Source organism: Ambystoma mexicanum, chromosome 6p, assembly GCF_040938575.1.
Source record: "Ambystoma mexicanum isolate Mex_15411 chromosome 6p, UKY_AmexF1_1, whole genome shotgun sequence".
NCBI lineage: Eukaryota > Metazoa > Chordata > Amphibia > Caudata > Ambystomatidae > Ambystoma > Ambystoma mexicanum.
In genome coordinates, this window is record NC_090935.1 from 45,335,061 (window position 1) to 45,407,149 (window position 72,089).

The following is a 72,089-nucleotide window of genomic DNA, read 5'->3' on the forward strand; positions in this document are numbered from 1 at the left end:
CTGTAATCTGCAAACACTTCTTCAAACCTATTAAAATAATCTGTTGCACAATCCTTCTCTCAGGCACCAAAATTTTCAATTTCTGTATTATTCTCGCTCGTAAGGCCAACATGACCGGTGGCGGTTTCTCGCCAGCTTTCCTGGCCGCATCACTTATAATCAAATTTTGCCATGTATCACCCAAAATACCAATGTCATCTGTATTCCTAATCTGTTTCCATATATCTACCGGAACAATCACGGGAAATAACAAGTAAAAACAGACAAATTTAAAACAGACTCAATTTCATTATAAAATCCTGTAGGATTTTTTCTAAGATCAGGGATGGACTGTTTTATGTTATTTACCTCCTGCCTTGAAAAAGGGACATGCACAAATTGTGCAGCATAATGGGCCTCTATCACATGTGCTGCATTTCCATTAGCAGCCGCAATCTCTACTTTTGGGACAAACGTAGGGGGCACTTCTCTCATGGGCAGTTGCAAACTATGTGTTTCTTCAGCTGCTCGCTTGTTAAGCAATAAAGCTAAATCGAGAGAGAGTGCAGCCTTCCCAGTTTCAGGCAAGAATGCTCTTTTATATATAGTCATTAAATCAGGGGGGAAACATAAATTCTTCTTTAAACACTCATCTTGCAAATATTCAACCATTACCTGCAATACCTTCCTTTGCATATCCAATGTATATTCACTAAAAGTATCATGCACTTCTATTGGGGTCATAGTGACATCTGTAATCCATCTAAGCGCCTCTCGCGTACACATTTTCATCTCTTCGCTAACAGGTTTCAATGGAGGCAAAAATCGCTGCTGAATATATGGCACAACCTGTTGTTTCCCTTTTTTCAGCTCCTCTGTCAATTTATCAAGCTAATTTTTTAACACAAGTAGCCGGCCCACATGCTCATATACTTCCGCCGCAGTATCCTGCATCTGAGAAAAAGCATTTAGATCCCGCAACTCCTGCGGTGCCAATGTACCTGTCAATCTTTTCCATTCTTCTACAAGATACTCCCCCATACATTCTAACAATACCTGCCGTTTGCCAAGCCTCTTAAAGTCATACATGGAATTATGCACGGATCCCTCATCATTGCCTTCAATATACATCTCTGCCCACTCTTTCAACTGCTCTTTTCTCTCTCTGCTGACAGTACCTCGTGTAACTCTTGTACTTCCTTTCAGCGCAGTCCCCGCCTCTGCAGAACTGCCTCCTGCAGCAGCTGCTAACTCACGCTCTGTTGGCAGTGGAAGAAATTGTGATACGTGTACAGGGGGAGATGGTGCAGACGGAACCACAGGAATAGGGTGGGTTAGGGGGCAGGGGGAGCAATGGGTATAGGTACAACAGGGTCAGTACTACCTCGAGGACATTAATCTCTTCGTTCATTCAGAATTTTGTTTATTAGCTCATCAGATGTATGCAAATCTTGTTGTGGATATATTCTTTGTACCTCTATTTGAAATGCCCTATCCATTCTCCTTAGATTTTCTGTTACTTTAAGCTCATCTAGTTCTAGAGCTTTCTCTGTGTTTGATTTGTGTCTTCGTGCATGTTTCTCCCTACTCCTCAGACGGAGGTTCGCTTCTTTCCTCCAGTCTCTTACAACATCGAATGCCGCTGGGCGTGCTTTCTTGCATAACAATACTGATTCTAAGTGTTCTATACGTGTCAATTCAAAAGTCCCCTCATTAGGCCACTGCAAGTCTTCTAAATGTCTGGTCTGCTTATGCCAAATTGCGTTAAACATTATTGCCCCTACTCCATACTTCACATACATTTCAAATGCTGGCAATCCTATGGGTGGCGCGGCTTGGCTAGTTTCCAAAGATTTTCTGCCGCAGTGGAAAAATCCCACTAGACAGGAAGACAATTTCCCAGGCATAATTGATCTTAACTCGTAACTTACCCTGGGCGTTTGATCTTGCAAGAACAACACTCGATCAATATCAGGGCAATTAAGAATCGGGGCACGACTCACCTGATCAATCATTTCGTCACTCAGGACGCAATACGTCCGTATACAGACGCAACCAAGAATTGTTGTGACTGCATATCTGGCTCAATCTGCCTTGTTTCGGGACCCTCGGATCGATGCTCTCTGGACGCTGCTCGTCGATCAGGGATCGGCTGTGTACAGATCTGCAAAGGAGTCTCTCATCACTTTCACAGGTGTACCCCGAACACCTTTCAATTCTGGCTCGATTGCCTCGTCCTCGATTAGTTTTGGCCTTCCTCAAAATTAACGTATATGTTGGAGCAAAAGGGGTGGGTCCCTATTTGGGTGCCATTTTTTGGTAGGCCCTGAAGACCCTCTGCATATGAAGACAAGGGACAATCACTATATACAGCGATACGACAGACACGAGGATCGATTTTCCAAGTTCTATTGTTTATTGCAGAAAAAATATGCTCAGTCGGCCGACTGGGTCTAACGTCTCGCAACCTGTGTCACCCAGACTTCGTGAGATGCAAGAGAGCGAACATCATACAAACAGTTACATATACAGCCTTCGAGGCACATCAGAACCGCCCATAATGTATCTCTTCATGCTAGGGTTTGGTGAATGACAATTATGACAAAAACAACACATTATGACAAGTTTCTTTATATTTAGCAACTGTAGCAATTGCTGCAGACATAGTTCTTTGTTATTGAGAACAAAAAGCACTTGTTCACCAAGGATTCTGTGTTCGCGAGAGAGACACATTCCAAAGCATGTTATCTACTGATCTAAAGAGAATCTGCGAAGGAGGACCGCTAGAAAAGTATAATTCATGCTTTTATTGCCTAATGCTACAGCTGTAGTGAAACAGGCCGGCACCTGGGCCGCTGATTAAATGCCACTTCTGCTTGCTCTCAAGGACTTAGTGAGTGAGGAAAACAATGTATTACTGCACTGCCTGGCATTCCTGTCTGGGTCGATCTATCAACATGCAAGTTGTGACCTCGTACCGTGTATGAGCTTTCAGAGTTTACAGAGCATTATATGTTTTGCAAAAGCGCAGAGAGAGAAAAGCAAAGACAAGATGGCGACTGTTATACAAGATAGATGCCCTATGGTTATACTGGAAAACCATGTTCGCAGTGTTGGTTATGTGATGCAATTGGTTTATGGCCAACGTAATATAGCATCTATACTTGGTTAGGGTCGTTTTACAGATTTACAATCCAAGGGTGGAGAAGAAACCCAAACCCTCCCACTCTGACCCAATGTACATCACCACTAGGAAAAGAGCAAATACAGCAATGACCAAGACATAATATCCTGCAGACAGGGAGGGGAGCAGACAAACATGCAACAGTGAAGGCTCTAGTGCCGGGATTGCGAATGCAACCACCCTAATGTCTAGTCACACCAGGAAGCAGTGGGACGACAGGGAGGATGCATTAAAACATGCACCTGCAGATGTACTGGTTACATTCCCCCGAAAGATATCGGAGAGGACGAAAATGGCTAAAGCTATCATCAAGAGCACTCGACGCAGCATATTTATTTATTTATTTATGAGCATTTGTGAGGTGCTTATACAGCAAGACATTGTGTTTGAAAGCGTCCCCAGGGCAAAGGAAGGGAACATGGGATAGAGGCAATAACATACAATAATGAACAGGATAGAGGTGGTCCTATAAGGCCTTGTGAGCATTTGGATTGTGCAAGGGGAGAGAGAGAGGGGGGGAGATGAGCTGGCGTAGGTACCAAGGAGATTCCCGGGGGTTCGGGGCAAGTGCCATGGAGTAAGTTGTCGGGTACCGGTAAAGTGCTAGGCAGAGGTTGCATAGAAAGAATGGTCATCTGCCGATAAGTGCAGACCTGTGAGGAAGACAGACCAATGGGTGCCCAAGGGCAAGTGCTGGAAGTGGGAGAGGCTGCAGGCAATTGGTAGGACGGCCATGACCCAGGAGGACACATAAGGGCCAAAGCCACCAATCTCAGCGACTGATGGGTTTAGCAGGGGGACAGGGGGAAGGAGGAGGTGTAGAGGAAGGTCTTGAGGCGCTTCTGGAATTTGAGGCGATCCGGCTCAAGACGAAGAAGGTGGCTGATCCAGAGGAGGGAGCCAGCTGAGGAAAGAGATCGTCCTCCAGCTCGCTGCTTAGAAAAGCGCTTGACACACAGAGAGCTGGAGCCGGAAGAACATACAGACATGGAGGGAGAGTATTTGGTGAGGGCAGATTGTAGATAGCATGGTCCCTGGCCTCAGACAGTCATATGGGATTTCAATGTTATCTTTGCAGTGGAGAGATTTTATGGCTGGAGAGATGAGGTATCTGGGCTTGAGGTCAAGGATAAATCTTGCACCCTATTCTGGATAAGCTGGAGGGGGCGGAGAGGGGAAGAGGGTAGATTAAGGAAGAGGCTGTTGCAGTATTCCAGACTAGAGAGTACCAGGGCTCTAGAGACATTGAGCTTCTGGGGGAAGTTGAGGAAAGGAAGGATGCCTCTGAGGAGGTGGAGTTGGAAACAGGCCTTCTTGGCAAGGTGCATGATGTGAGGGAGGAACGAAAGAGAGGAGTCGAAGATGAGTCTGAGGTTTCTGGCTTCAGTAGAAGGAGGTGGGAGGGAGCCCATCTACAGAAGGACACCAAATTGCAGGGGAAACTTTTATAAAGACCATGGGCCTCATTAGGAGTTTGGAGGTAATGAAAAAAAGAAGGCGGAATGGTAATACCGGCATCGATTACTGGTCCCAGCCATTATGAGCCGAAACCCGGTAATACCTCCGTGCCCCTTCTTACCGGCAGGCGCGCGTACACGCGCCCCTTCGCGGCGGCAATACCCGGATGCCGCTAACAGGAGGACATCACAAGTCACGCGGGCATGCACTTACCGGCATCCTGAAGGTAGCAAAAAGGGCCTGCACGATGGCAGTTTTACAGGCATCGCGGACCACCCGTAACTAGCAACCTGCAATGTAGCCAACTGCCACAGGTGCCCACAATTACCACAGGTGGAGGCAATGGAGCTTGTCCCAGTACAAAAGGAGCACACCCACACACCACACCCCTTCGTACACCAAAATGATACCACTTGCTGTTGCAATCCTGGGGCTGGAGAACATGCCTGCACTGCTACACCAGCAACAACAACAACAGGCAGCACATGGGAGACGCAGGAGGAGAATGAGGGTGAGACAGGTCCAGCAAGTCTCACCAGTGCAGCCAGTGGTACCACGTAGGCAGCCACCAATCCCTCGCATCAGAGCCAGTCCATTCAACCTAACCCCTATGCAGATCCACACCCTGTACCGTTTGGACCGGGACACCATCACCACCATAGTGGACATGATACACAACATTGTCGGCTCGATAGAAATCTGCACTGCTATCCCCCTCTACTGAAGGTGGTGTCTATGCTCCACTTCCTGGCCACAGGCCCCTACCAGTACACAGTGGGCCAGCTCCATGGCATATCACAACCACTCTTTTCACGCATGCTGACCCAAGTGCTGGATGCCCTCCTGAAGCATGCAAGCATCCACATATCCCTACCACGGACTGGCCAGGAGCTCGCTGACACTAAAGTAGGCTTACATGCACTGGCAGGCATGCCCAATTGTGTCAGTGCCCTCGACTGCACCCATGTAGAATTGGTGGTCCCTCATGCCAATGAGGTGGTGTACCACAATCGCAAGCAATACCACTCCATCAATGTGCAGATGGTATGTGACTCCAGCAAGATGATCACACATTGTTGGGCCCGATATCCCGGATCCACACATGATGCCATGGTGCTGCGTAACCCCTCGCTGCCCCGCTACATGTAGCGACATGCTGGACGACGTGCCTGGCTGCTCAGTAAATTGACTGAATGGGCCATGGCAGTGCAGTGGGGGGGTGAGATTGGGGGGGGAATGCATACTCCAGCTGGGTGAGATTGGGTGGTGAGTGGACAACGCACATACAGCTAAACACTGTTGCCCTGAACATCGCAACCTCAACATGATACATCAATGCCATACATAATACCAATGCTGCACAGCAATGACATTATGCCAGACGCACTAGCAGGCCACCATGGGAATGTCAAGCGATGGATGACAAAACATGATTACACCTTTGGCAATGCCGCTAGTGGGAATATGTACAGAGTATCATACATCGCCAATATGGGTGGCAAGACATTGGGCCTCATTACACGGATGGCGGTGAACCATGGCGCTATCAGCGTCATGGTTCATGCCGGTAAAATACCGGCACCGCCTTGGTGGAAAGGGGAATTACCGCCCTATTTCAAGGTTGGCGGTGCAGTAATTCCCCCTTCCACCATTGCCCTTCCCCATTCCCATTTTTGCCCCATAGGGCTCTATGGGAATGGGGAAGGCACTAATTACGGTACCGCAAATTGCGGTACCATAATTAGCTCCCTGGTACCTTTGGGGGTTGGTTTTTAATGCCTGCAAAAAGCAGGCGTTAAATTCCCCAACCCGCTAAAGGACCTCGTAGTAAGGCGGTAAGGATTTACCGGTACCGGTAAAATACCGGTACCGGTAAACCCTTACCGCCATCCGTGTAATGAGGCCCATTGTTCCGCATCAACAGTACATCTGCATCAGCATGCAAGTGAACACCCTGCATCATCTGGACATCTCAATCCACAGCAGCTGACCATAGTACAGTACACAATGCATCAAATGAACCTGTGTGCATACATCCAGGGACACGTGCATGTCAACACCAAATAGCTGCAGCCATGGCAGTGATTTCAAATTGTGTCAGGTCAGATATTGACTCATACATACCTCATTGTGCTCCCATGCAGGTGATGGTGGCTATCCCTTGAAGCCGTGGCTACTTACCGCTGTACGTAACACGCAGAACTGGCACGAAGAGGAGTACAATCGGGTTCATACCCGTACCCGTGTTGTGATTGAGCAGACCTGTGGCCTGTTGAAGGCACGGTTCCACTGCCTCAGCAGGACTGGTGGAGCACTCCTTTACGGGCCTGAGAAGGTGGGAAAGATCACCATGGTCTGTTTCATGCTGCACAACATGTGCATCCGGAGAAACGTACCACTGCCACCTGACATTTACCTGCATGTACCGGGTGAGGATGATGACGGAGGAGAAGCAGCACCCCTGGCAGTTCGGGATGCACAAGATGGCCGTGCTGTGCGCCAATCACTGATTGACGATTTCTTCTGAACCACAGGGATGCTGATGGTTCTGTGATAATACTACACTGGGCACTGGGATCGTGTGGACATGGACACAGGGTGTGTGGGGAGTTGAGCACGGTGCGCTGTCATGAATTGAATAAACACACACAAAATGAACAATGTCCAGTCATGATATGAATTTGAACACAACGGGTGTATTGGAAAATGAACAATATTGTGCATCATCCCTCCACCTCTCACACGCACTCCCCCCTCCCCCATCCCCCAAAACCCCCAACACCCCATACCCCCCAACACCCCATACCCCCCAAATAACACCCCAACACCCCCCAAAGACCCCCAACACCACCTACCCCCTCACCCATTGTCATCCCACACACAATGGGCCTCATTCCGAGGTTCGCGGTAAATCACTGACTTTACCGGCATGGCGGAAATACTGTATCCGCGTTGGTAGCAGGGCGTAAATAGCACCATATTCCGACCTCGCGGGCACGAGCTTTCCGCCATGCCGGTAAACCCCCTAGCGCCATACCGGTAAAGGGCGCGTCAAACCCCTTACTGACAACAACCGAGGCGTAACTAACACCATCGCCCTCCAACTAGTGCGTAAATAGCGGTGCCCGTAATTAACGATGATCGTAAATTACGGGCACCGTTAAATACCGCAAACGGAAATTACGTCATCGAACAGGAACGGGAAGCATCATGGCGGCCATCTTTAAAATCACAATCCATTGCAATCCTCCCCATACAGGACTCGTGGGCATATCGTGATAGGCAAATTAGACTCCTGAGACAAGCATCATGCCAAAAGCCTTAAAAAAGGGTGCTGCGCGCATCAGGAAGGAGAAATTCTCCCAGGACGAACTCCAGGTACTTGTTGATACTCTGCATGAACATGCAGAGACTGTTTTCAGCAGCGACATGCGCAGGCCCACCATCCTCAGGAAGGAGATATGGGAGCTAGTCTTGCAGAGGGTGAGCGCTGTCGGTAACACCCCCCGCAGCACGACGCATTGCCGCAAACGCTGGGATGACCTCCGTCTGAGGGTGCGGGCCATCCTCTCAGCAAACCGCAATCTGGCCCTAGAGACAGGAGGAGGCCCAGGCTCACCCATAAAAATGATGCCCTGGGAGGAAACATGTGCAGAGATGATGGGCACAGAAGCCATCGAAGGCGTTGGCGATATGGATTGCGGTGATCCTTCATCAGCTGACGCAGGTGAGTGCCATGAGTGTAAACAGTACATGCATCCCTAATGCAAGTCATCGCCAAGGGCAGGTCAAGCAGTCACATCATGTTTGGGCAAACCCCCCCCCCCCAATGATGCCGTAACAACTGGGACCCAGGATGATGTCAGGTGCAAAGCTGACACCCATATTGGGCATGCCACACAAAAAGCCGGTCAATGTCAGTCACCACAGTACACCGCCAACATGAGTGACCCTGCCGACAGTATGCTTTTACCATCCAAGCAAAGCTCACAGTCCCACTCAGCACCCAAATGTCACCAAAACGCTGCTATCCCATCGTAATACCATTGTCTGGAAGTAATTCTGACACCCAGATCATTGCTCATGCTGTCTCTCTCTTGCCCCCCACAGGCACCGGTCATGAAAGTGAGGACCAGGAAGGCCCCCGGGCAAGTACCTCCCGGGCCACAGGCAGGGGACAGCACACACCTGCAGCAAGGAAGAAGGCACATGCCACACCACCTGCCCCAGCAACCCCCATGGAGGGTACACAACCCACATCCGCGGCCCTGGACATGCCTGCAGTTCTGCGGGACACATGCCCCACGTTGCACCATGAGGAATCAAGTGCGTCAGGGGAGAATGCTGCCATGTGCATCCTCGATGTGCCAGGCAGCACATCACCAAACACCATCAACATCGTGGAGGAGCCCAATGGCTATGTAAGAGCCCAGACACTCCCTCGTACAGCCAGGTTGCCCATAGCGACCCTGGGTCGAGTGACGGCCCAGGGCTCACAGGCGAAGCGGAAACACCTGTCTGTCATGTGCCCACTTCCCCTGCAGGAAGTCCTGTAAGTCCTGCAGGCACGACAACACGGAGCCTGCCAACCACATCGCCCACATCGGCTGCAGAAACAGTGCGCTGCCAGCACCTCACGGGCATGATAGAGGAGTTCCTCCGGGACAACCGGGAATCAGGGTCGGTGCTACATAATTACCTTCAGGCCCTGGGCGAGGTCATCAGTAGCAGCACAAACCGCATCTGTGAGATGCTTGGCAGGATTGCTGATGCCCTGGAGGCAGCACCCCCCAGACCACAGCCCCAGCAGGAGGAGCCACCCTCCCAGAGCTCCTCCACGCAGACCAGCCCGGTCCGTAGGTCACTGCGCATGATGCGCCGGAATGGAAGGGATGGCCCAGGCTCTGGCAGTGCCCATTGACCGTGCAGCCACACACATGTGGACAATGCTGCACTGATGGGAACATTGTGGGGTTGTTGTGGGGGGGGGTTGAGGGTGTGTGTGGGAGTTGGGTGGGAGGGGGAGGGGGTTGAGGGTGTGTGTGGGAGTTGGGGGGGAGGGGGTTGAGGGTGTGTGTGGGAGTTGGGGGGGAGCGGGAGGGGGGGTGAGGGTGAAGGATCTGTTGTACACGTTTGGACATCATGATACAATACACAGTTTGGTCTATCCTACAATACAGAGTGGACATTCATTATTGTGCATGTGTCTTTTAATGTCTCACAGTGCATGTAGTACATGTATCCCCACACCCAGTGCCCAATGCCCTGTCATCCTCACCCCCTTAGCTGACTTGTGATTCAGAAATATTGCTCGATCAATGCTTGTCGCACGGTACGTCCCTCCCGTGCATCGGCACCATGTTGCTGTTCTGCCATTCCTTCCTCCACCTCCTCCTCCTCCTCCTCATCTGGTGGTAGCAGTCCCACGTCAGGGGGCAGTGGCAGGTTCCGACGGATGCACATGTTGTGCAGCATTACACATGCCATGGTGATCTTGGACACCTTCTCGTGGCTGTAGATGAGGGCCCCACCTGACCGGCTGAGGCAACGGAATCGTGCGTTCAGAAGGCCGAAGGCCTGCTCTATGACCACCCGTGTACGGGTATGAGATCTATTATAGTCCTCCTCGCGCCTGTTTTGGGGGTTGCGGACCGGGGTCATGAGCCACGGTTTCAAAGGGTAGCCAGCATCACCTGCATGAGAGTGGAATGAAGGTAAGTGTTGGTACATTCATGGTGGAGAACTGTGCCAGTCTTACATTGCAGCGGGTGATGACTGGCCATGCACACATGTCCCTGGATACAATCAACCCATTACTGGTCCGGCCATGTGTGCTGGCCAATGAAATGATGGAGGGGGTAGCTTCTCCCTGATGGGTCATGGTGCGCACTCATGTCTTGTTGCATGTGCATCGTTTATGCATGCAGCAGTGTTGGACTGCATTGATTGATGACTTGCATGAGACCTGCTGTAAGGGTGTGTTGGTAGTAGTTGGTAGCATAGCCTTCATTCAGCACTGATCCCTATCATGGTGATTGGCAGCTATCCTATGGAGGTGCCGAACCAGTCACACGCAGTAGGATCCCTGTCAGACTAACCTCTATGCACTCCCATGGATGACTGTCCTTTGTGTTGAGATGCAGGAGTCAGCGACATGGTGCTATTGCACTGCATGGTGCACAATGGCCTTACGGTGTGTTAGGTCCACCGATGTGTGGTGCATGTGTCGTGGTCTTAGGCCAGGGTAACTGTTTGTCAGGTACCATTATGTGTTGGCTCGTATTCACTACTGTGTGGTTAGGTGGTAATGTGGCGTGCCACTTGTCATGGGGCACAGTGTTCTGTGTGGTGCACAACTTACAATAGCGTTGTCATTCCCTCCCGGGTGGAGTATGCATCCCCCCCCCTTTCCCTCCCGGGTGGAGTTTGCATCCCCCCCCCTTTCCCTCCCGGGTGGTGTATGCATCCCCCCCCTTTCCCTCCCGGGTGGTGTATGCATCCCCCCCTTTCCCTCCCGGGTGGGGTATGCATCTCCCCCACCCCCTTTCCCAATGGGGTATGCTGACAACCCACTCAGAGACCCAATGCACTGCCATGGCCCATCATGGTTACTCACCAAGCAGCCAGGTACGTTGTCCGGCATGTCGGCCCATGTAGCGTGGTAGTGTTGAGTTCCGCAGGACCAAGGAGTCATGAGTTGATCCGGGGTACCGAGCATTGCATTGTGTGATGGCCTTACTGGCATTGCACACCATCTGGACGTTGATGGAGTGGTATTGCTTGCGGTTGCGATACGGCACCTCCATGGCATGGGGAACCACCAATTCTACGTGGGTGCAGTCGAGGGCACCTATGCAATTTGGCATGCCTGCAAGTGCATGTAAGGCAGCTTTGGTATCATATATCTCCTGTGGAGTCCGGGGGAGGCATATGTAGTCCCTTCTGTGCTTGAGGAGGGCATCCAGCACTTGGTTGAGTATCCGGGAAAATATTGGCTGTGAAATGCCATGCATGTGCCCCACTGCATGCTGGTAGGTGCCTGTGGCAAGGAAATGGAGCACGGACACTACCTTTAGTAGAGGGGGGATGGCAGTGCTGATTTCTATGAGGCTCACTATGTCGGTATGTATCAGGGCCACTATGGTGGTTATGGTGTCCCAGTCAAGCCGGTACAGGGTGTGGATCTGCTCTGGTGTGAGGTTGAAGGGGGTGGCTCTGATGCGGGGAATTGGGGGCTGCCGGCGTGGTAATGGTGGCTGCACCGGTAGGGCATGCTGGCCCTGTCTCACCCTCCTTCTCCTCCTGTGTATCCTCTGTGGTGGTTGCTGTGGTTGCTGTTGTTGCTGTTGTCGTAGTTGCTGCCTTGCAAGCAGGGTCTCCAGCTCCAGGAATGCTGCTACAATTGGTATCATCTTGGTGTGGGTGGGGGTGTGGTGTGTGGGTGTGCTCCTTTTGTGCTGTGCCAGACTCTATTGCCTCCACCTGTGCTGATTGGGTGCAGCTGTTCCTCTTCCAAGCACTGATCAGGGTTGTTAACACCTTCCCCGCGATGCCGGTATTAACGCCATGGCGGTAAGGTACTTTGCGCCCTTGTGGAGGTCGTTATTTCCGTGTTCGCGATGATTGGAATCGGAGATGGTTTACGCCTTCCCGTTATTTACGCGATGGTGTGTCGGGCGCGCGACACTGGTCCGCTATTTACGCAACGGTGTGGCGGGTCAGAATGGACCGTAACGGTAAAGGAAGTCGTTATTCCTTTACCGGCCTCATTTTTCCCTTAACGCCGGACTCGGAATGACCTCCAATCTGCCAATCATGATCATCCCAAGGTGGCAGATAGCACATGCAGGGTGGACATACTAGTTCCGGCCTCTCTTTGGGTCTGGGGGCAGCATGTACGTGTGGCATGTGCTGCGCCTCTTCATGCGCACAGGGCTTGAGGGAGTTGAGCTGGCAGGTGTGGTTCATGGGGTGGAGGTGGACGGTGCAGTGGCAGGGTGGCCCATTGCTGTACTGCCCTCTGATGTGGTCGACAGATGCGGACTCTCCAGTAAAGTGGCATGTACCTGCATGGGGCATACTGGTGTGCCCTGTGTGGAGCGCTGGGGGGTGGGTTTGGTGCTCGTGGATTATGGGGACGTACAACATGGATGTTGTTGTCCATGTCTAGGAATTCCTCAGCCTGGACCTCCACGTTGCTGAGGGGGGCAGCGGCTGCTACCTCCCCCATGGAACTGGTCTGCAGCAGACTGCGTTCCATCACCCTCTGCCTCTGCAAGAGTTGCCGACTCTGTAGTGGCAGTGTCGTCGGCTGGTGTTGTATCCTCCTCTGCTGGCCTGGGATGCACTGCTGCCCTGTGTTGCACTCTGGGCGTTGGTGTTGCCCTGGAGGTAGAAGGCTCAATGCCTTTTTGTCTGGCCCTGGATCCCTTTGAGGAGGTTGAGGCCTTTGGAGCAGGGTCCTGGCCTTCACTTTCTGCGTATGTGCCTGTGGGGGAACAAGAGATGCAGGGCATCAGTGATGGAGTTACGTGCAAGATGCATGATTTGGTGCTGTTCAGTAGTTCATGATTCATGCATTGCATTCTTGTAGGTGTGACACACAGGTTAGTTTCAATGGGGGGGGCATATTGGCATACGCCGTGGACTCTCCGTTCTGTACTGATGTGTACTAGGTGGCATACCGTTGTATTGTGGTTTGCGTGACATGTGATTGATCCCTGTGTGTTGGGTGTCTGTTGGTAATGGGATTGGCACGCTGCATGCATTTCATTGTGCCAGGGTTTGGGCCACCATCTGGACATGGATCTGTATATGTGTGTATAATGGCCCATGCATTGGCTTGGTTCACTTTCACATCTGTTGTGCTACGTCATGCTTTGGTTCTCTGGGGTTTGTGGGGACACTCACCTCCATCTCCCGATGACGGCACACCTGTCTCCATTTCTCCAAATCCCTCGATCGATTCCATGTTGATCATGGTGCTGCACGTCTCCTCCCATCGCATCAATTTTGTGGGTGAGTGGTCCCCGCCACCTGTAGCCATGGCCTCCCTGCGGTTTGCTGAAAGTATGTTGCGCACCCGGAGACGTAGTTCATCCCACCTTTTTTTGCAGTCTTTCACCGTGCGGGGGGTGGTGCCAACCACAGTCACCTTCCATGCCACCTCCTCCCATATTTATTTTTTGCACAGTTGGGCTTCGCGTTTCAGGTTATTGGCAAAGACCTCATTGGCATGGCCTGCCAGCGTGTCCACCAGCATGTTCAGCTCCTCCTCCGAGAAGCGCTTCTTGCTTATGCGGGGGGTGGACTTCCGAGTTGCCTTGGACACGATGGGTTGATTGGGCCTGCTATCCACTCTGTACCACTGCTGTGTTAAGAGGATTGCAATGGATTGTGTTTTTAAGATGGCCGCCGGCACATTTCCTGTTCCGGCGCGATGACGTTACTTCCGGGTCCGGTATTATGAACCCGGTATTTGCATGATGGTATTGCCGGGTCCGTTATTAAGGGGTTGCTCCTGGACGGAGGCAGTATCGGTGGGTTCCGTGATGCCGCTATCGGGGATTGAGGGTCTTTAGCGCCATGGCGATGCAGCCATTACCGGCATGGGGGTTCGCGCATACTCGCGCACTCGTAATCAGCTGCTATTAGCGGCGTCAAGGGTGCAGTGATGCGCTAATACCCCCATGCCGGTAGTGACTGCGTTTTTAGGGCAATTCTCATAATGAGGCCCCATGTATGGCTTATGGCTTAGAGGCTCACTTTATAAATCAGAAACTCAGACTAACTTACTGGACAAGCCTAGAGAAGTGGCAAGTCTTTTTGGTAGGGAGGTGGATGGAATGGTGGAAAGTCAAAAAGGACCATGACACTTTAAAAACACTTCGTGACATATCAGGCAGGTCTTTCCAACCAACAGGGGCTCAGGCAAACCACTGTTCCTTTCAGCCCAATACCTTCTCCCAACCCACAGGCCAATTCACAAAATACAGTAGCTGGTTTACACGTGCCCATCCCCCTCTAAGCAACTGCGTAGGGGTAAAACCACAGGGGAAGAAAAGCCTCTACAGGCACGTCCTCTGCCTCTAAACAATGACTTCAACATACACGTCCCCTCAATTGTCACCGCCCTGAGGTGGGTGGGGGATCGACTAACCTCGTTGACGCGTGCCTGGGAGGGGATTACATCAGATCAGTGAGTGCTCAACATAGTGGAGAAAGGGTATTGTATCATACAATTAGGGAAGCCATGCAACAGAAAGCTGCTGCGGGAACATCGGGGGTTCCTAGAAAAAGGAGTCGAGGCTCTTATGTAGAAAGACGCCATCGAAAAGGTCAATCCAAATCAGGGGCATTTGCTCCCTTTATTTCTTGGCAATAAAGAAAGACAAAACAAAGAGGCCTTTATTAGATCTGTGACCAACAAACAAACAATCAGAATGACATCACTACTGGAAGTCATCCCACTTTAAAAAAAGGGGACTTTTATGACCACACTAGACATGAAAGATGCTTACTTTCCTGCAATTCAGAGAAGAACTCAATACCCACCTCTTCAAGGAGTCTCTCCTCCTCAACACCTAGGCCATCACGTCGCCCATCTCACCACCTGACTGCTATGTGTCGCCCGCCCCTCTCCTCCCACCACCCGGTATAGCTGTACCCCTCTTCTGTGCCCCTCTCTTTCCTACCCCCTGTACATCTGTTCTGTTGCTACCTTTGAAAAGTGCTTTGTTTTGCAGAAGTACTGCTGGATAGCACCATAAAGCGATCCGTTGCTTCTCGAAGCTCGGTCCGTGCTCCATAAACACCTTGATAATACTAATAATAATAATACATTACCTAAATCTCTGGTGTTTATTTTATTTATTTATTTGCATTTATAAAGCGCACAAAATAGCCCAGAGGCATTGTGGCGCTGTTACATGGAATCGACTTAGTTACATTTGCACATGGATGTACTTAATTGTGCAGGATGGTTTACATGGAGGGTGCTAAGGCTGCACAGGGTTACATAGTGTGTAGCATATCGTTACATAGCAATTACATACAGCTGTATATAGGCTGAGTACACAATTGGCTAGGCCTGTGCAAGATAGTGGGTAATGTGGGAGGTTTAGGCGAATAGTCTAGTTTTGATGGCTTTGTGAAATGTGAGGTGTGAGGGAGCGTACGTGGATGAGGGCACAGCTAAGGGTGGCGTGTGGGTGGGAAAGTGGTGAGGCAACGAATTGCCAAGCAATAGCAACCAAATCATTTCACGTGGGCACGGTGGTCAGGGTAGGCATAGTAGTGGCGCTGGGTCATGCAGTAACAGTAACATCATTACATGTGGGCATAGTGGACACAGTAGGCATAGTAGTGGCACTGGGACATGCAGTAACAGTAACATCATTACATGTGGGCATAGTAGTCCGGGTAGGCATAGTAGTGGTACTGGGACATGCAGTAACAGTAACATCATTACACGTGGGCATAGTGGACACAGTAGGCATAGTAGTGGCATTGGGGCATGCAGTAACATCATTACATGTGGGCATAGTAGTCTGGTAGGCATAGTAGTGGCATTGGGGCATGCAGTAACAGTAACATCATTACATGTGGGCATAGTGGACAGAGTAGGCATAGTAGTGGCATTGGGGCAGCAGTAACAGTAACATCATTACATGTGGGCATAGTGGACAGAGTAGGTATAGTAGTGGCATTGGGGCATGCAGTAATAGTAACATCATTACATGTGGCCATAGTAGTCAGGGTAGGCATAGTAGTGGCATTGGTGCATGCAGTAGCATCCTTACATGTGGGCATAGTGGACACAGTAGGCATAGTAGTGGCATTGGGGCATGCAGTAACAGTAACGTCATTACATGTGGGCATAGTGGACACAGTAGGCATAGTAGTGGCACTAGGACATGTAGTAACAGTAACATCATTACATGTGGGCATAGTGGACAGAGTAGGCATAGTAGTGGCATTGGGTCATGCAGTAACAGTAACATCATTACATGTGGGCATGGTAGTCAGAGTAGGTATAGTAGTGGCATTGGGGCATGCAGTAACAGTAACATCATTACATGTGGGCATGGTAGTCAGAGTAGGCATAGTAGTGGCATTGGGGCATGCAGTAACAGCAACATTATTACATGTGGGCATAGTGGAAAGTAGTAGGCATAGTAGTGGCATTGGGGCATGCAGTAACAGCAACATCATTACATGTGGGCATAGTGGACATAGTAGGTATAGTAGTTGCATTGGGGCATGCAGAAAGAGAAACATCATTACATGTGGGCATAGTGGATAGAGTAGGTATAGTAGTGGCATGGGGGTATGCAGTAACAGTAACATCATTACATGTGGGCATAGTGGACATAGTAGGTACAGTAGTGGCATTGGGGCATGCAGTAACAGAAACATCATTACATGTGGGCATAGTGGACAGAGTAGGTATAGTAGTGGCATGGGGGTATGCAGTAACAGTAACATCATTACATGTGGGCATAGTGGACATAGTAGGTATAGTAGTGGCATTGGGGCATGCAGTAACAGTAACATCATTACATGTGGGCATAGTGGACATAGTAGGCCGAGTAGTGGCATTGGGGCATGCAGTAACAGGAACATCATTACATGTGGGCATAGTGGACAGAGTAGGCATAGTAGTGGCACTGGGGCCTGCAGTAACAGTAACATCGTTACATGTGGGCATAGGGGACAGAGTAGGCATAGTAGTGGCATTGGGGCATGCAGTAACAGTAACATCATTACATGTGGGCATAGTAGTCCGGGTAGGCATAGTAGTGGCATTGGGACATGCAGTAACAGTGACATCATTACATGTGGGCATAGTGGACAGAGTAGGCATAGTAGAGGCATTGGGGCATGCAGTAACACCCTTACATGTGGGCATAGTGGACAGAGTAGGCATAGTAGTGGCATTGGGGCATGCAGTAACAGTAACATCATTACATGTGGGCATAGTGGACAGAGTAGGCATTGGAGTGGCATTGGGACATGCAGTAACAGTAACATCATTACATGTGGGCATAGTGGACAGAGTAGGCATTGGAGTGGCATTGGGACATGCAGTGACAGTAACATCATTACATGTGGGCATAGTGGACATAGTAGGTATAGTAGTGGCATTGGGGCATGCAGCAACAGTAACATCATTACATGTGGGCATAGAAGTCGGGTAGGCATAGTAGTGGCATTGGGGCATGAAGTAACAGTAATATCATTACATGTGGGCATAGTGGACAGAGTAGGCATAGTAGTGGCATTGGGGCATGCAGTAACAGTAACATCATTACATGTGGGCATAGAAGTCGGGTAGGCATAGTAGTGGCATTGGGGCATGCAGTAACAGTAACATCATTACATGTGGGCATAGAGGACAGAGTAGGCATAGTAGTGGCATTGGGGCATGCAGTAACAGTAACATCATTACATGTGGGCATAGTGGACAGAGTAGGCATAGCAGTGGCATTGGGGCATGCAGTAACAGTAACATCATTACATGTGGGCACAGTGGACACAGTAGGCACAGTAGTGGCATTGGGGCATGCAGTAACAGTAACATCATTACATGTGGGCATAGTAGTCGGGTAGGCATAGTAGTGGCATTGGGGCATGCAGTAACAGTAACATCATTACATGTGGGCATAGTAGTCGGGTAGGCATAGTAGTGGCATTGGGACATGCAGTAACAGTAACATCATTACATGTGGGCATAGTGGATAGAGTAGGCATAGTAGTGGCACTGGGACATGCAGTAACAGTAACATCATTGCATGTGGGCATAGTGGATAGAGTAGGCATAGTAGTGGCATTGGGGCATGCAGTAACAGTAACATCATTACATGTGGGCATAGTAGTCCGGGTAGGCATTGGAGTGGCATTGGGACATGCAGTAACAGTAAATAATTACATGTGGGCATAGTGGACAGAGTAAGCATATTAGTGGCACTGGGGCATGCAGTAACAGTAACATCATTACATGTGGGCATAGTGGATAGAGTAGGCATAGTAGTGGCACTGGGACATGCAGTAACAGTAACATCATTGCATGTGGGCATAGTGGATAGAGTAGGCATAGTAGTGGCATTGGGGCATGCAGTAACAGTAACATCATTACATGTGGGCATAGTAGTCAGAGTAGGCATAGTAGTGGAATTGGGGCATGCAGTAACAGTTACATCATTACATGTGGGCATAGTGGATAGAGTATGCATAGTAGTGGCATTGGGGCATGCAGTAACAGTAACATCATTACATGTGGGCATAGTAGTCAGAGTAGGCATAGTAGTGGCATTGGGGCATGCAGTAACAGTAACAACATTACATGTGGGCATAGTAGTCAGAGTAGGCATAGTAGTGGAATTGGGGTATGCAGTAACAGCAACGTCATTACATGTGGGCACAGTGGACAGAGTAGGTATAGTTGTGGCATTGGGACATGCAGTAACAGTAATATCATTACATGTGGGCATAGTGGACAGAGTAGGTATAGTAGTGGCATGGGGGTATGCAGTAACAGTAACATCATTACATATGGGCACAGTGGACAGAGTAGGCATAGTAGAGGCATTGGGGCATGCAGTAACAGTAACATCATTACATGTGGGCACAGTGGACACAGTAGGCATAGTAGAGGCATTGGGGCATGCAGTAACAGTAACATCATTACATGTGGGCATAGTGGACATAGGTATAGTAGTGGCATTGGGGCATGAAGTAACAGTAACATCATTACATGTGGGCATAGTGGACAGAGTATGCATAGTAGTGGCACTGGGGCCTGCAATAACGGTAACATCATTACATGTGGGCATAGGGGACAGAGTAGGCATAGTAGTGGCATTGGGGCATGCAGTAATAGTAACATCATTACATGTGGGCATAGGGGACAGAGTAGGCATAGTAGTGGCATTGGGGCATGCAGTAACAGTAACATCATTACATGTGGGCATAGTAGTCTGGGTAGGCATAGTAGTGGCATTGGGGCATGCAGTAACAGGAACATCATTACATGTGGGCATAGTGGACAGAGTAGGCATAGTAGTGGCACTAGAACATGCAGTAACAGTAACATCATTACATGTGGGCATAGTAGTCGGGTAGGCATAGTAGTGGCATTGGGGCATGCAGTAACAGTAACATCATTACATGTGGGCATAGTAGTCTGGGTAGGCATAGTAGTGGCATTGGGGCATGCAGTAACAGGAACATCATTACATGTGGGCATAGTGGACAGAGTAGGCATAGTAGTGGCACTAGGACATGCAGTAACAGTAACATCATTACATGTGGGCATAGTGGACAGAGTAAGCATAGTAGTGGCACTGGGACATGCAGTAACAGTAACATCATTGCATGTGGGCATAGTGGATAGAGTAGGCATAGTAGTGGCATTGGGGCATGCAGTAACAGTAACATCATTACATGTGGGCATAGTAGTCCGGGTAGGCATTGGAGTGGCATTGGGACATGCAGTAACAGTAACATCATTACATGTGGGCATAGTGGACAGAGTAAGCATAGTAGTGGCACTGGGACATGCAGTAACAGAAACATCATTACATGTGGGCATAGTGGATAGAGTAGGCATAGTAGTGGCACTGGGACATGCAGTAACAGTAACATCATTGCATATGGGCATAGTGGATAGAGTAGGCATAGTAGTGGCATTGGGGCATGCAGTAACAGTAACATCATTACATGTGGGCATAGTAGTCAGAGTAGGCATAGTAGTGGCATTGGGGCATGCAGTAACAGTAACATCATTACATGTGGGCATAGTAGTCAGAGTAGGCATAGTAGTGGAATTGGGGCATGCAGTAACAGCAACATCATTACATTTGGGCATAGTGGACAGAGTAGGTATAGTAGTGGCATGGGGGTATGCAGTAACAGTAACATCATTACATGTGGGCATAGTGGACAGAGTAGGCATAGTAGAGGCATTGGGGCATGCAGTAACAGTAACATCATTACATGTGGGCACAGTGGACAGAGTAGGCATAGTAGAGGCATTGGGGCATGCAGTAACAGTAACATCATTACATGTGGGCACAGTGGACACAGTAGGCATAATAGAGGCATTGGGGCATGCAGTAACAGTAACATCATTACATGTGGGCATAGTGGACATAGGTATAGTAGTGGCATTGGGGCATGAAGTAACAGTAACATCATTACATGTGGGCACAGTGGACAGAGTAGGCATAGTAGAGGCATTGGGGCATGCAGTAACAGTAACATCATTACACGTGGGCATAGTGGACAGAGTAGGTATAGTAGTGGCATAGGGGTATGCAGTAACAGTAACATCATTACATGTGGGCACAGTGGACAGAGTAGGCATAGTAGAGGCATTGGGGCATGCAGTAACAGTAGCATCATTACATGTGGGCACAGTGGACACAGTAGGCATAGTAGAGGCATTGGGGCATGCAGTAACAGTAACATCATTACATGTGGGCATAGTGGACATAGGTATAGTAGTGGCATTGGGGCATGAAGTAACAGTAACATCATTACATGTGGGCACAGTGGACAGAGTAGGCATAGTAGAGGCATTGGGGCATGCAGTAACAGTAACATCATTACATTTGGGCATAGTAGTCCGGGTAGGCATTGGAGTGGCATTGGGGCATGAAGTAACAGTAACATCATTACATGTGGGCATAGTGGACATAGGTATAGTAGTGGCATTGGGGCATGAAGTAACAGTAACATCATTACATGTGGGCATACTAGTCCGGGTAGGCATTGTTGTGGCATTGGGCCATGCAGTAACAGTAACATCATTACATGTGGGCATAGTGGACAGAGTATGCATAGTAGTGGCACTGGGGCCTGCAATAACAGTAACATCATTACATGTGGGCATGGGGGACAGAGTAGGCATAGTAGTGGCATTGGGGCATGCAGTAATAACATTACATGTGGGCTAGGGGACAGAGTAGGCATAGTAGTGGCATTGGGGCACTATGCAGTAACAGTAACATCATTACATGTGGGCATAGTGGACAGAGTAGGCATAGTAGTGGCATTGGGGCATGCAGTAACAGGAACATCATTACATGTGGGCATAGTGGACAGAGTAGGCATAGTAGTGGCACTAGAACATGCAGTAACAGTAACATCATTACATGTGGGCATAGGGGACAGAGTAGGCATAGTAGTGGCATTGGGGCATGCAGTAACTGTAACATCATTAAATGTGGGCATACTAGTCCGGGTAGGCATTGTTGTGGCATTGGGACATGCAGTAACAGTAACATCATTACATGTGGGCATAGTGGACAGAGTATGCATAGTAGTGGCATTGGGGCATGCAGTAATAGTAACATCATTACATGTGGGAATAGGGGACAGAGTAGGCATAGTAGTGGCACTGGGGCCTGCAATAACAGTAACATCATTACATGTGGGCATAGGGGACAGAGTAGGCATAGTAGTGGCATTGGGGCATGCAGTAACAGTAACATCATTACATATGGGCATAGTAGTCCGGGTAGGCATAGTAGTGGCATTGGGACATGCAGTAACAGTAACATCATTACATGTGGGCATAGGGGACAGAGTAGGCATAGTAGTGGCATTGGGGCATGCAGTAACAGTAACATCATTACATGTGGGCATAGTAGTCCGGGTAGGCATAGTAGTGGCATTGGGGCATGCAGTAACAGTAACATCATTACATGTGGGCATAGTAGTCCGGGTAGGCATAGTAGTGGCATTGGGACATGCAGTAACAGTGACATCATTACATGTGGGCATAGTAGTCCGGGTAGGCATAGTAGTGGCATTGGTGCATGCAGTAACATCATTACATGTGGGCACAGTGGGCATAGTAGGCATAGTAGAGGCATTGGGGCATGCAGTAACAGCAACATCATTACATGTGGGCACAGTGGACAGAGTAGGTATAGTAGTGGCATTGGGGCATGCAGTAACAGTAACATCATTACATGTGGGCATAGTGGACATAGTAGGTATAGTAGTGGCATTGGGGCATGCAGTAACAGCAACATCATTACATGTGGGCACAGTGGACAGAGTAGGTATAGTAGTGGCATTGGGCCATGCAGTAACAGTAACATCATTACATGTGGGCATAGTGGACATAGTAGGTATAGTAGTGGCATTGGGGCATGCAGTAACAGTAACATCATTACATGTGGGCATAGTGGACAGAGTAGGCATAGTAGTGGCATTGGGGCATGCAGTAACAGTAACATCATTACATGTGGGCATAGTGGACACAGAAGGCATAGTAGTGGCATTGGGGCATGCAGTAACAGTAACATCATTACATGTGGGCATAGTGGACACAGTAGGCATAGTAGTGGCATTGGGGCATGCAGTAACAGTAACATCATTACATGTGGGCATAGTGGACATAGTAGGTATAGTAGTGGCATTGGGGCATGCAGTAACAGCAACATCATTACATGTGGGCACAGTGGGCAGAGTAGGCATAGTAGAGGCATTGGGGCATGCAGTAACAGTAACATCATTACATGTGGGCATAGTGGACACAGTAGGCATAGTAGTGGCATTGGGGCATGCAGTAACAGTAACATCATTACATGTGGGCATAGTGGACATAGTAGGTATAGTAGTGGCATTGGGGCATGCAGTAACAGAAACATCATTACATGTGGGCATAGTGGACAGAGTATGAATAGTAGTGGCATGGGGGTATGCAGTAACAGTAACATCATTACATGTGGGCATAGTGGACACAGTAGGCATAGTAGTGGCACTAGGACATGCAGTAACAGTAACATCATTACATGTAGGCACAGAGGACAGAGTAGGCATAGTAGTGGCATTGGGTCATGCAGTAACAGTAACATCATTACATGTGGGCATAGTAGTCCGGGTTGGCATTGGAGTGGCATTGGGGCATGCAGTAACAGTAACATCATTACATGTGGGCATAGTGGACATAGTAGGCATAGTAGTGGCATTGGGGCATGCAGTAACAGTAACATCATTACATGTGGGCATAGTAGTCCGGGTAGGCATAGTAGTGGCATTGGTGCATGCAGTAACATCATTACATGTGGGCACAGTGGACATAGTAGGCATAGTAGTGGCATTGGGGCATGCAGTAACAGTAACATCATTACATGTGGGCATAGTAGTCCGGGTAGGCATAGTAGTGGCATTGGGGCATGCAGTAACAGTAACATTATTACATGTGGGTATAGTGGACAGAGTAGGCATAGAAGTGCATTGGGTCATGCAGTAACAGTAACATCATTACATGTGGGCATAGTGGACACAGAAGGCATAGTAGTGGCATTGGGGCATGCAGTAACAGTAACATCATTACATGTGGGCATAGTGGACACAGTAGGCATAGTAGTGGCATTGCGGCATGCAGTAACAGTAACATCATTACATGTGGGCATAGTGGACATAGTAGGTATAGTAGTGGCATTGGGGCATGCAGTAACAGCAACATCATTACATGTGGGCACAGTGGGCAGAGTAGGCATAGTAGAGGCATTGGGGCATGCAGTAACAGTAACATCATTACATGTGGGCATAGTGGACACAGTAGGCATAGTAGTGGCATTGGGGCATGCAGTAACAGTAACATCATTACATGTGGGCATAGTGGACATAGTAGGTATAGTAGTGGCATTGGGGCATGCAGTAACAGAAACATCATTACATGTGGGCATAGTGGACACAGTAGGCATAGTAGTGGCACTAGGACATGCAGTAACAGTAACATCATTACATGTAGGCACAGAGGACAGAGTAGGCATAGTAGTGGCATTGGGTCATGCAGTAACAGTAACATCATTACATGTGGGCATAGTAGTCCGGGTAGGCATTGGAGTGGCATTGGGGCATGCAGTAACAGTAACATCATTACATGTGGGCATAGTGGACATAGTAGGCATAGTAGTGGCATTGGGGCGTGCAGTAACAGTAACATCATTACATGTGGGCATAGTAGTCCGGGTAGGCATAGTAGTGGCATTGGTGCATGCAGTAACAGTAACATCATTACATGTGGGCATAGTGGACACAGTAGGCATAGTAGTGGCACTAGGACATGCAGTAACAGTAACATCATTACATGTAGGCACAGAGGACAGAGTAGGCATAGTAGTGGCATTGGGTCATGCAGTAACAGTAACATCATTACATGTGGGCATAGTAGTCCGGGTAGGCATTGGAGTGGCATTGGGGCATGCAGTAACAGTAACATCATTACATGTGGGCATAGTGGACATAGTAGGCATAGTAGTGGCATTGGGGCATGCAGTAACAGTAACATCATTACATGTGGGCATAGTAGTCCGGGTAGGCATAGTAGTGGCATTGGTGCATGCAGTAACATCATTACATGTGGGCACAGTGGACATAGTAGGCATAGTAGTGGCATTGGGGCATGCAGTAACAGTAACATCATTACATGTGGGCATAGTAGTCCGGGTAGGCATAGTAGTGGCATTGGGGCATGCAGTAACAGTAACATTATTACATGTGGGTATAGTGGACAGAGTAGGCATAGAAGTGCATTGGGGCATGCAGTAACAGAAACATCATTACATGTGGGCATAGTGGACAGAGTATGAATAGTAGTGGCATGGGGGTATGCAGTAACAGTAACATCATTACATGTGGGCATAGTGGACACAGTAGGCATAGTAGTGGCACTAGGACATGCAGTAACAGTAACATCATTACATGTAGGCACAGAGGACAGAGTAGGCATAGTAGTGGCATTGGGTCATGCAGTAACAGTAACATCATTACATGTGGGCATAGTAGTCCGGGTAGGCATTGGAGTGGCATTGGGGCATGCAGTAACAGTAACATCATTACATGTGGGCATAGTGGACATAGTAGGCATAGTAGTAGCATTGGGGCGTGCAGTAACAGTAACATCATTACATGTGGGCATAGTAGTCCGGGTAGGCATAGTAGTGGCATTGGTGCATGCAGTAACAGTAACATCATTACATGTGGGCATAGTGGACACAGTAGGCATAGTAGTGGCACTAGGACATGCAGTAACAGTAACATCATTACATGTAGGCACAGAGGACAGAGTAGGCATAGTAGTGGCATTGGGTCATGCAGTAACAGTAACATCATTACATGTGGGCATAGTAGTCCGGGTAGGCATTGGAGTGGCATTGGGGCATGCAGTAACAGTAACATCATTACATGTGGGCATAGTGGACATAGTAGGCATAGTAGTGGCATTGGGGCATGCAGTAACAGTAACATCATTACATGTGGGCATAGTAGTCCGGGTAGGCATAGTAGTGGCATTGGTGCATGCAGTAACATCATTACATGTGGGCACAGTGGACATAGTAGGCATAGTAGTGGCATTGGGGCATGCAGTAACAGTAACATCATTACATGTGGGCATAGTAGTCCGGGTAGGCATAGTAGTGGCATTGGGGCATGCAGTAACAGTAACATTATTACATGTGGGTATAGTGGACAGAGTAGGCATAGAAGTGCATTGGGTCATGCAGTAACAGTAACATCATTACATGTGGGCATAGTGGACACAGAAGGCATAGTAGTGGCATTGGGGCATGCAGTAACAGTAACATCATTACATGTGGGCATAGTGGACACAGTAGGCATAGTAGTGGCATTGGGGCATGCAGTAACAGTAACATCATTACATGTGGGCATAGTGGACATAGTAGGTATAGTAGTGGCATTGGGGCATGCAGTAACAGCAACATCATTACATGTGGGCACAGTGGGCAGAGTAGGCATAGTAGAGGCATTGGGGCATGCAGTAACAGTAACATCATTACATGTGGGCATAGTGGACACAGTAGGCATAGTAGTGGCATTGGGGCATGCAGTAACAGTAACATCATTACATGTGGGCATAGTGGACATAGTAGGTATAGTAGTGGCATTGGGGCATGCAGTAACAGAAACATCATTACATGTGGGCATAGTGGACAGAGTATGAATAGTAGTGGCATGGGGGTATGCAGTAACAGTAACATCATTACATGTGGGCATAGTGGACACAGTAGGCATAGTAGTGGCACTAGGACATGCAGTAACAGTAACATCATTACATGTAGGCACAGAGGACAGAGTAGGCATAGTAGTGGCATTGGGTCATGCAGTAACAGTAACATCATTACATGTGGGCATAGTAGTCCGGGTAGGCATTGGAGTGGCATTGGGGCATGCAGTAACAGTAACATCATTACATGTGGGCATAGTGGACATAGTAGGCATAGTAGTGGCATTGGGGCGTGCAGTAACAGTAACATCATTACATGTGGGCATAGTAGTCCGGGTAGGCATAGTAGTGGCATTGGTGCATGCAGTAACATCATTACATGTGGGCACAGTGGACATAGTAGGCATAGTAGTGGCATTGGGGCATGCAGTAACAGTAACATCATTACATGTGGGCATAGTAGTCCGGGTAGGCATAGTAGTGGCATTGGGGCATGCAGTAACAGTAACATTATTACATGTGGGTATAGTGGACAGAGTAGGCATAGAAGTGCATTGGGTCATGCAGTAACAGTAACATCATTCCATGTGGGCATAGTGGACAGAGTAGGCATAGTAGTGGCATTGGGGCATGCAGTAACAGTAACATCATTACATGTGGGCATAGTGGACATAGTAGGTATAGTAGTGGCATTGGGGCATGCAGTAACAGCAACATCATTACATGTGGGCACAATGGACAGAGTAGGTATAGTAGTGGCATGGGGGTATGCAGTAATAGTAACATCATTACATGTGGGCATAGTGGACATAGTAGATATAGTAGTGGCATTGGGGCATGCAGTAACAGTAACATCATTACATGTGGGCATAGTGGACAGAGTAGGCATAGTAGTGGCATTGGGGCATGCAGTAACAGTAACATCATTACATGTGGGCACAGTGGACATAGTAGGTAAGGTAGTGGCATTGGGGCATGCAGTAACAGTAACATCATTACATGTGGGCATAGTGGACATAGTAGGTATAGTAGTGGCATTGGGGAATGCAGTAACAGCAACATCATTACATGTGGGCATAGTGGACTGAGTAGGTATAGTAGTGGCATGGGGGTATGCAGTAATAGTAAAATCATTACATGTGGGCATAGTAGTCCGGGTAGGCATTGGAGTGGCATTGGGGCATGCAGTAACAGTAACATCATTACATGTGGGCATAGTGGACATAGTAGGCATAGTAGTGGCATTGGGGCATGCAGTAACAGTAACATCATTACATGTGGGCATAGTAGTCCGGGTAGGCATAGTAGTGGCATTGGTGCATGCAGTAACATCATTACATGTGGGCACAGTGGACATAGTAGGCATAATAGTGGCATTGGGGCATGCAGTAACAGTAACATTATTACATATGGGTATAGTGGACAGAGTAGGCATAGAAGTGCATTGGTCATGCAGTAACAGTAACATCATTCCATGTGGGCATAGTGGACAGAGTAGGCATAGTAGTGGCATTGGGGCATGCAGTAACAGTAACATCATTACATGTGGGCATAGTGGACATAGTAGGTATAGTAGTGGCATTGGGGCATGCAGTAACAGCAACATCATTACATGTGGGCACAGTGGACAGAGTAGGTATAGTAGTGGCATGGGGGTATGCAGTAATAGTAACATCATTACATGTGGGCATAGTGGACATAGTAGATATAGTAGTGGCATTGGGGCATGCAGTAACAGTAACATCATTACATGTGGGCATAGTGGACAGAGTAGGCATAGTAGTGGCATTGGGGCATACAGTAACAGTAACATCATTACATGTGGGCACAGTGGACATAGTAGGTAAGGTAGTGGCATTGGGGCATGCAGTAACAGTAACATCATTACATGTGGGCATAGTGGACATAGTAGGTATAGTAGTGGCATTGGGGAATGCAGTAACAGCAACATCATTACATGTGGGCATAGTGGACTGAGTAGGTATAGTAGTGGCATGGGGGTATGCAGTAATAGTAACATCATTACATGTGGGCATAGTGGACATAGTAGGTATAGTAGTGGCATTGGGGCATGCAGTAACAGTAACATCATTACATGTGGGCATAGTGGACAGAGTAGGCATAGTAGTGGCATGGGGGTATGCAGTAACAGTAACATCATTACATGTGGGCATAGTGGACAGAGTAGGTATAGTAGTGGCATTGGGGCATGCAGTAAAGCAACATCATTGCATGTGGGCATAGTGGACAGAGTAGGCATAGTAGTGGCATTGGGGCATGCAGTAAAGCAACATCATTACATGTGGGCATAGTGGACAGAGTAGGCATAGTAGTTGCATTGGGGCATTCAGTAACAGTAACATCGTTACATGTGGGCATAGTGGACATAGTAGGTATAGTAGTGGCATGGGGGTATGCAGTAACAGCAACATCATTACATGTGGGCATAGTGGACAGAGTAGGTATAGTAATGGCATGGGGTATGCAGTAACAGTAACATCATTACATGTGGGCATAGTGGACATAGTAGGTATAGTAGTGGCATTGGGGTATGCAGTAACAGTAACATCATTACATGTGGGCATAGTAGTCATGGTAGGCATAGTAGAGTCATTGAGGCATACAGTAACAGTAACATCATTACATGTGGGCATAGTAGTCCGGGTAAGCATTGGAGTGGCATTGGGACATGCAGTAACAGTAACATCATTACATGTGGGCATAGGGGACATAGTAGGCATAGTAGTGGCATTGGGGCATGCAGTAACAGTAACATCATTACATGTGGTCATAGTAGTCCGGGTAGGCATTGTTGTGGCATTGGGACATGCAGTAACAGTAACATCATTACATGTGGGCATAGGGGACAGAGTAGGCATAGTAGAGGCATTGGGGCATGCAGTAACAGTAACATCATTACATGTGGGCATAGTAGTCCGGGTAGGCATAGTAGTGGCATTGGGGCATGCAGTAACAGTAACATCATTGCATGTGGGCATAGTGGATAGAGTAGGCATAGTAGTGGCATTGGGGCATGCAGTAACAGTAACATCATTACATGTGGGCATAGTAGTCCGGGTAGGCATAGTAGTGGCATTGGGGCATGCAGTAACAGTAACATCATTACATGTGGGCATAGTAGTCCGGGTAGGCATTGTTGTGGCATTGGGGCATGCAGTAACAGTAACATCATTACATGTTGGCATAGTAGTCCGGGTAGGCATAGTAGTGGCATTGGGGCATACAGTAACAATAACATCATTACATCTGGGCATAGGGGACAGAGTAGGCATAGTAGTGGCATTGGGACATGCAGTAACAGTAACATCATTACATGTGGGCATAGGGGACAGAGTAGGCATAGTAGAGGCATTGGGGCATGCAGTAACAGTAACATCATTACATGTGGGCACAGTGGACACAGTAGGCATAGTAGTGGCATTGGGGCATGCAGTAACAGTAACATCATTACATGTGGGCATAGGGGACAGAGTAGGCATAGTAGTGGCATTGGGGCATGCAGTAACAGCAACATCATTACATGTGGGCATAGTAGTCCGGGTAGGCATTGGAGTGGCATTGGGACATGCAGTAACAGTAACATCATTACATGTGGGCATAGTGGACACAGTAGGCATAGTGGGGGATGCAGTAACAGTAACATCATTACATGTGGGCATAGTAGACCGGGTAGGCATTGTTGTTGCATTGGGACATGCAGTAACAGTAACATCATTACATGTGGGCATAGGGGACAGAGTAGGCATAGTAGAGGCATCGGGGCATGCAGTAACAGTAACATCATTACATGTGGGCACAGTGGACGCAGTAGGCATAGTAGAGGCATTGGGGCATGCAGTAACAGTAACATCATTACATGTGGGCACAGTGGACACAGTAGGCATTGTTGTGGCATTGGGACATGCAGTAACAGTAAAATATTACATGTGGGCATAGGGGACAGAGTAGGCATAGTAGAGGCATCGGGGCATGCAGTAACAGTAACATCATTACATGTGGGCACAGTGGACACAGTAGGCATAGTAGAGGCATCGGGGCATGCAGTAACAGTAACATCATTACATGTGGGCACAGTGGACACAGTAAGCATAGTAGAGGCATCGGGGCATGCAGTAACAGCAACATCATTACATGTGGGCACAGTGGACACAGTAGGCATTGTTGTGGCATTGGGACATGCAGTAACAGTAAAATATTACATGTGGGCATAGGGGACAGAGTAGGCATAGTAGAGGCATCGGGGCATGCAGTAACAGTGACATCATTACATGTGGGCACAGTGGACACAGTAGGCATAGTAGAGGCATCGGGGCATGCAGTAACAGCAACATCATTACATGTGGGCACAGTGGACACAGTAGGCATAGAGGTGGCTTTGGGGCATGCAGTAACAGCAACATCATTCCATGTGGGCACAGTGGACACAGTAGGCATAGTAGAGGCATCGGGGCATGCAGTAACAGCAACATCATTACATGTGGGCACAGTGGACACAGTAGGCATAGTAGAGGCATTGGGGCATGCAGTAACAGTAACATCATTACATGTGGGCACAGTGGACACAGTAGGCATAGTAGAGGCATCGGGGCATGCAGTAACAGCAACATCATTACCTGTGGGCACAGTGGACACAGTAGGCATAGTAGAGGCATTGGGGCATGCAGTAACAGTAACATCATTACATGTGGGCACAGTGGACACAGTAGGCATAGTAGAGGCATTGGGGCATGCAGTAACAGTAAACATCATTACATGTGGGCACAGTGGACACAGTAGGCATAGTAGAGGCATCGGGGCATGCAGTAACAGCAACATCATTACATGTGGGCAAAGTGGACACAGTAGGCATAGTAGAGGCATTGGGGCATGCAGTAACAGTAACATCATTACATGTGGGCACAGTGGACACAGTAGGCATAGTAGAGGCATTGGGGCATGCAGTAACAGTAACATCATTACATGTGGGCATAGTGGACAGAGTAGGCATAGTAGTGGCATTGGGGCATGCAGTAACAGTAACATCATTACATATGGGCATAGTGGACATAGTAGGCATAATAGTGGCATTGGGGCATGCAGTAACAGTAACATCATTACATGTGGGCATATGGACAGAGTAGGCATAGTAGAGGCATTAGGGCATGCAGTAACAGTAACATCATTACATGTGGGCATAGGGGACAGAGTAGGCATAGTAGTGGCACTGGGGCCTGCAGTAACAGTAACATCATTACATATGGGCATAGGGGACAGAGTAGGCATAATAGTGGCATTGGGGCATGCAGTAACTGTAACATCATTACATGTGGGCATAGTAGTCCGGGTAGGCATTGTTGTGGCATTGGGACATGCAGTAACAGTAACATCATTACATGTGGGCATAGGGGACAGAGTAGGCATAGTAGTGGCATTGGGGCATGCAGTAACAGTAACATCATTACATGTGGGCATAGGGGACAGAGTAGGCATAGTAGTGGCACTGGGGCATGCATTAACAGTAACATCATTACACGTGGGCACAGTGGACAGAGTAGGCATAGTAGTGGCATTGGGGCATGCAGTAACAGTAACATCATTACATGTGGGCATAGAGGACATAGTAGGTATAGTAGTGGCATTGGGGCATGCAGTAACAGTAACATCATTACATGTGGGTATAGTGGACAGAGTAGGCATAGTAGTGGCATTGGTGCATGCAGTAACAGTAACATCATTACATGTGGGCATAGTGGACATAGTAGGCATAATAGTGGCATTGGGGCATGCAGTAACAGTAACATCATTACATGTGGGCATATGGACAGAGTAGGCATAGTAGAGGCATTAGGGCATGCAGTAACAGTAACATCATTACATGTGGGCATAGGGGACAGAGTAGGCATAGTAGTGGCACTGGGGCCTGCAGTAACAGTAACATCATTACATGTGGGCATAGGGGACACAGTGGACATAATAGTGGCATTGGGGCATGCAGTAACTGTAACATCATTACATGTGGGCATAGTAGTCCGGGTAGGCATTGTTGTGGCATTGGGACATGCAGTAACAGTAACATCATTACATGTGGGCATAGGGGACAGAGTAGGCATAGTAGTGGCATTGGGGCATGCAGTAACAGTAACATCATTACATGTGGGCATAGTGGACATAGTAGGCATAATAGTGGCATTGGGGCATGCAGTAACAGTAACATCATTACATGTGGGCATATGGACAGAGTAGGCATAGTAGTGGCATTAGGGCATGCAGTAACAGTAACATCATTACATGTGGGCATAGGGGACAGAGTAGGCATAGTGGAGGCATTGGGGCATGCAGTAACAGTAACATCATTACATGTTGGCACAGTGGACACAGTAGGTATAGTAGTGGCATGGGGGTATGCAGTAACAGTAACATCATTACATGTGGGCTTAGTGGACATAGTAGGTATAGTAGTGTCATTGGGGCATGCAGTAACAGTAACATCATTACATGTGGGCATAGTGGACAGAGTAGGCATAGTAGTGTCATTGGGGTATGCAGTAACAGTAACATCATTACATGTGGGCATAGTAGTTGGGTAGGCATTGGAGTAGCATTGGGGCATGCAGTAACAGTAACATCATTACATGTGGGCATAGTGGACAGAGTAGGCATAGAAGGGGCATTGGGGCATGCAGTAACAGTAACATCATTACATGTGGGCATAGTGGACAGAGTAGGCATAGTAGTGGCATTGGGGCATGCAGTAACAGCAACATCATTACATGTGGGCATAGTGGACAGAGTAGGCATAGAAGGGGCATTGGGGCATGCAGTAACAGTAACATCATTACATGTGGGCATAGTGGACAGAGTAGGCATAGAAGGGGCATTGGGGCATGCAGTAACAGTAACATCATTACATGTGGGCATAGTGGACAGAGTAGGCATAGTAGTGGCATTGGGGCATGCAGTAACAGTAACATCATTACATGTGGGCACAGTGGACACAGTAGGCATAGTAGAGGCATTGGGGCATGCAGTAACAGTAACATCATTACATGTGGGCACAGTGGACACAGTAGGCATAGTAGAGGCATTGGGGCATGCAGTAACAGTAACATCATTACATGTGGGCACAGTGGACACAGTAGGCATAGTAGAGGCATCGGGCATGCAGTAACAGTAACATCATTACATGTGGGCACAGTGGACACAGTAGGCATAGTAGAGGCATTGGGGCATGCAGTAACAGTAACATCATTACATGTGGGCACAGTGGATACAGTAGGCATAGTAGAGGCATCGGGGCATGCAGTAACAGTAACATCATTACATGTGGGCACAGTGGACACAGTAGGCATAGTAGAGGCATTGGGGCATGCAGTAAAAGTAACATCATTACATGTGGGCACAGTGGACACAGTAGGCATAGTAGAGGCATTGGGGCATGCAGTAACAGTAACATCATTACATGTGGGCACAGTGGACACAGTAGGTATAGAAGTGGCATTGGGGCATGCAGTAACAGCAACATCATTACATGTGGGCATAGTGGACACAGTAGGTATAGTAGTGGCATTGGGGCATGCATTAACAGTAACATCATTACATGTGGGCACAGTGGACAGAGTAGGCATAGTAGTGGCACTGGGGCATGCATTAACAGTAACATCATTACATGTGGGCACAGTGGACAGAGTAGGCATAATAGTGGCATTGGGGCATGCAGTAACAGTAACACCATTACATGTGGGCATAGCGGACATAGTAGGTATAGTAGTGGCATTGGGGCATGCACTAACATTTACATCATTACATGTGGGCATAGTGGACATAGTAGGCATAATAGTGGCATTGGGGCATGCAGAAACAGTAACATCATTACATGTGGGCATAGTGGACAGAGTAGGCATAGTAGAGGCATTAGGGCATGCAGTAACAGTAACATCATTACATGTGGGCATAGGGGACAGAGTAGGCATAGTAGTGGCACTGGGGCCTGGAGTAACAGTAACATCATTACATGTGGGCATAGGGGACAGAGTAGGCCTAATAGTGGCATTGGGGCATGCAGTAACAGTAACATCATTACATGTGGGCATAGGGGACAGAGTAGGCATAGTAGTGGCATTGGGGCATGCAGTAACAGTAACATCATTACATGTGGGCATAGGGGACAGAGTAGGCATAGTAGTGGCACTGGGGCCTGCAGTAATAGTAACATCATTACATGTGGGCATAGGGGACAGAGTAGGCATAATAGTGGCATTGGGGCATGCAGTAACTGTAACATCATTACATGTGAGCATAGTAGTCCGGGTAGGCATTGTTGTGGCATTGGGACATGCAGTAACAGTAACATCATTACATGTGGGCATAGGGGACAGAGTAGGCATAGTAGAGGCATTGGGGCATGCAGTAACAGTAACATCATTACATGTGGGCACAGTGGGCACAGTAGGCATATTAGAGGCATTGGGGCATGCAGTAACAGTAACATCATTACATGTGGGCACGCTGGACACAGTAGGCATAGTAGAGGCATTGGGGCATGCAGTAACAGTAACATCATTACATGTGGGCACAGTGGACACAGTAGGCATATTAGAGGCATTGGGGCATGCAGTAACAGTAACATCATTACATGTGGGCACGCTGGACACAGTAGGCATAGTAGAGGCATTGGGGCATGCAGTAACAGTAACATCATTACATGTGGGCATGCTGGACACAGTAGGCATTGGAGTGGCATTGGGGCATGCAGTAACAGTAACATCATTACATGTGGGCATACTAGTCCGGGTAGGCATTGTTGTGGCATTGGGACATGCAGTAACAGTAACATCGTTACATGTGGGCACAGTGGACACAGTAGGCATAGAAGTGGCATTGGGGCATGCAGTAACAGCAACATCATTACATGTGGGCATAGTGGACAGAGCAGGCATAGTAGTGGCACTGGGGCATGCATTAACAGTAACATCATTACATGTGGGCACAGTGGACAGAGTAGGCATAGTAGTGGCATTGGGACATGCAGTAACAGTAACATCATTACATGTGGGCATAGGGGACAGAGTAGGCATAGTAGAGGCATTGGGGCATGCAGTAACAGTAACATCATTACATGTGGGCACAGTGGACAAAGTAGGCATAGTAGAGGCATTGGGGCATGCAGTAACAGTAACATCATTACATGTGGGCATAGTGGACATAGGTATAGTAGTGGCATTGGGGCATGCAGTAACAGTAACATCATTACATGTGGGCATAGGGGACAGAGTAGGCATAGTAGTGGCACTGGGGCCTGCAATAACAGTAACATCATTACATGTGGGCATAGGGGACAGAGTAGGCATAGTAGTGGCATTGGGGCATGCAGTAACAGTAACATCATTACATGTGGGCATAGTAGTCCGGGTAGGCATTGTTGTGGTATTGGGACATGCAGTAACAGTAACATCATTACATGTGGGCATTGGGGACAGAGTAGGCATAGTAGTGGCATTGGGGCATGCAGTAACAGTAACATCATTACATGTGGGCATAGTAGTCCGGGTAGGCATAGTAGTGGCATTGGGACATGCAGTAACAGTAACATCATTACATGTGGGCATAGTAGTCCGGGTAGGCATAGTAGTGGCATTGGTGCATGCAGTAACATCATTACATGTGGGCACAGTGGACATAGTAGGCATAATAGTGGCATTGGGGCATGCAGTAACAGTAACATTATTACATGTGGGTATAGTGGACAGAGTAGGCATAGAAGTGGCATTGGGTCATGCAGTAACAGTAACATCATTCCATGTGGGCATAGTGGACAGAGTATGCATAGTAGTGGCATTGGGGCATGCAGTAACAGTAACATCATTACATGTGGGCATAGTGGACATAGTAGGTATAGTAGTGGCATTGGGGCATGCGGTAACAGTAACATCATTACATGTGGGCATAGTGGACAGAGTAGGCATAGTAGTGGCATTGGGGCATGCAGTAACAGTAACATCATTACATGTGGGCATAGTGGACATAGTAGGCATAATAATGGCATTGGGGCATGCAGTAACAGTAACATCATTACATGTGGGCATAGTGGACAGAGTAGGCATAGTAGTGGCACTGGGGCCTGCAGTAACAGTAACATCATTACATGTGGGCATAGGGGACAGAGTAGGCATAATAGTGGCATTGGGGCATGCAGTAACTGTAACATCATTATATGTGGGCATAGTAGTCCAGGTAGGCATTGTTGTGGCATTGGGACATGCAGTAACAGTAACATCATTACATGTGGGCATAGGGGACAGAGTAGGCATAGTAGTGGCATTGGGGCATGCAGTAACAGTAACATCATTACATGTGGGCATAGGGGACAGAGTAGGCATAGTAGTGGCACTGGGGCCTGCAGTAACAGTAACATCATTACATGTGGGCATAGGGGACAGAGTAGGCATAATAGTGGCATTGGGGCATGCAGTAACTGTAACATCATTACATGTGGGCATAGTAGTCCAGGTAGGCATTGTTGTGGCATTGGGACATGCAGTAAAGGTAACATCATTACATGTGGGCATAGGGGACGGAGTAGGCATAGTAGAGGCATTGGGGCATGCAGTAACAGTAACATCATTACATGTGGGCATAGTGGACATAGGTATAGTAGTGGCATTGGGGCATGCAGTAAAAGTAACATCATTACATGTGGGCATACTAGTCCGGGTAGGCATTGTTGTGGCATTGGGACATGCAGTAACAGTAACATCATTACATGTGGGCATAGTGGACAGAGTATGCATAGTAGTGGCATTGGGGCATGCAGTAACAGTAACATCATTACATGTGGGCATAGGGGACAGAGTAGGCATAGTAGTGGCACTGGGGCCTGCAATAACAGTAACATCATTACATGTGGGCATAGGGGACAGAGTAGGCATAGTAGTGGCATTGGGGCATGCAGTAACAGTAACATCATTACATGAGGGCATAGTAGTCCGGGTAGGCATAGTAGTGGCATTGGGACATGCAGTAACAGTAACATCATTACATGTGGGCATAGTAGTCCGGGTAGGCATAGTAGTGGCATTGGTGCATGCAGTAACATCATTACATGTGGGCATAGTGGACATAGTAGGCATAATAGTGGTATTGGGGCATGCAGTAACAGTAACATTATTACATGTGGGTATAGTGGACAGAGTAGGCATAGAAGTGGCATTGGGTCATGCAGTAACAGTAACATCATTCCATGTGGGCATAGTGGACAGAGTAGGCATAGTAGTGGCATTGGGGCATGCAGTAACAGCAACATCCTTACATGTGGGCATAGTAGTCAGAGTAGGCATAGTAGTGGCATTGGGGCATGCAGTAACAGTAACATCATTACATGTGGGCATAGTGGACATAGTAGGTATAGTAGTGGCATTGGGGCATGCAGTAACAGAAACATCATTACATGTGGGCATAGTGGACAGAGTATGTATAGTAGTGGCATTGGGGTATGCAGTAACAGTAACATCATTACATGTGGGCATAGTAGACACAGTAGGCATAGTAGTGGCACTAGGACATGCAGTAACAGTAACATCATTACATGTAGGCACAGAGGACAGAGTAGGCATAGTAGTGGCATTGGGTCATGCAGTAACAGAAACATCATTACATTTGGGCATAGTGGACAGAGTATGTATAGTAGTGGCATGGGGGTATGCAGTAACAGTAACATCATTACATGTGGGCATAGTGGACACAGTAGGCATAGTAGTGGCACTAGGACATGCAGTAACAGTAACATCATTACATGTAGGCACAGAGGACAGAGTAGGCATAGTAGTGGCATTGGGTCATGCAGTAACAGTAACATCATTACATGTGGGCATAGTAGTCCGGGTAGGCATTGTAGTGGCATTGGGGCATGCAGTAACAGTAACATCATTACATGTGGGCATAGTGGATATAGTAGGCATAGTAGTGGCATTGGGGCATGCAGTAACAGTAACATCATTACATGTGGGCATAGTAGTCCGGGTAGGCATTGGAGTGGCATTGGGGCATGCAGTAACAGTAACATCATTACATGTGGGCATAGTGGATATAGTAGGCATAGTAGTGGCAGTGGGGCATGCAGTAACAGTAACATCATTACATGTGGGCATTGTGGACATAGTAGTTATGGTAGTGGCATTGGGGCATGCAGTAACAGTAACATCATTACATGTGGGCATAGTGGACATAGTAGGTATAGTAGTGGCATGGGGGTATGCAGTAACAGTAACATCATTACATGTGGGCATGGTGGACATAGTAGGTATAGTAGTGGCATTGGGGAATGCAGTAACAGCAACATCATTGCATGTGGGCATAGTGGACAGAGTAGGTATAGTAGTGGCATGGGGGTATGCAGTAACAGTAACATCATTACATGTGGGCATAGTGGACATAGTAGGTATAGTAGTGGCATTGGGGCATGCAGTAACAGTAACATCATTACATGTGGGCATAGTGGACAGAGTAGGCATAGTAGTGGCATGGGGGTATGCAGTAACAGTAACATCATTACATGTGGGCATAGTGGACAGAGTAGGTATAGTAGTGGCATTGGGGCATGCAGTAAAGCAACATCATTACATGTGGGCATAGTGGACAGAGTAGGCATAGTAGTGGCATTGGGGCATGCAGTAAAGCACCATCATTACATGTGGGCATAGTGGACAGAGTAGGCATAGTAGTTGCATTGGGGCATTCAGTAACAGTAACATCGTTACATGTGGGCATAGTGGACATAGTAGGTATAGTAGTGGCATTGGGGCATGCAGTAACAGTAACATCGTTACATGTGGGCATAGTGGACAGAGTAGGTATAGTAGTGGCATGGGGTATGCAGTAACAGTAACATCATTACATGTGGGCATAGTGGACAGAGTAGGTATAGTAGTGGCATGGGGTATGCAGTAACAGTAACATCATTACATGTGGGCATAGGGGACAGAGTAGGCATAGTAGTGGCATTGGGGCATGCAGTAACAGTAACATCATTACATGTGGGCATAGTAGTCCGGGTAGGCATTGGAGTGGCATTGGGACATGCAGTAACAGTAACATCATTACATGTGGGCATAGGGGACAGAGTAGGCATAGTAGAGGCATTGGGGCATGCAGTAACAGTAACATCATTACATGTGGGCATAGTAGTCCGGGTAGGCATTGGAGTGGCATTGGGACATGCAGTAACAGTAACATCATTTCATGTGGACACAGTGGACATAGTAGGCATAATAGTGGCATTGGGGCATGCAGTAACAGTAACATCATTACATGTGGGCATGGTAGTCAGAGTAGGCATAGTAGTGGCATTGGGACATGCAGTAACAGTAACATCATTTCATGTGGGCACAGTGGACATAGTAGGCATAATAGTGGCATTGGGGTATGCAGTAACAGTAACATCATTACATGTGGGCATAGTAGTCCGGGTAGGCATTGGAGTGGCATTGGGACATGTAGTAACTGTAACATCATTTCATGTGGGCACAGTGGACATAGTAGGCATAGTAGTGGCATTGGGGCATGCAGTAACAGTAACATCATTACATGTGGGCATAGGGGACAGAGTAGGCATAGTAGTGGCACTGGGGCCTGCAATAACAGTAACATCATTACATGTGGGCATAGGGGACAGAGTAGGCATAGTAGTGGCATTGGGGCATGCAGTAACAGTAACATCATTACATGTGGGCATAGTAGTCCGGGTAGGCATAGTAGTGGCATTGGGACATGCAGTAACAGTAACATCATTACATGTGGGCATAGTAGTCCGGGTAGGCATAGTAGTGGCATTGGGACATGCAGTAACAGTAACATCATTACATGTGGGCATAGTAGTCCGGGTAGGCATAGTAGTGGCATTGGTGCATGCAGTAACATCATTACATGTGGGCACAGTGGACATAGTAGGCATAATAGTGGCATTGGGGCATGCAGTAACAGTAACATTATTACATGTGGGTATAGTGGACAGAGTAGGCATAGAAATGGCATTGGGTCATGCAGTAACAGTAACATCATTCCATGTGGGCATAGTGGACAGAGTAGGCATAGTAGTGGCATTGGGGCATGCAGTAACAGCAACATCATTACATGTGGGCATAGTAGTCATAGTAGGCATAGTAGTGGCATTGGGGCATGCAGTAACAGTAACATCATTACATGTGGGCATAGTGGACATAGTAGGTATAGTAGTGGCATTGGGGCATGCAGTAACAGAAACATCATTACATGTGGGCATAGTGGACAGAGTATGTATAGTAGTGGCATGGGGGTATGCAGTAACTGTAACATCATTACATGTGGGCATAGTGGACACAGTAGGCATAGTAGTGGCACTAGGACATGCAGTAACAGTAACATCATTACATGTAGGCACAGAGGACAGAGTAGGCATAGTAGTGGCATTGGGGCATGCAGTAACAGTAACATCATTACATGTGGGCATAGTAGTCCGGTTAGGCATTGGAGTGGCATTGGGGCATGCAGTAACATCATTACATGTGGGCATAGTGGATATAGTAGGCATAGTAGTGGCATTGGGGCATGCAGTAACAGTAACATCATTACATGTGGGCATAGTGGACATAGTAGTTATGGTAGTGGCATTGGGGCATGCAGTAACAGTAACATCATTACATGTGGGCATAGTGGACATAGTAGGTATAGTAGTGGCATTGGGGAATGCAGTAACAGCAACATCATTACATGTGGGCATAGTGGACAGAGTAGGTATAGTAGTGGCATGGGGGTATGCAGTAACAGTAACATCATTACATGTGGGCATAGTGGACATAGTAGGTATAGTAGTGGCATTGGGGCATGCAGTAACAGTAACATCATTACATGTGGGCATAGTGGACAGAGTAGGCATAGTAGTGGCATGGGGGTATGCAGTAACAGTAACATCATTACATGTGGGCATAGTGGACAGAGTAGGCATAGTAGTTGCATTGGGGCATTCAGTAACAGTAAAATCGTTACATGTGGGCATAGTGGACATAGTAGGTATAGTAGTGGCATTGGGGCATGCAGTAACAGTAACATCGTTACATGTGGGCATAGTGGACATAGTAGGCATAGAAGTGGCATTGGGGCATGCAGTAAAGCAACATCATTGCATGTGGGGATAGTGGACAGAGTAGGCATAGTAGTTGCATTGGGGCATGCAGTAACAGTAACATTGTTACATGTGGGCATAGTGGACACAGTAGGCATAGTAGTTGCATTGGGGCATGCAGTAACAGTAACATCGTTACATGTGGGCATAGTGGACATAGTAGGTATAGTAGTGGCATTGGGGCATGCAGTAACAGTAACATCATTACATGTGGGCATAGGGGACAGAGTAGGCATAGTAGAGGCATTGGGGCATGCAGTAACAGTAACATCATTACATGTGGGCATAGTAGTCCGGGTAGGCATTGGAGTGGCATTGGGACATGCAGTAACAGTAACATCATTTCATGTGGGCACAGTGGACATAGTAGGCATAATAGTGGCATTGGGGCATGCAGTAACAGTAACATCATTACATGTGGGCATGGTAGTCAGAGTAGGCATAGTAGTGGCATTGGGACATGCAGTAACAGTAACATCATTTCATGTGGGCACAGTGGACATAGTAGGCATAATAGTGGCATTGGGGTATGCTGTAACAGTAACATCATTACATGTGGGCATAGTAGTCCGGGTAGGCATTGGAGTGGCATTGGGACATGCAGTAACTGTAACATCATTTCATGTGGGCACAGTGGACATAGTAGGCATAGTAGTGGCATTGGGGCATGCAGTAACAGTAACATCATTACATGTGGGCATAGGGGACAGAGTAGGCATAGCAGTGGCACTGGGGCCTGCAATAACAGTAACATCATTACATGTGGGCATAGGGGACAGAGTAGGCATAGTAGTGGCATTGGGGCATGCAGTAACAGTAACATCATTACATGTGGGCATAGTAGTCCGGGTAGGCATAGTAGTGGCATTGGGACATGCAGTAACAGTAACATCATTACATGTGGGCATAGTAGTCCGGGTAGGCATAGTAGAGGCATTGGGACATGCAGTAACAGTAACATCATTACATGTGGGCATAGTGGACATAGTAGTTATGGTAGTGGCATTGGGGCATGCAGTAACAGTAACATCATTACATGTGGGCATAGTGGACATAGTAGGTATGGTAGTGGCATTGGGGAATGCAGTAACAGCAACATCATTACATGTGGGCATAGTGGACAGCGTAGGTATAGTAGTGGCATAGGGGTATGCAGTAACATCATTACATGTGGGCATAGTGGACATAGTAGGTATAGTAGTGGCATCGGGGCATGCAGTAACAGTAACATCATTACATGTGGGCATAGTGGACAGAGTAGGCATAGTAGTGGCATGGGGGTATGCAGTAACAGTAACATCATTACATGTGGGCATAGTGGACAGAGTAGGCATAGTAGTTGCATTGGGGCATTCAGTAACAGTAACATTGTTACATGTGGGCATAGTGGACATAGTAGGTATAGTAGTGGCATTGGGGCATGCAGTAACAGTAACATCGTTACATGTGGGCATAGTGGACATAGTAGGCATAGAAGTGGCATTGGGGCATGCAGTAAAGCAACATCATTGCATGTGGGCATAGTGGACAGAGTAGGCATAGTAGTTGCATTGGGGCATGTAGTAACAGTAACATTGTTACATGTGGGCATAGTGGACATAGTAGGCATAGTAGTGGCATTGGGGCATGGAGTAACAGTAACATCATTACATGTGGGCATAGGGGACAGAGTAGGCATAGTAGAGGCATTGGGGCATGCAGTAACATCATTACATGTGGGCATAGGGGACAGAGTAGGCATAGTAGTGGCATTGGGGCATGCAGTAACAGTAACATCATTACATGTGGGCATAGTAGTCCGGGTAGGCATTGGAGTGGCATTGGGACATGCAGTAACAGTAACATCATTACATGTTGGCATAGGGGACAGAGTAGGCATAGTAGAGGCATTGGGGCATGCAGTAACAGTAACATCATTACATGTGGGCATAGTAGTCCGGGTAGGCATTGGAGTGGCATTGGGACATGCAGTAACAGTAACATCATTTCATGTGGGCACAGTGGACATAGTAGGCATAATAGTGGTATTGGGGCATGCAGTAACAGTAACATCATTACATGTGGGCATGGTAGTCAGAGTAGGCATAGTAGTGGCATTTGGACATGCAGTAACAGTAACATCATTTCATGTGGGCACAGTGGACATAGTAGGCATAATAGTGGCATTGGGGTATGCAGTAACAGTAACATCATTACATGTGGGCATAGTAGTCCGGGTAGGCATTGGAGTGGCATTGGGACATGCAGTAACTGTAACATCATTTCATGTGGGCATAGTGGACATAGTAGGTATAGTAGTGGCATGGGGGTATGCAGTAACAGTAACATCATTACATGTGGGCATGGTAGTCAGAGTAGGCATAGAAGTGGCATTGGGGCATGCAGTAACAGTAACATCATTGCATGTGGGCATAGTAGCCAGAGTAGGGATAGTAGTGGCATTGGGGCATGCAGTAACAGTAACATCATTACATGTGGGCATAGTGGACATGGTAGGCATAGAAGTGGCATTGGGGCATGCAGTAACAGTAACATCATTGCATGTGGGCATAGTGGACAGAGTAGGCATAGAAGTGGCATTGGGGCATGCAGTAACAGTAACATCATTACATGTGGGCATAGTGGACATGGTAGGCATAGAAGTGGCATTGGGGCATGCAGTAACAGTAACATCATTGCATGTGGGCATAGTAGCCAGAGTAGGGATAGTAGTGGCATTGGAGCATGCAGTAACAGTAACATCATTACATGTGGGCACAGTGGACACAGTAGGCATAGAAGTGGCATTGGGGCATGCAGTAACAGCAACATCATTACATGTGGGCATAGTGGACAGAGTAGGCATAGCAGTGGCATTGGGGCATGCAGTAACAGTAACATCATTACATGTGGGCATAGTGGACAGAGTAGGCATAGCAGTGGCATTGGGGCATGCAGTAACAGTAACATCATTACATGTGGGCATAGTGGACAGAGTAGGCATAGTAGTGGCACTGGGGAATGCAGTAACAGTAACATCATTACATGTGGGCATAGTGGACAGAGTAGGCATAGTAGAGGCACTGGGGCATGCAGTAACAGTAACATCATTACATGTGGGCATAGTAGCCAGAGTAGGCATAGTAGTGGAATTGTGGAATGCAGTAACAATAACATCATTACATGTGGGCACAGTGGACACAGTAGGCATAGTAGAGGCACTAGGACATGCAGTAACAGTAACATCATTACATGTGGGCATAGTAGCCAGAGTAGGCATAGTAGTGGAATTGGGGAATGCAGTAACAATAACATCATTACATATGGGCACAGTGGACACAGTAGGCATAGTAGAGGCACTAGGACATGCAGTAACAGTAACATCATTACATGTGGGCATAGTGGACAGAGTAGGCATAGCAGTGGCATTGGGGCATGCAGTAACAGTAACATCATTACATGTGGGCATAGTGGACAGAGTAGGCATAGCAGTGGCATTGGGGCATGCAGTAACAGTAACATCATTACATGTGGGCATAGTGGACAGAGTAGGCATAGTAGTGGCACTGGGGAATGCAGTAACAGTAACATCATTACATGTGGGCATAGTGGACAGAGTAGGCATAGTAGAGGCACTGGGGCATGCAGTAACAGTAACATCATTACATGTGGGCATAGTAGCCAGAGTAGGCATAGTAGTGGAATTGTGGAATGCAGTAACAATAACATCATTACATGTGGGCACAGTGGACACAGTAGGCATAGTAGAGGCACTAGGACATGCAGTAACAGTAACATCATTACATGTGGGCATAGTAGCCAGAGTAGGCATAGTAGTGGAATTGGGGAATGCAGTAACAATAACATCATTACATATGGGCACAGTGGACACAGTAGGCATAGTAGAGGCACTAGGACATGCAGTAACAGTAACATCATTACATGTGGGCATAGTGGACAGAGTAGGCATAGTAGTGGCATTGGGGCATGCAGTAACAGTAACATCATTACATGTGGGCATAGTAGCCAGAGTAGGCATAGTAGTGGAATTGGGGAATGCAGTAACAATAACATCATTACATGTGGGCACAGTGGACACAGTAGGCATAGTAGAGGCACTAGGACATGCAGTAACAGTAACATCATTACATGTGGGCATAGTGGACAGAGTAGGTATAGTAGTGGCATTGGGGCATGCAGTAACAGTAACATCATTACATGTGGGCATAGTGGATAGAGTAGGCATAGAAGTGGCATTGGGGCATGCAGTAACAGTAACATCATTGCATGTGGGCATAGTAGCCAGAGTAGGGATAGTAGTGGCATTGGGGCATGCAGTAACAGTAACATCATTACATGTGGGCATAGTGGACACAGTAGGCATCGTAGAGGCACTGGGGAATGCAGTAACAGTAACATCATTACATGTGGGCATAGTGGACACAGTAGGCATAGAAGTGGCATTGGGGCATGCAGTAACAGTAACATCATTGCATGTGGGCATAGTAGCCAGAGTAGGGATAGCAGTGGCATTGGGGCATGCAGTAACAGTAACATCATTACATGTGGGCATAGTGGACACAGTAGGCATAGTAGAGGCATTGGGGCATGCAGTAACAGTCACATCATTACATGTGGGCGGCATAGTGGACAGAGTAGGCATAGTAGTGGCATTGGGACATGCAGTAACAGTAACATCCTTACATGTGGGCATAGTGGACATAGTAGGCATAGTAGAGGCATTGGGGCATGCAGTAACAGTAACATCATTACATGTGGGCATAGTGGACAGAGTAGGCATAGTAGTGGCATTGGGGCATGCAGTAACATCATTACATGTGGGCATAGTGGATAGAGTAGGCATAGTAGTGGAATTGGGGAATGCAGTAACAATAACATCATTACATGTGGGCACAGTGGACACAGTAGACATAGAAGTGGCATTAGGGCATGCAGTAACAGCAACATCATTACATGTGGGCATAGTGGACAGAGTAGGCATAGCAGTGGAATTGGGGCATGCAGTAACAATAACATCATTACATGTGGGCATAGTGGACAGAGTAGGCATAGAAGTGGCATTGGGGCATGCAGTAACAGGAACATCATTACATGTGGGCATAGTGGGCACAGTATGCGCCACGGAGGCCAAAGGGCATGTAACAATGGAAGTGACGTCACAAGTGGGTAAGCTAGCAGTATAGGTTACCTGCACGTGGTTCTTGGGTGTTATGGGCCTCTTGGTGGATGGAAAGTCAACATTGGCTTCCTGGATGGGCATTAGTGAGGTAGGCGTCCGAGTGCACATGGGCGTATGGAGAACCGCCTGATTGAAGTCCAGGCTCCGGTTGTTGCGGCTGGTAATGCTCCTGGGTCGTGTTGAGAAATTTGGTGGGAGGATGAGGGCTCGGAGGTGCGCGGACCGGAGGGTCAGAGTGGCGCTGTGAGGAGGCAGCCTGGATTAAGGCATGCGTGGTGCAGAGCATGGATTCTGCGTACCGGGAGGGGAGTGAGGGGCAGGCCCATCCAGTAATGTGGACAGCTTATCCTCGATGCGCTTGCACGTGGTAGCGATGGACATAGATGTGGGCAGAACCGTTAACTATAAGCAGCTGAGACCTGCGGAGAGCTGCGGAGAGCTGCGGAGAGCATTGTCAGCCTTTCCATCAGGCCTGCACAGCACGGCTTCGCCTGCCTGCTGAGACCCGGACCATTTATAGAGGAACTGCTGCAGGTAGGAAGCTGTTGAAGGCAATCCGGGCCTGCGGCAGTGAATATTTTAGCCTTATTGTTGTTGGTGGTTGTCTTGCGGATGTTGGCGGCCATCTTAATCGGCCAGGTTTCCAATTCTGGCCCGCAAGGCAATGCCGAGGTGGGGGAACACTTTGGTGTCCCTTGTGATGCGCTTCCGCAAGGCAATGCCGAGGTGGGGGAACACTTTGGTGTCCCTTGTGATGCGCTTCTTTGGGGTCCTAGCTGCTGATGATGTGTTGACCTGAGGCTTGGGAAGAACAAAGACACGGATGGTTAATCACAAGACATATGGATCGGTGGCCTAAAGAACTCCTGTATCACTCACATGAAGAAACAGCTACAAATTGGGAAGCCTACAAGAGGTATTAAGATAGGGATTAGCCTGGTCGGATGTACAGCTGAATTTCCAGATGGACAGATGAATGAACCTCCAACTAAACAATGAGTTCATTGATTGCTTTTAATTTAAGGATATATAGAGCTTGCCTCTGCAAAGTGAATGGCCTCAAGGTGGCTGTGGCCGCAAGGAGAGGTTACAAGGAGAATTCAGAAGGTCTAAGATTTGACGAGTTCATTAGTCATTAAGACATAAGTTGAAGTTGGGAAGCCTAAACTGGCATCTTTGCATTGGCCATCAATTAATATATTTATTGTAAGTTGCGTCATCTACTTCTTGTGGCCAATGTGGGCTTTCCTTGCATTTTGGCTGGCGAGCTAGCGTGGCTATCAGGGAAAGGCCATACGGGCAAATTAGTGTTGCCCAATTTCAGTGACATAGAGAAACTAGTCAGCCATGGCCTGTTGGTCATTGGCCTGTGTTTATGTAGGGCAAGATGTCCATGCTGGGCCAGCTTATGTCTAACATGAATGCTTGTGGCCCTTCATGGCCCCACATCCCGTCCACAGGTGGCACTGACATGGTGGGGTGGAGGGGTTTTTTGTTCCATGGCACTGCCATGGCTCCATGGGACAGTGCTGCGCTGCCAGCTGGGCTGTACTGTGGTGCACAGTGATTGGCAGGCTGGGTACATGTCTGTGTGTGGGACGTGTCCTCCCCTGTGGCTTATTAGCCACACCCTCATGGAGCAGTCCTACTGGGATGGCTTCTTGCTGGGGGGACTGCTACATGGTGTCATGGTCATTCACGCACCTCAATCTTGCTGGTACAGGGTACGCCTGTAGGGGTGTGGTGCGCATGGCATTTGTCTTGTTCGCTTGCCTGCCCTTCCCGCTGCTGTGACGCCACCCCATCTGTCAGCATACTGCGCTTCGAGGTCTGCTGACTTGTGTCCATTTCCACTGGGGTTTCTTATGCTGGGTTGTCATTTGTACATGCATTTGTTGGGGGGGACACTCACCTCCTGCCTCCTGGCTGCTGGCTCCCGCCTCTGCTCTACCGACTCCCTCGATCCCATCTAGGTCTCCGCACCCTTACCCTCAGGTAGTTCCACAGTTTGCCGCAGTCCTCACCATCACGAGGTACACTGGCAGCTGCTGACCGCTTCAGGGAAATGGTGTTCCAGATTGCTGTCTGGCGCTGGGCACTGGTCTTCCTCTGCCTGCTTCCGTACAGCTCCTCACAGTGGGCCACCACCTCATATGTGAGGATCACAAGCTCCCCTTCACACAATTTTGGCTTTCTCACCCGATGTTCAGCCCCCTTGCCTCTTACCCTCTCCTGTATCATTTTTGCAGGTTTACAGATCCGGATGGATGCTGGTTGTGGTGATATTCAATGGAGTGTGTTTTTAAAAATGGCCACTGCAATGCTTCCCATTCCGGCAATGCGCAATTTCTGCCGGCGCTAACAGCAGAGTACTGCAGTCTAAGCAGTCAGCCGGTCTTTTCTTTGTGTGGAGTCTTTCTACAACCTCTATCAATTCAGTGGGAGGGCCCACTTCTTAATCTCACCAGAACCATGAAGCAGCCGCAGAGTGCTGCGGAGTGCTGCAGAGTACTGCAGTCTAAGCAGTCAGCCGGTCTTTTCTTTGTGTGGAGTCTTTCTACAACCTCTATCAATTCAGTGGGAGGGCCCACTTCTTAATCTCACCAGAACCATGAAGCAGCCGCAGAGTGCTGCGGAGTGCTGTAGAGTACTGCAGTCTAAGCAGTCAGCCAGTCGTTTCTTTGTGTGGAGTCTTTCTACAATCTCTGTTAACTCAGTGGGAGGACCCACTTCTTAATTTCACGGGAAGCGCGGAGCAGCCGCGGAGTGCTGCAGAGTACTGCAGTCTAAGCAGTCTCGGCAACGATGGCGGCGTCTGCGAGACTGCAGCAACCGGAAGCAGAAGGCCTGGGTTTGCGGAGTGGTCGGCTGAGGTGAGAAGCTATGGGGGCATTGCTGCAGCCAGAGCGATCAGAGTCTGTGGCGGCAGCCTGCCTTCAGGAGAGAGCGACCTGCTTCAAGCGCCGAAGGACCAGGAAGCTAAGATGCCAGGTGAGAAATCCCTGCTGGTGCTGTGCCCCCCACCTCTACTAACTCCCCGCTCCCCGGTATCCTTTGCTGCTACGCACCCAGCTGAAGCTCCTTTTACCAACACCAATGTTGACAAGTGGCCCAGCCTCTGCACCAGGGCGGGGTCGGGTCGTGTTGCCGGGGCATGCGGGAAGGGAACCCAACTTTGGTGAGTGAAGGCTGAGGGTTCCTCTGGGGGCTTCTCCTTGAAGTTGAGCACTCTTGTTCACGTTCCCACTTTTCAGTTGCTCTTAGGTTATAGCCTAGTGTTCTCAAGTTGTCAGCTGCCTCCAGGAGCTTTTGTATTATCAGGGGTGATGAGATATGCAAGAAAACGCGGTCTGTACAGTTTCTATGGGTGAACTCAAAGCACAAACACAGTCTTAGACACTTCCTTCGATAATGAGCGGGTTCCTCATGGTCCCTTACAAAACTGGAAGATGACCATTGAGCAAGACCCCACGAGAACGCAATGTCCAGGGGCTACCCACGCCCACTCACAAAGCCAAAATATAAAAGGAGCAAAAGAGGTGGGATTGGATACCAGAAGCCTTGGCAAAATTCTCAAGATCTTAGCCACCAAAATCAGTACAACGCTACCCGCTGAGCACCTCGTGTAGCATAGGAAAACAACAAGACAAGACCAAACTGACTCTGGGATCATGGAACACCCGTGGCTTCAACCATCTAACATCACCAAGTGATGTAAACCTCGGCGACTTTGACCTCCTCTGTTTGCAAGAGTCTCGGCTCCTCAATCCTCCAACCTTAGATGGTTTTGAGATAGCCACCTCACCAGCAACAAAAGGACAAGTGGGGACACCCTTTTTGGGTTTGCTCACATCGATTCGCTCAGGAAGCGGTTTCCAACTTATAAACACTGTATTGGCAGACACATTCATTTTAGCCACCCTGGTATTCTGGAAATCGACCCCAGTCCTGAAAGATGAAAGCAAAACGGATCTGTTCCTCATAATTAACATGTATTGGAACCCCAAAGCTCAAACAAACAGGACATTCCTGAACATGATACAATCAACTATCGACGAGGCAAGAATTCAATGGACTAACCTCATGGACTCGAGAGATCTCCATAACCTACAATCTGCAAAAGCCTCAAACGGGGCTCCCATTCCTACCTGGGAAATCGAGGGCCGTAAGGCTACACTCGACCATATCTATGTATCCAAAAGCCTACTGTCATTGATATCTTCTTTTGAGGTGATAAGAACTTTCAACAGTGATCACAATATGTTGGTCACCTCTTGGGTAGCACCATCGACCATGAGAAGAACACAAATGGAAACTTTTATCGAACTTCGTAATCGTGAAACGGGACTAAGACTAACAAGTACTTCTGTTAAACGTATTACAGAACAATACCACACGGCTAAGTATGGTAACGAAAGTCTCACTGCAATAGCAAATGTTGATTACTGCCCTCTGCTACTGCCATTCCAGCAAACATGGCAAAAGCACAAACCCAACCCAAAGCAACACTTACATAAAAATAACTTATTTCTGGTGGCCACATGGAGAGACATGCGTCAAAAAACAAGACAAGCTAAAACCAACCCAACTTGGGAAAACTTGAAGTTAGCAAAACAATCGTCGAAGGCATATAAAAACTGGATAAAACACTATAAAATATCCCTATACCAAGAAGACTCATAAACCATGCTAAGAACCATTTGTGGGAAACAATCTAAAGACTTGGTCGTTAATAGCCTCATCTGCCAAAGCTACCCAGGATCCCTCTTAAACAACGTTGGAGAAAAACAATGGGTGGCCCACTTTACTGCGCTCTTCCTGAAGCCCCTGTGTGATACAAACAACTACCATCCTCCACTGTCAAAAAGTTGGAGCATCGAGCATGACAGAGCTTCGATCTTAACTAAAATAGCGAAATTAAAAATCTCAAGACCTCCTGGTCCCGACACGATCACAACATGGAACTGAAAAAAACACACATGACCAGGCATTTCTAATCGCAGAGATAATAAACACCTGCGTACAGTCACAATCAATTCCACCCTCATGGAAAACGGCAAACGTGGTCCCCATCTACAAAAATGGCAACAAGGGGAACCCAGGAAATTATTGGACATTCTCGGAAAACTCTTTGGGGCCCTTATTGTTAGATAAATTCCAGAATTGGGCTCAGTCTTCAGAGGACAACGGTCCCTTGCAATCTGGTTTTGTAAAGAACTTGGGAACCTCAGCAAACATCATGCTTCTTAGCACACTAACAGCAAAAATACTGGAAGAGAGCCCAACATTGTTCCTGTTCTTTGTAGATCTAACCCAAGCATTCGACCGGGTAAACAGAGAAAAACAGTGGTCGAAGCTAACAAACTGGAAGTGCCCACCAGCAATTTTGGACCCCATTATGGAGCTGTACACCGGAACATCAATGAAAGCTCAACTCAGCGGTGCAGGACACCTCTCCGACGAAATCATGACCTTAAGAGGTGTCAAACAAGGATGTTCTATGGCTCCTGCCTTATATAACGCATACGTTGGCGACTTCATGGTCAAAGAAAAAAACATAAGAGCATTTCCCCCAAAGATGGGAAACGAGAAAGTCAGCCATACATTATACTCAGATGAGAGAACATGTAAAGGTAACAAAAAGTTTTCATTGGAACATCGCCGGTGCCCAACTGGAGAAAGTCACAAGCTTCAAATACTTGGGCATAATGCTAAACGGCAACCTTCAGGAAACAGCATTGCAGGAAACTCTCCATTCAAAAACCAAGAGTCTCGTATCACAAACAAAGTTACTGGACAAAAAATGTGGTCGCTTTTCTTTGAAACCGGCGATCAAGTTTTACAAAGCCAAAGCGATCCCTTCTATCATATACAGAGCTGAAGCCATGCCCGCCATTTTGGAAAAGACATGGATAAAACTTGAGGGATACTTTTGGCGGAAAGTTCTAAACCTACCAGCCTCTACCCCAATGGCCTCCATCAGGAGAGAATTGAGTCTGGTGTCTCTCAAGGCCATGGTGGATCTAAACGGCCTGATACTGTACAGAAAGATTTGAGAGCCCCGCCTAAAGATCTTTGGAGATTATTCATACGGAAATGAATCACGACAAAAACAAAATGCTGTCCCAATGGGTGAAAAAGAACCAATGGTTAATGAAAGGGATCGGTAGCTCAGAGGATGAATGCGGAAACAAAACCACAAAAACTAAAAACCGATTGAAAGAGTGCGATTGGACTCAAACACTAGAGGCCGCCTCCAAGAACAAACTAACAATGCATCTTCCAGTGAACATAACATTGGGATATGTATCAACATTTCCAAACGAAAAGCTCAGAAAAACATTCTTGAGAGCATGCTTACATCTCCTGAAAACAAATGAGTTCTTGGCTGTAAGAGGAATTTCAAAGAACAACAAAACTGTCGATAAGACACTTGGTACTGTCCTGTTTAGGCACAACCACAAACAGACTTACATACATGGGTCACCTCTTGAAGGACTTTCAGACAAATGAGGAGGAATGTTGTTGGACCCGCCTGATGAATGGTCAAAGCACAAAACTTGTTATCGCTGTTGCGCAATTTCTCCAGAGCCTTGGTTTGGAGTCGGCGGGGGCAACTTAATTCTGGAAACAGGAACGGCCGCTGAAACGACTTTACTACCAACTGGATAAAGAGCTACTCAGACGTTAAGATGGAAAACAACAGCTTCATGAAACATTTAATTGAATACAAAGTCAGGAGAACACAGGATTTTTTCAATCTTGCAAAAATTGTTAAAACAATTGAGTCAAGTAATAAAAAAAATAATAATAAATAGCGCTGGTTTGACGGCGGTAGCGCTATTAGTGCCGCTACCTTGGCGTTAGTCCTTATTCCAGTGTAATTACCGCCGGGCGGTGATAGCGTTACTGTCAGTGTCAGGGGCGCGTGCATGCCAGGTAGCAATATGGCGCTAATTGCATTCCACGGCCCGACGGTAATGATATTTGCGCCCAGCTGTAATTGCGCCGATGTACTGCCGAACTTGTGATGAGGTCCTTCATTTTTTATCCCAGAATCATTTTTGGGACTTTGGGCCAGTATGTTTTTATGATTTTCTATCTATCATCAACAAAATCACTTTTTGGGTCGCAAGCATCACATATGATGCTCTCTGGAAAAATGCACCCTCAATATTTATTTACAACAAAGTGGGGTTCAAATTAACGAGGTGTCCTAAAACATTAAAAAACACAACTTATTTTTATGGACTTGAGTCGTAGGTCAGGCTGAGTGTAGTTTGGGTTACACTTGTGACATCTGTGTTACACCTCTGCCACTTTCCGGAAATTAGCGGATACACACATGAAGCAAAAACAATATTTTTTGTTCCCGTGCTCCTTTTTAACATTTGGAGATATGCATTCAATGCAGCTTGCTCTGAAACCACTGAATACAGGTCTTTTTTTGCATTTAGTGCATTTTCTCCCAAAAACTTCAACATTTTGGCACTTTGCAACACTTGACACAAAGAGAAAAAAGTGTTTTTCTCGGTGAAGGAAAAAATTAGAGTGCTGAAAATTAATTCATGAGCTCACTAGTTCCATGCCATTGCAGCCATCTGATTTAAATTCAGTAAAACATGTAATACATTTTGGAGACTCCAAGGGGCACTAGCTCAAAATGTTACCCGATGTGGAGTTTCATGGCATCATACCTAAGAATCCCTATGGAACAGAAAGTGAAGAAAATACATGGAAATGGGCTCCTCCTCATGTAATACAGCTCATCTACACCACCTGCGGGTTAATTGATATTATAATGCCTGAGATACAAGCACACTAAATCCTGGAAATCAGCATTAGTGACGCAATAAGGCCTTGCAGAGTGTTGGCTGAGTGTTGGCTGTCATGGAAGCTGTGGTTCCTGACCAATTCTGAGTCTGCCTCCTGTGACTGTCCTCGGAATGCAGAGTTTCTACTTTACAATCGCCTCTCCCGACGCGGAGTATTGGCAAAGTTTTTGCGGAGTGTGGGTGAGTGTGCTCGATCCGATAGCTCAAGAACCATTGCCGGGAGGCGGTGGCCTATAGAGAACACAGAGTCAAGCCCGGCTACTCTTGATGATAGGAAATGAGGCTGCCATAATTTCAGCAGCGGGATGACCTCTACTCTCGAGTCTTCGGGGAGCGGCGCCAGACTTTCAAGGTAACTCCCGGGCTCTCCCGACAGCCCCAGGCACCTCCTGTGACCCTTTAGTATATGTGTCCCTCCCGTCTCCCACCCCTGTCACAGACCTGCAACTCCTAAAACGTCTTCCGTACCCGCCTGTGGGGGACAATTCTGCTCCTGCAGTCACACCAAATAGTATTGTTCCATTTAGGACACTAGACAACAGGCTGGATGTGGAGTGAGGGCTGGAGAATGATAGGGAGCCGGGATGCCTGTCCTCGATGCCAACCTCTGTTGCTATAGATGTTACTACAGAAGATTGGCCAATTAAGACTGTGGCTCCCCTAAATATTCCTGTTTGAGCCCCGGAGCTGGTATGCAAAAACAGGGCTCCTCAGCCCAAAAAAAGGAGCTAATCACTGGCAGATTACGCGAATGTTAAGTGGAATTTCAAGCGACAGGAGGCTCCCAAGTCTCCAACTACAGCTAAGGCTTGCTACTCTGGAGAAAAGATGAATAAGGTCAACTCGGCTCCTGTGGGTCAGATCATCCGTGGTGACAAAGCTGCCCAACTCCCAACTAACGTTTGGGTGGGACTTATCCAATGCTGATCTGCTGGAATATCTCGGCCCTTCTCTGCCCACTCTCCAAAGTGGCTCTTTAAATCGAGCCCCACAGCCAAATGAGTTGGCGACTCTCCCTCCACAGCTGGAGGTGGCAACAACTTCTATGGAGGTGTGAGGAGGGCTGAGTGTCGCTCAAATAAACTGTTACTCTTCAACTGTGGATACAACTGAGGTGTCCAACTTGACCTTGGAACTCCAGCACCCCAATTTTAACTTCCTTAACTGCCTGGAGCCAGACTCGCCCACAGCAGAGGGGGCTCCATCCAGGAGGATCCAACCTTGGTGGCCAGATTAACCAAGGATATCACAAACCTGACTTTCCGATTAAACATAGAAGCAGGTATCCGGGGTGGGAAGCATTTGAACACTGAAGTAGAAGGGAAAGTAGATTTGAATCAAGCTTTTCCCCCCAAAAAACCAAGAACCACTCTCCCACTGGGGATATCCACCATGCCAGTAGTGAATCTGGCCCCGGTGTTGACAGTCCCCTTTCTTGAAAAGGATTTGTGAGGGATCGACAAGCATGAGTGAAGACTCACGTGAGGACTATGAACAGGATTTCCTCCGGGTCTTAAGCCATCATCAGGAGGCCAGAGAAGTCTTTCCTCAAGAAACCAAGCAAAGTGTGCACAACATCACCCAGGAAGACCCAAAGGATGACCGTCTGGGATTGCAGATAGCCCCGCTGCAAGCAGGAAAGGGTGCCTAACATCACCCAAGAAGACCCTAAGGATGACCGTCTGGGATTGCAGATAGCCCAGCTGCAAGCACTAAAGGGTGCATAACATCACCCAAGAAGACCCGAAGGATGACAGTCTGAGATTGTACATAGCCCAGCTGCAAGCAGTAAAGGGTGCATAACATCACCCAATACGACCCGAAGGATGACCGTCTGGGATTGCAGATAGCCCAGCTGCAAGCAGGAAAGGGCACATAACATCACCCAATACGACCTGAAGGATGACCGTCTGGGACTGCAGATAGCCCAGCTGCAAGCAGTAAAGGGTGCATAGCATAACATCACCCAAGACGACCCGAAGGATGACCGTCTGGGATTGCAGATAGCCCAGCTGCAAGCAGTAAAGTTTGCATAGAATAACATCACCCAAGAAGACCAGAAGGATGACCGTCTGGGATTGCAGATAGCCCAGCTGCAAGCAGTAAAGGGTGCATAGCATAACATCACCCAAGAAGACCCAAAGGATGACCGTCTGGGATTGCAGATAGCCCAGCTGCAAGCAGTAAAGGTTGCATAACATCACCCAAGAAGACCCGAAGGATGACCGTCTGGGATTGCAGATAGCCCAGCTGCAAGCAGTAAAGGGCGCATAACATCACCCAAGAAGACCCAAAGGATGACCGTCTGGGATTGCAGATAACCCAACTGCAAGCAGTAAAGGGCGCATAACATCACCCAAGAAGACTCGAAGGATGACCGTCTGGGATTGCAGATAGCCCAGCTGCAAGCAGTAAAGTTTGCATAGCATAACATCACCCAAGAAGACCAGAAGGATGACCGTCTGGGATTGCAGATAGCCCAGCTGCAAGCAGTAAAGGGTGCATAGCATAACATCACCCAAGAAGACCCAAAGGATGACCGTCTGGGATTGCAGATAGCCCAGCTGCAAGCAGTAAAGGTTGCATAACATCACCCAAGAAGACCCGAAGGATGACCGTCTGGGATTGCAGATAGCCCAGCTGCAAGCAGTAAAGGGCGCATAACATCACCCAAGAAGACCCAAAGGATGACCGTCTGGGATTGCAGATAACCCAACTGCAAGCAGTAAAGGGCACATAACATCACCCAAGAAGACTCGAAGGATGACCGTCTGGGATTACAGATAGCCCAGCTGCAAGCAGTAAAGGGCGCATAACATCACCCAAGAAGACCCAAAGGATGACCGTCTGGGATTACAGATAGCCCAGCTGCAAGCAGTAAAGGGTGCATAGCATAACATCACCCAAGAAGATCCGAAGGATGACCGTCTGGGATTGCAGATAGCCCAGCTGCAAGCAGTAAAGGGCCCATAACATCACCCAAGAAGACCCAAAGGATGACCGTCTGGGATTACAGATAGCCCAGCTGCAAGCAGTAAAGGGTGCATAGCATAACATCACCCAAGAAGATCCGAAGGATGACCGTCTGGGATTACAGATAGCCCAGCTGCAAGCAGTAAAGGGTGCATAGCATAACATCACCCAAGAAGACCCGAAGGATGACCGTCTGGGATTGCAGATAGCCCAGCTGCAAGCAGTAAAGGGCGCAAAACATCACCCAAGAAGACCCAAAGGATGACCGTCTGGGATTGCAGATAACCCAACTGCAAGCAGTAAAGGGCGCATAACATCACCCAAGAAGACTCGAAGGATGACTGTCTGGGATTACAGATAGCCCAGCTGCAAGCAGGAAAGGGCACATAACATCACCCAATACGACCTGAAGGATGACCGTCTGGGACTGCAGATAGCCCAGCTGCAAGCAGTAAAGGGTGCATAGCATAACATCACCCAAGACGACCCGAAGGATGACCGTCTGGGATTGCAGATAGCCCAGCTGCAAGCAGTAAAGTTTGCATAGCATAACATCACCCAAGAAGACCCGGAGGATGACCATCTGGGATTGCAGATAGCCCAGCTGCAAGCAGTAAAGTTTGCATAGCATAACATCACCCAAGAAGACCAGAAGGATGACCGTCTGGGATTGCAGATAGCCCAGCTGCAAGCAGTAAAGGGTGCATAGCATAACATCACCCAAGAAGACCCAAAGGATGACCGTCTGGGATTGCAGATAGCCCAGCTGCAAGCAGTAAAGGTTGCATAACATCACCCAAGAAGACCCGAAGGATGACCGTCTGGGATTGCAGATAGCCCAGCTGCAAGCAGTAAAGGGCGCATAATATCACCCTTGAAGACCCAAAGGATGACCGTCTGGGATTGCAGATAACCCAACTGCAAGCAGTAAAGGGCGCATAACATCACCCAAGAAGACTCGAAGGATGACCGTCTGGGATTACAGATAGCCCAGCTGCAAGCAGTAAAGGGCGCATAACATCACCCAAGAAGACCCAAAGGATGACCGTCTGGGATTACAGATAGCCCAGCTGCAAGCAGTAAAGGGTGCATAGCATAACATCACCCAAGAAGATCCGAAGGATGACCGTCTGGGATTGCAGATAGCCCAGCTGCAAGCAGTAAAGGGCGCATAACATCACCCAAGAAGACCCAAAGGATGACCGTCTGGGATTACAGAGAGCCCAGCTGCAAGCAGTAAAGGGTGCATAGCATAACATCACCCAAGAAGATCCGAAGGATGACCGTCTGGGATTACAGATAGCCCAGCTGCAAGCAGTAAAGGGTGCATAGCATAACATCACCCAAGAAGACCCGAAGGATGACCGTCTGGGATTGCAGATAGCCCAGCTGCAAGCAGTAAAGGGCGCATAACATCACCCAAGAAGACCCAAAGGATGACCGTCTGGGATTGCAGATAACCCAACTGCAAGCAGTAAAGGGCGCATAACATCACCCAAGAAGACTCGAAGGATGACCGTCTGGGATTACAGATAGCCCAGCTGCAAGCAGTAAAGGGCGCATAACATCACCCAAGAAGACCCGAAGGATGACCGTCTGGGATTGCAGATAGCCCAGCTGCAAGCAGTAAAGTGTGCATAGCATAACATCACCCAAGAAGATCCAAAGGATGACCGTCTGGGATTGCAGATAGCCCAGCTGCAAGCAGTAAAGGTTGCATAACATCACCCAAGAAGACCCGAAGGATGACCGTCTGGGATTGCAGATAGCCCAGCTGCAAGCAGTAAAGGGCGCATAACATCACCCAAGAAGACCCAAAGGATGACCGTCTGGGATTGCAGATAACCCAACTGCAAGCAGTAAAGGGCGCATAACATCACCGAAGAAGACTCGAAGGATGACCGTCTGGGATTACAGATAGCCCAGCTGCAAGCAGTAAAGGGCGCATAACATCACCCAAGAAGACCCAAAGGATGACCGTCTGGGATTACAGATAGCCCAGCTGCAAGCAGTAAAGAGTGCATAGCATAACATCACCCAAGAAGACTCGAAGGATGACCGTCTGGGATTACAGATAGCCCAGCTGCAAGCAGTAAAGGGCGCATAACATCACCCAAGAAGACCCAAAGGATGACCGTCTGGGATTACAGATAGCCCAGCTGCAAGCAGTAAAGGGTGCATAGCATAACATCACCCAAGAAGATCCGAAGGATGACCGTCTGGGATTACAGATAGCCCAGCTGCAAGCAGTAAAGGGTGCATAGCATAATATCACCCAAGAAGATCCGAAGGATGACCGTCTGGGATTACAGATAGCCCAGCTGCAAGCAGTAAAGGGTGCATAGCATAACATCACCCAAGAAGATCCGAAGGATGACCGTCTGGGATTGCAGAAAGCCCAGCTGCAAGCAGTAAAGGGCGCATAACATCACCCAAGAAGATCCGAAGGATGACCGTCTGGGATTGCAGATAGCCCAGCTGCAAGCAGTAAAGGGTGCATAGCATAACATCACCCAAGAAGACCCGAAGGATGACCGTCTGGGATTGCAGATAGCCCAGCTGCAAGCAGTAAAGGGCGCATAACATCACCCAAGAAGATCCGAAGGATGACCGTCTGGGATTGCAGATAGCCCAGCTGCAAGCAGTAAAGGGTGCATAGCATAATATCACCCAAGAAGATCCGAAGGATGACCGTCTGGGATTACAGATAGCCCAGCTGCAAGCAGTAAAGGGTGCATAGCATAACATCACCCAAGAAGATCCGAAGGATGACCGTCTGGGATTGCAGAAAGCCCAGCTGCAAGCAGTAAAGGGCGCATAACATCAGCCAAGAAGATCCGAAGGATGACCGTCTGGGATTGCAGATAGCCCAGCTGCAAGCAGTAAAGGGTGCATAGCATAACATCACCCAAGAAGACCCGAAGGATGACCGTCTGGGATTACAGATAGCCCAGCTGCAAGCAGTAAAGGGTGCATAACATCACCCAAGAAGATCCGAAGGATGACCGTCTGGGATTGCAGATAGCCCAGCTGCAAGCAGTAAAGGGCGCATAACATCACCCAAGAAGACACGAAGGATGACCGTCTGGGATTGCAGATAGCCCAGCTGCAAGCAGTAAAGGGCGCATAACATCACCCAAGAAGACCCGAAGGATGACCGTCTGGGATTACAGAGAGCCCAGCTGCAAGCAGTAAAGGGTGCATAGCATCACCCAAGAAGATCCGAAGGATGACCGTCTGGGATTGCAGATAGCCCAGCTGCAAGCAGTAAAGGGCGCATAACATCACCCAATAAGACCCGAAGGATGACCGTCTGGGATTGCAGATAGCCCAGCTGCAAGCAGTAAAGGGCGCATAACATCACCCAAGAAGACCCAAAGGATGACCGTCTGGGATTGCAGATAACCCAACTGCAAGCAGTAAAGGGCGCATAACATCACCGAAGAAGACTCGAAGGATGACCGTCTGGGATTACAGATAGCCCAGCTGCAAGCAGTAAAGGGCGCATAACATCACCCAAGAAGACCCAAAGGATGACCGTCTGGGATTACAGATAGCCCAGCTGCAAGCAGTAAAGAGTGCATAGCATAACATCACCCAAGAAGACTCGAAGGATGACCGTCTGGGATTACAGATAGCCCAGCTGCAAGCAGTAAAGGGTGCATAACATCACCCAAGAAGACCCAAAGGATGACCGTCTGGGATTACAGATAGCCCAGCTGCAAGCAGTAAAGGGTGCATAGCATAACATCACCCAAGAAGATCCGAAGGATGACCGTCTGGGATTACAGATAGCCCAGCTGCAAGCAGTAAAGGGTGCATAGCATAATATCACCCAAGAAGATCCGAAGGATGACCGTCTGGGATTACAGATAGCCCAGCTGCAAGCAGTAAAGGGTGCATAGCATAACATCACCCAAGAAGATCCGAAGGATGACCGTCTGGGATTGCAGAAAGCCCAGCTGCAAGCAGTAAAGGGCGCATAACATCACCCAAGAAGATCCGAAGGATGACCGTCTGGGATTGCAGATAGCCCAGCTGCAAGCAGTAAAGGGTGCATAGCATAACATCACCCAAGAAGACCCGAAGGATGACCGTCTGGGATTGCAGATAGCCCAGCTGCAAGCAGTAAAGGGCGCATAACATCACCCAAGAAGATCCGAAGGATGACCGTCTGGGATTGCAGATAGCCCAGCTGCAAGCAGTAAAGGGTGCATAGCATAATATCACCCAAGAAGATCCGAAGGATGACCGTCTGGGATTACAGATAGCCCAGCTGCAAGCAGTAAAGGGTGCATAGCATAACATCACCCAAGAAGATCCGAAGGATGACCGTCTGGGATTGCAGAAAGCCCAGCTGCAAGCAGTAAAGGGCGCATAACATCACCCAAGAAGACCCAAAGGATGACCGTCTGGGATTGCAGATAACCCAACTGCAAGCAGTAAAGGGCGCATAACATCACCCAAGAAGACTCGAAGGATGACCGTCTGGGATTGCAGATAGCCCAGCTGCAAGCAGTAAAGTTTGCATAGCATAACATCACCCAAGAAGACCAGAAGGATGACCGTCTGGGATTGCAGATAGCCCAGCTGCAAGCAGTAAAGGGTGCATAGCATAACATCACCCAAGAAGACCCAAAGGATGACCGTCTGGGATTGCAGATAGCCCAGCTGCAAGCAGTAAAGGTTGCATAACATCACCCAAGAAGACCCGAAGGATGACCGTCTGGGATTGCAGATAGCCCAGCTGCAAGCAGTAAAGGGCGCATAACATCACCCACGAAGACCCAAAGGATGACCGTCTGGGATTGCAGATAACCCAACTGCAAGCAGTAAAGGGCACATAACATCACCCAAGAAGACTCGAAGGATGACCGTCTGGGATTACAGATAGCCCAGCTGCAAGCAGTAAAGGGCGCATAACATCACCCAAGAAGACCCAAAGGATGACCGTCTGGGATTACAGATAGCCCAGCTGCAAGCAGTAAAGGGTGCATAGCATAACATCACCTAAGAAGATCCGAAGGATGACCGTCTGGGATTGCAGATAGCCCAGCTGCAAGCAGTAAAGGGCGCATAACATCACCCAAGAAGACCCAAAGGATGACCGTCTGGGATTACAGATAGCCCAGCTGCAAGCAGTAAAGGGTGCATAGCATAACATCACCCAAGAAGATCCGAAGGATGACCGTCTGGGATTACAGATAGCCCAGCTGCAAGCAGTAAAGGGTGCATAGCATAACATCACCCAAGAAGACCCGAAGGATGACCGTCTGGGATTGCAGATAGCCCAGCTGCAAGCAGTAAAGGGCGCATAACATCACCCAAGAAGACCCAAAGGATGACCGTCTGGGATTGCAGATAACCCAACTGCAAGCAGTAAAGGGCGCATAACATCACCCAAGAAGACTCGAAGGATGACTGTCTGGGATTACAGATAGCCCAGCTGCAAGCAGGAAAGGGCACATAACATCACCCAATACGACCTGAAGGATGACCGTCTGGGACTGCAGATAGCCCAGCTGCAAGCAGTAAAGGGTGCATAGCATAACATCACCCAAGACGACCCGAAGGATGACCGTCTGGGATTGCAGATAGCCCAGCTGCAAGCAGTAAAGTTTGCATAGCATAACATCACCCAAGAAGACCCGAAGGATGACCGTCTGGGATTGCAGATAGCCCAGCTGCAAGCAGTAAAGTTTGCATAGCATAACATCACCCAAGAAGACCAGAAGGATGACCGTCTGGGATTGCAGATAGCCCAGCTGCAAGCAGTAAAGGGTGCATAGCATAACATCACCCAAGAAGACCCAAAGGATGACCGTCTGGGATTGCAGATAGCCCAGCTGCAAGCAGTAAAGGTTGCATAACATCACCCAAGAAGACCCGAAGGATGACCGTCTGGGATTGCAGATAGCCCAGCTGCAAGCAGTAAAGGGCGCATAATATCACCCTTGAAGACCCAAAGGATGACCGTCTGGGATTGCAGATAACCCAACTGCAAGCAGTAAAGGGCGCATAACATCACCCAAGAAGACTCGAAGGATTACCGTCTGGGATTACAGATAGCCCAGCTGCAAGCAGTAAAGGGCGCATAACATCACCCAAGAAGACCCAAAGGATGACCGTCTGGGATTACAGATAGCCCAGCTGCAAGCAGTAAAGGGTGCATAGCATAACATCACCCAAGAAGATCCGAAGGATGACCGTCTGGGATTGCAGATAGCCCAGCTGCAAGCAGTAAAGGGCGCATAACATCACCCAAGAAGACCCAAAGGATGACCGTCTGGGATTACAGAGAGCCCAGCTGCAAGCAGTAAAGGGTGCATAGCATAACATCACCCAAGAAGATCCGAAGGATGACCGTCTGGGATTACAGATAGCCCAGCTGCAAGCAGTAAAGGGTGCATAGCATAACATCACCCAAGAAGACCCGAAGGATGACCGTCTGGGATTGCAGATAGCCCAGCTGCAAGCAGTAAAGGGCGCATAACATCACCCAAGAAGACCCAAAGGATGACCGTCTGGGATTGCAGATAACCCAACTGCAAGCAGTAAAGGGCGCATAACATCACCCAAGAAGACTCGAAGGATGACCGTCTGGGATTACAGATAGCCCAGCTGCAAGCAGTAAAGGGCGCATAACATCACCCAAGAAGACCCAAAGGATGACCGTCTGGGATTACAGATAGCCAAGCTGCAAGCAGTAAAGTTTGCATAGCATAACATCACCCAAGAAGACCCGAAGGATGACCGTCTGGGATTGCAGATAGCCCAGCTGCAAGCAGTAAAGGGTGCATAGCATAACATCACCCAAGAAGATCCAAAGGATGACCGTCTGGGATTGCAGATAGCCCAGCTGCAAGCAGTAAAGGTTGCATAACATCACCCAAGAAGACCCGAAGGATGACCGTCTGGGATTGCAGATAGCCCAGCTGCAAGCAGTAAAGGGCGCATAACATCACCCAAGAAGACCCAAAGGATGACCGTCTGGGATTGCAGATAACCCAACTGCAAGCAGTAAAGGGCGCATAACATCACCGAAGAAGACTCGAAGGATGACCGTCTGGGATTACAGATAGCCCAGCTGCAAGCAGTAAAGGGCGCATAACATCACCCAAGAAGACCCAAAGGATGACCGTCTGGGATTACAGATAGCCCAGCTGCAAGCAGTAAAGAGTGCATAGCATAACATCACCCAAGAAGACTCGAAGGATGACCGTCTGGGATTACAGATAGCCCAGCTGCAAGCAGTAAAGGGCGCATAACATCACCCAAGAAGACCCAAAGGATGACCGTCTGGGATTACAGATAGCCCAGCTGCAAGCAGTAAAGGGTGCATAGCATAACATCACCCAAGAAGATCCGAAGGATGACCGTCTGGGATTACAGATAGCCCAGCTGCAAGCAGTAAAGGGTGCATAGCATAATATCACCCAAGAAGATCCGAAGGATGACCGTCTGGGATTACAGATAGCCCAGCTGCAAGCAGTAAAGGGTGCATAGCATAACATCACCCAAGAAGATCCGAAGGATGACCGTCTGGGATTGCAGAAAGCCCAGCTGCAAGCAGTAAAGGGCGCATAACATCACCCAAGAAGATCCGAAGGATGACCGTCTGGGATTGCAGATAGCCCAGCTGCAAGCAGTAAAGGGTGCATAGCATAACATCACCCAAGAAGACCCGAAGGATGACCGTCTGGGATTGCAGATAGCCCAGCTGCAAGCAGTAAAGGGCGCATAACATCACCCAAGAAGATCCGAAGGATGACCGTCTGGGATTGCAGATAGCCCAGCTGCAAGCAGTAAAGGGTGCATAGCATAATATCACCCAAGAAGATCCGAAGGATGACCGTCTGGGATTACAGATAGCCCAGCTGCAAGCAGTAAAGGGTGCATAGCATAACATCACCCAAGAAGATCCGAAGGATGACCGTCTGGGATTGCAGAAAGCCCAGCTGCAAGCAGTAAAGGGCGCATAACATCACCCAAGAAGATCCGAAGGATGACCGTCTGGGATTGCAGATAGCCCAGCTGCAAGCAGTAAAGGGTGCATAGCATAACATCACCCAAGAAGACCCGAAGGATGACCGTCTGGGATTACAGATAGCCCAGCTGCAAGCAGTAAAGGGCGCATAACATCACCCAAGAAGATCCGAAGGATGACCGTCTGGGATTGCAGATAGCCCAGCTGCAAGCAGTAAAGGGCGCATAACATCACCCAAGAAGACACGAAGGATGACCGTCTGGGATTGCAGATAGCCCAGCTGCAAGCAGTAAAGGGCGCATAACATCACCCAAGAAGACCCGAAGGATGACCGTCTGGGATTACAGAGAGCCCAGCTGCAAGCAGTAAAGGGTGCATAGCATCACCCAAGAAGATCCGAAGGATGACCGTCTGGGATTGCAGATAGCCCAGCTGCAAGCAGTAAAGGGCGCATAACATCACCCAATAAGACCCGAAGGATGACCGTCTGGGATTGCAGATAGCCCAGCTGCAAGCAGTAAAGGGCGCATAACATCACCCAAGAAGACCCGAAGGATGACCGTCTGGGATTGCAGATAGCCAGGCTGCAAGCAGTAAAGGGCGCATAACATCACCCAAGAAGACCCGAAGGATGACCGTCTGGGATTGCAGATAGCCCAGCTGCAAGCAGTAAAGGGTGCATAGCATCACCCAAGAAGATCCGAAGGATGACCGTCTGGGATTGCAGATAGCCCAGCTGCAAGCAGTAAAGGGCGCATAACATCACCCAATAAGACCCGAAGGATGACCGTCTGGGATTGCAGATAGCCCAGCTGCAAGCAGTAAAGGGCGCATAACATCACCCAAGAAGACCCGAAGGATGACCGTCTGGGATTGCAGATAGCCCAGCTGCAAGCAGTAAAGGGTGCATAGCATCACCCAAGAAGATCCGAAGGATGACCGTCTGGGATTGCAGATAGCCCAGCTGCAAGCAGTAAAGGGCGCATAACATCACCCAATAAGACCCGAAGGATGACCGTCTGGGATTGCAGATAGCCCAGCTGCAAGCAGTAAAGGGCGCATAACATCACCCAAGAAGACCCGAAGGATGACCGTCTGGGATTGCAGATAGCCAGGCTGCAAGCAGTAAAGGGCGCATAACATCACCCAAGAAGACCCGAAGGATGACCGTCTGGGATTGCAGATAGCCAGGCTGCAAGCAGTAAAGGGCGCATAACATCACCCAATAAGACCCGAAGGATGACCGTCTGGGATTGCAGATAGCCCAGCTGCAAGCAGTAAAGGGCGCATAACATCACCCAAGAAGACCCGAAGGATGACCGTCTGGGATTGCAGATAGCCAAGCTGCAAGCAGTAAAGGGCGCATAACATCACCCAATAAGACCCGAAGGATGACCGTCTGGGATTGCAGATAGCCCAGCTGCAAGCAGTAAAGGGCGCATAACATCACCCAAGAAGACCCGAAGGATGACCGTCTGGGATTGCAGATAGCCAGGCTGCAAGCAGTAAAGGGCGCATAACATCACCCAAGAAGACCCGAAGGATGACCGTCTGGGATTGCAGATAGCCCAGCTGCAAGCAGTAAAGGGTGCATAGCATCACCCAAGAAGATCCGAAGGATGACCGTCTGGGATTGCAGATAGCCCAGCTGCAAGCAGTAAAGGGCGCATAACATCACCCAATAAGACCCGAAGGATGACCGTCTGGGATTGCAGATAGCCCAGCTGCAAGCAGTAAAGGGCGCATAACATCACCCAAGAAGACCCGAAGGATGACCGTCTGGGATTGCAGATAGCCCAGCTGCAAGCAGTAAAGGGTGCATAGCATCACCCAAGAAGATCCGAAGGATGACCGTCTGGGATTGCAGATAGCCCAGCTGCAAGCAGTAAAGGGCGCATAACATCACCCAATAAGACCCGAAGGATGACCGTCTGGGATTGCAGATAGCCCAGCTGCAAGCAGTAAAGGGCGCATAACATCACCCAAGAAGACCCGAAGGATGACCGTCTGGGATTGCAGATAGCCAGGCTGCAAGCAGTAAAGGGCGCATAACATCACCCAAGAAGACCCGAAGGATGACCGTCTGGGATTGCAGATAGCCAGGCTGCAAGCAGTAAAGGGCGCATAACATCACCCAATAAGACCCGAAGGATGACCGTCTGGGATTGCAGATAGCCCAGCTGCAAGCAGTAAAGGGCGCATAACATCACCCAAGAAGACCCGAAGGATGACCGTCTGGGATTGCAGATAGCCAGGCTGCAAGCAGTAAAGGGCGCATAACATCACCCAAGAAGACCCGAAGGATGACCGTCTGGGAATGCAGATAGCCTAGCTGCGAGCAGTAAAGGGCGCATAACATCACCCAAGAAGACCCAAAGGATGACCGTCTGGGATTGCAGATAGCCCAGCTGCAAGCAGTAAAGGGTGCATAGCATAACATCACCCAAGAAGACCCGAAGGATGACCGTCTGGGATTGCAGATAGCCCAGCTGCAAGCAGTAAAGGGTGCATAGCATCACCCAAGAAGATCCGAAGGATGACCGTCTGGGATTGCAGATAGCCCAGCTGCAAGCAGTAAAGGGCGCATAACATCACCCAATAAGACCCGAAGGATGACCGTCTGGGATTGCAGATAGCCCAGCTGCAAGCAGTAAAGGGCGCATAACATCACCCAAGAAGACCCGAAGGATGACCGTCTGGGATTGCAGATAGCCAGGCTGCAAGCAGTAAAGGGCGCATAACATCACCCAAGAAGACCCGAAGGATGACCGTCTGGGATTGCAGATAGCCAGGCTGCAAGCAGTAAAGGGCGCATAACATCACCCAATAAGACCCGAAGGATGACCGTCTGGGATTGCAGATAGCCCAGCTGCAAGCAGTAAAGGGCGCATAACATCACCCAAGAAGACCCGAAGGATGACCGTCTGGGATTGCAGATAGCCAGGCTGCAAGCAGTAAAGGGCGCATAACATCACCCAAGAAGACCCAAAGGATGACCGTCTGGGATTGCAGATAGCCCAGCTGCAAGCAGTAAAGGGTGCATAGCATAACATCACCCAAGAAGACCCGAAGGATGACCGTCTGGGATTGCAGATAGCCCAGCTGCAAGCAGTAAAGGGTGCATAGCATAACATCACCCAAGAAGACCCGAAGGATGACCGTCTGGGATTGCAGATAGCCCAGCTGCAAGCAAGCATCCTTTCAGCCGTCACGATCACACTGACGCCCTTTCTAAAGCTCTATGAGAATCTAAGCAATACCAATAAGGATCAATCTACATTGACTGCATTAATCCATTCAAAATTAATCCATATAGAAGCATTCATAGAGGCTTCCCGCGAAAGAAGATCAAGGAAAAATTAAATGGAGAGGGTGATCTTAAAACCCTTATCAATCTAATGCAGGAGACGAGGTCAGACAAAAGAATGTTTCTCGAAGAGGTGCAGGTTATCTATTGGCAAGCAGACAAAACCCCTGGAGACCCCTAGTGGGAAGAACTTTGCTGATCTCCAGGAAACTTCTGATCCGGCCCTGAATTGGCCGCCGCCTCAAATTAACCCCAGCTCTGAGGTTTAAGAGGGTAGAGTGGAATCGGCAGTGACTACCCGAGGGAGTGAACACTGGGTAAGGGCTCAACTCACTGGGGAACCAGATATCCATTCAGAGCCGGTAGTGGTCCAGAGTCAAGTCCTCTACTCAGCAGACCCGGATATAACACAGGCTTCAGTGTCAAACGACTCAAGTAGCGGCTCCAATTTTGCTGTCACAATTGTGGCCACCGGCAAAATTACTGAAACCTCTGCGAGGATAATTACCAAATAGTTGACCAGAAGTCACAAAAAAAGAAGAAAGACACGGTTAAAACCAACAAGTCTGAGCAACTTAGGAAATCTAAAAATATGCCCCAAAAGAAGTCACTGAATGTTTCGGGCTCACAGAGATTCCTAAGAAACTTCAGGACTGTCTCTATGGTAAAAACAGCAGTACCAGCTGTCGTGAAAAACTGCAGAACGAGAAGCAACAAGAAAACACTGGCAAATGTGTTTGAAGATCAATTGAAAGGCTATCTCCTCGCCTCCGAGTTATCCTCTTAACCTACCTCTCATCTGCCTTTGAGCTAACATTTTTCCCTCACCTCTAACCTGCCTCTGTCCCCCACATTCTCTGCCTCCACTCTAACACTTCTTCCATCAAAGTCACATCCCTAACATAGCTGGCCGTACCACCTAAACGCACTTAAAAATGTCTAATGTTTGTCCTTAATCTATTTAACTCCATCCACATATTGACTCTGGTAACTGTCACATTTACTCCCCATCTCAACTTGGTCATACTGTCACTGGAACTCACCCCATTGTAAATAACTCACTAATTCCCGTCCAATCTGATATCTTACCTATTGTACTTCTTTTACAAATCAAAGAGCATTGCTCGTCCCTGTATATAAATAAATAACTGCACTGCCATCACATATATACTATAGCTCAGTGCAGAAGAGGGCTAATGCCTTCTCCTCCACAGTTGTAAAAGTAAAGGGATCCAAAGATGTGCAGGGTTTTGAGGAGTCACTCTACACATGCTTTAATAATATCAAGGGAAAATAAAGAAAAAACCTCAGACGCAGCGCTGCTGTAAAACCTTTAGATGAATATATCACTTTAATAACAATGAAAGATGCTCACAGTCAATACAGGCCTGGCTGAAAATGTGTGGGGGCCCATTTCAACCTGACGGTTGGGCCCCCCTCTTGCTTAGAGTGGGAAACAGTTTGAGGCACTCGTAGGGTGTGTATATTATAATGGAGATAAGGAAAGAAAGCCAGGGACGGCCAGATAGCAGGGAGCTGAAACACTAAATGCCCATTGAAAAGCTATAAATTCTTCTTTGTCAGAAAGTGGCTGAAGTGGAGTACCCGATGTTAGAAGGCAACCAGGTGATAACATTTCTGTATACCTTGTTTGAAGTGACAGCCGGAAAGGCTCCAGTAAACGCAGATTGTAGGATGAGCGAAGCTAAGCACACATTTAAAGCCCCAGAACGAAAGTAATGTATAATGGAGTATATTGCTTTTGGTTTAAGACTGCTGACAGCAACATGGTGGCAGTTTCTGGGAACCCCCAGAGGCTTCAGGCCAGGGGTTTAAGTGTGTCAGGGATAGCCGGGACAGAGACCCGGTAGGCTCAGAAACATGGGTCTTAGGCAGGGCTCTGCCTTGACCTCCTAATGTCCCCTGGCAGCCTCAGTCGCTAGTGGACATGGCTTTTTTCTAAAGGATGAAGCTCTCACTTATGTGCGAGAGCTTCAGGCTTAAGAACAACATTTATTTTTTCTATAATGGAGGCACCATTACAAAAGAAAAGGTGACACCGTTGGAAGCCGAGGCCATTTTTTTCTAAAGCCTGAAGCTCCTGCTCGTTAGCAGGAGCATTAAGCTTTAGGGAAAATAGCTTCGGCTTCCGGCAGCCACACGTTTTCAGCCTTAATGGTGCTGCTGCTCCTCGTCAGGCATCCCCTTAGCTAAGAGATGCAGCGATCAAAAGGAATGTTTGGCGAGGGGCAGCCCGGCGATTAAGGCTGAACGCATATGGCTGCTGTCCCCCACCAGGCATCCTTTTAGGTAATAGATTTGGGGGAGACGATGATGATCGCTACAAAGGGCTGCCCGGAGGGGGTTCCTGTAGCCAGAGATGGAAGTGTAATACAATTCATTGGTATGTCGTACCACTAGTTCTTTTAATTTTTACAGAGTGTACCTTTATTTCAAAGGCGCAGGAATCGCGTCCTGGATGCTCCCGAGCCACATATAGAATCGTCTCAGGCCGGACATTGAAGCACTGCCAGTTTTCAAGTCTCAGCTGTGCAGACACACACACACAGCATGAGGGCTCTGCAGGTCGTTTAGTTGCTCAGGTTGCAAGCACATATGTTTTATCTGTGGCAGAGCCTTTCATATGCATGATGGAGCATTTCCAACTCAAAGACCCCAGAAAGCACTAGTTACCTTGCAAATCTGTGATAGTTAAAGTGAGCAACACAAAGCGCCCATTTAAAGATTTCTTTATATCCATGAGGACTAGTATGTGGACCTGCAAAAAATAATGTTGCTTTTTGTCACTATTATAATGTTTTCAACATCATGAATAACAACAAGCTGCAAGTTTGGGTCAAAGAATCTGCATATCTATCTTTGTTTATTACACAACTTCTTTTATTACATGTCTTAAATTACTAAAAGTACAGTGGGGATAACTATTTCAGGTTGGCATTGTCTTGCATTCTGGGACTTATAGTTTACCATTCATGGTGTGCAAATTAAAGCCACCGTGATACTCGTTGGCGTTAATTTGTTCCTATA

The 72,089-nt window shown here is 48.2% G+C and overlaps 2 protein-coding genes across 2 annotated transcripts; both read right to left on the reverse strand.

Annotated features, from left to right (window-relative positions):
- Positions 1 to 12,798: 12,798 nt before the first annotated feature.
- On the reverse strand, positions 12,799 to 35,614 carry LOC138510653 (mucin-2-like). The gene is made up of 4 exons (XM_069626438.1): positions 33,793 to 35,614; positions 30,899 to 31,243; positions 13,532 to 13,684; positions 12,799 to 13,109 (listed from the first exon to the last, which is right to left on the reverse strand). The coding sequence occupies exons 1-4, from the start codon at positions 35,612 to 35,614 to the stop codon at positions 12,799 to 12,801; spliced, it is 2,631 nt and encodes an 876-aa protein (XP_069482539.1).
- Positions 35,615 to 44,711: 9,097 nt separating this feature from the next.
- LOC138510654 (mucin-2-like) lies at positions 44,712 to 46,861 on the reverse strand. The gene is made up of 2 exons (XM_069626439.1): positions 45,254 to 46,861; positions 44,712 to 44,753 (listed from the first exon to the last, which is right to left on the reverse strand). Exons 1-2 carry the CDS (start codon positions 46,859 to 46,861, stop codon positions 44,712 to 44,714), a joined length of 1,650 nt encoding a protein of 549 aa, XP_069482540.1.
- Positions 46,862 to 72,089: the final 25,228 nt, after the last annotated feature.

What these genes read in the sequence shown, in the direction of transcription:
- LOC138510654 (XM_069626439.1), bottom strand. Translation starts at nt 46,861, where the DNA reads ATGCCCACATGTAATGATGTTCCTGTTACTGCATGCCCCAATGCCACT. An exon ending in CCACATGTAATGATGTTACT is followed by an intron (nt 44,754 to 45,253) that starts GTTACTGCATGC and finishes TGCATTCCCCAG; the next exon opens with TGCCACTACTATGCCTACTC.
- LOC138510653 (XM_069626438.1), bottom strand. Translation starts at nt 35,614, where the DNA reads ATGCCTACTCTGTCCACTGTGCCCACATGTAATGATGTTACTGTTAAT. An exon ending in TGTGTCCACTGTGCCCACAT is followed by an intron (nt 31,244 to 33,792) that starts GTAATGATGTTA and finishes CTGTGCCCACAG; the next exon opens with GTAATGATGTTGCTGTTACT. An exon ending in GCCGTCATCGGGAGATGGAG is followed by an intron (nt 13,110 to 13,531) that starts GTGAGTGTCCCC and finishes GTTCCCCCACAG; the next exon opens with GCACATACGCAGAAAGTGAA.